Below are 71,908 nucleotides of genomic sequence, written 5' to 3' on the forward strand. Positions count from 1 at the left end.
CTAACTTGATACATGTTACATCACACAACGGCCAACTCTGACCTCTTCTGATTTGTTTTCACATTTTGTGTGACAGCCTGTGCTATGTTCATCCATGGAGGCCTCCAAGGCCCAGCCTGCCCTGTGGCTCAGCTTTCTTCTTGCTCAGTTAAGGCTTCAGCCTTACTTCCCTGATTACAGTATCACAGATAAACCTCTGGTTTCTAGAAGTGAAACTTAGGCCAACGAAGGAGAAGAAAGTGACCCAAGGTGACCAGTTAGGGCCCAACACTGAGGGCCAGGCTGTGTAGTGTCCCAATGGCTCCACTGTTCCTGATTGGCTCAGAAGCCTGCATCTGAGACTCTCAACTCATGAGCCTCGTGAACACGTCAGTCACTCTTGAAACCTAGACGTACAAATGGTTGAATGCGTAGGAAATCTTCATTTCCCTTCCTAAGCAGAGCTGACCACATGTGCCTGTTTAAACAGCTTAACACATTGTAACTTGACCTGCTGTGTCCTTGACCATGGCTGCTCCTGGAGGTGAGCTCTGCCTTGGACAAGAGTAGGAGGCCATGTAGTTCAGACCTCTGGATCCCAGAAGACATACAGTGTGTCAATAGAATTGGCATGTGTGCCCAGCTGGACAGACATACGCCTTATAAGTTGGTTTCAGAGCAGAACACAGATGACAGGTTTCTACCATTGACTGAAAGCCACGCAGGAACATGAATGACCTCAAGAGCAGGTCCAGTTAGCCCAACACCACCACAAGGGTTTACAATGGACTACAGATCTTCAAACAGCACACAGAGGAGGGGGTCTGCGACCTTGTACTCATTGCATCGAAACATTTGAGATATTTCCTTCACAAGGATTTCCTCCTCCATCAACTCCATGAGAAGTCCTCCCCTCCTCTGAGGACTTTTATTACGGTTGGCTAGCACCTTTCATTCAGCTTGTCTGATAACTTCTGATGAAACGGTCTATAACACATCTTCTGTCTCCCACTGAGTACAAGCTCCTTAACAAAAAAGACCCGATTCTTCACTGCTGTCATCCCAAGTGGTCTGGTTCACTTGGTTGCCCAACAGGGTCTCTTGAATGAATTTACAGTGACCTGGTAGACTGGCTAGAGCAATGAATAAATATTCATTCTTCCTGGCAGGAAGCAGGCAACATCCCAGCTTTTAATCAGTGATCTTAGGTTAGGCTGAAAGACAGGCTTCCTTTTCTCTGGCTCCTTGGAGCAGCGTAAGGCATATGGTAATCCATCAGGAAACAAAACGCTTGGGTTTGGGAGGTCTGATGGCACCACCCCGGCTGCGGAGGTCTGGTTGGCTCTCCAGCTCATCTCAGGGAGATGGGTCACCCTCCTCAGGATGCGGCGGGGGGCGGGGACACAGGGGGCACAACCCCTGCCCACTCTAGGATGTCCGCACAAAGTGACTCCACTGCGTCCAGCCGCTCGATCTGCACCAGCTTTGTGAGCAGCTCTGGGATGCTGTAGCCCGCAGTGCTGATGCGGTCAAAGAGCTGCATGCCATCTGTCATGCCCCCAATCTCATCCCTCTTCAGTCCGAAGCTCTCGGCCAGGTGGCGCCATGTTTTCACTATAGCCTTCTCAGAGTTGTACGTGGAGCTCAGCATGCGGCTTGTCTTCTCCAGGCAATCAAAGGGGAGCTCTGTGGGGCTGAGACCTAGGGGGACAACATTTATAGTCACAAATGGCAGTAAACAGGAGTTCAATACCACTAAGAACGAAATTCTACCAAATGCTTACATAAGAACGCCAATTCCACACTATTCCAGAAAAATAAAGAAAATGAAAGAAAGAAATATTTACCAGCTTGATACCTAAATTAGACCAAGATACCACAAACATATATATATATATATATATATATATATATATATATATATATATGTATATGTATATGTATGAACGTATGTATATATATGTGTATATATATATATATGTATGTATGTACTGGGGTTTGAACTCAGGGACTCCTGCTCTTGCTTAGCTTTTCCAGTGACAGCTGATGCTCTAACATTTGACTTTACTTCCAACACTTTGCTGGTTAATTGGACATAAGTCTCTTGAATTTATTTGCTCAGGGCTGGCTTTGAGCCACAATCCTCAGAGTTTAGCTTCCTGAGTAGCTGTGATTATAGGTGTGAGCCACTGATGTCTAGAACAATATTTTTCAAGTGATGGTGTGCTACTAATAATAGAAAAAAGCCCAGGGAGAGCTCAAGGCCCTGACTTCAATTCCCAGTAAGGCAAGCAAGCAAGTAAGAAAGAAAGAAAAAAAAGAAAGGAAGGTAGGATGGAAGGAAAGAAGGAAAAAGCAAGAGGCAAAAATAGTAGTCACACCAAATGCTGGTGAGAATGTGGAGAAACTGAGCTATTCATACATTACTAGTGGGATATAATAACATGGTGCAGCCACTTTGGAACAGTTTGGCTAGTTTTAAAAACAAAATATACAACTAGCATGCAGCCCCACAATTGCACTCCTGAGCATTTATCTCAGAGAAACAATGATCTATGTTCATATAGAAACATGCCCTGGAATGTTTATAGCATTTATATATGGACCCTGGCTAGAAACAACCCAGTTACCCATCAACAAAGAAAGGGTTAACAGCCCTGGCCTGTTCTTACCAGGGGACACTACTCAGAAACAGAAGGGATGAATTGACACATGCAACAACCTGGAGAATCCCCAGTGATTTTGATTTATAAGAAAAGCCAAACAAAAAGACTACATGCTATATGATTACATTTTTCCTTCTTCCTTCATTTCTCTCCTCTTTCCCTCTCATTATTTCTGTCCCTTCCTCTCTCCCTCTGTTCCTCCCTCATTTCCTTCCTTCCTTCCTTCCTTCCTTCCTTCCTTCCTTCCTTCCTTCCTTCCTTCCTTCCTTCCTTCCTTCCTTCCTTCCTCCCTCCCTCCCTCCCTTCCTCCCTCCCTCCCTTCCTCCCTTTCTCCCTGCTCCTCTCTTTCTTTAATGCTGGTACTGGGGCTGGAACTCGGCTTCAAGTTCTCACTTGGCTGTTTCACTCAAGGCTGGTGCTCTACCACTTGAGGCACATCTTTACTTTCAGCTGTCTTCTAGATAATTAGAGGTGAGAGTCTGAATGATTTTTCTGCTTGGGTTGGCTTTGAACTGTGATCCTCAGATCAAGTTTCCTGAGTAGCTAGGATTACAGATGTAAGCCACAGCGCTCAGCTTTGACTTTGATTCCACTTTTATAACATTCTTGAAGATCTGGAGAACAGATTGGTGGTTTCCAGGGTCTAAGGGGGTGGAATAACGTTGCTATAAAGGGGTAGTAGGAAGGTTCCCTGTTGTAACAGAAAGGTATAGCCACATGCTGCCTTTATCCCCATCTCCCCTTTATTGGTATCAAAGTCATGGTTATGACTTTTATGTACAGTTTTGCATGACATTATTATTAGGAGAACCTGGATAAAGGACACACAGGATCCCATTATATTACCTCTTAACCATTGTATGGTAAGACTAATCCCACATAGCCACGTTTCAGTGGTTTACATTTGTTACCCTAGCTACTTACACAGGAGGCTGAAACATGGTTGCTCTTGGTTCAAAGCCAACCTGGACAGACTTCTAGCTCCAATTAACCAGCAAAGTGCCAAACTGGAGGCATGGCTCAAGTGGTAGAGCACCAACTGTGAGCAAGAAAGCTGAGCAAGAGTATGAGGCTCTGAGTTCAAGCTCTTGTACTGGCATACAAATACAAAAAAAGAACCATTTCACAATAAAATTTTAACTCAGAAAACCCCAAAGAATGAAAAGATATGTCTGGGGCTCACCCTTATCAATAACATTAAGACCTTGTGGCAGATGGATTAGGTTGGGTAGACAGAGATGGTATTAGGATCTCCAGGGAGATCTTCTTGGTGCTAGGTTCTGCTGTTCTGAGACTCTCAGCCAAGGTTGTGATGGGATCATGATGGCGTATGAACTTGCCAAGAGCACAGGGCTTCATGATTTTACCCTTCCAGATGCATTGGAAGGTCCCCTCTGTGCTCAGAGTTCCTAAAACTAACTTTAATATCATTGCCCTAGAGTTATGGACTCTTAAAGCCAAGAAGACATTCTTTGGAGAATGAGCTTTTGGAGTGCTGGAATGCAAGCCTCAGACCAACCTTCACTGGGCAGACAATAGCTCCTACCATGCTAGGCTTGATCAGGCAGGCTGACCAGGTAGGTATTTATGGAGAGATGCCAAACATCAGTTGGCAATCAAGAAGAATGTTTTGGCCCTGAAACTCAGGCTCAGCGGTTTTATTCTGGCCAACAGAGCATTCAGCCAGCCTGCTCAGGCTTGGTGGGCTGCAGCCAGCTCATGTGGGCCACGAGCCGTGGAATGTGCACCCAGCTTCATCCCTCCAGCTTGGCCAGACTGGGGAATGTGTGGAAGAATGCCAGGAAGCAGAAGCAGGAAAATCCTTACCTCAGCAATGAGGAGTTTAGCTTCAAGGTGAATAGGAGGTAATTTAGGGACTGGATTTTGCAGCAATTGGGATATCTGTGGATTAGGATTTCAGAAGGAAAGGTTTATCTTCCTAATCCTGTTGCTTCTTACCAGCTTGTACCAGATCTGGCTTGGTTTTCTGTGAGGCAGTCTGACTTTGCTGCTCAGGTGGCAGCTTTGGCAGGAGATAGGAAGTCTGTTAAGGCTAGCTGGTATCCTGTGTGATGCTCAGGATGGGAAAGAGAGACTTCTAGATACAGCCATGTGTGCATGATGACCTTTCTGTCTATGACAGGGTAAAAATACAACAGTGTTCCCCTAAGATTAAATTGCCAGGTGACAGCGTAGCCATTCTGGCTTGTGCAAATCACTAAGATGTTCACATAAAAACAAAATCATTTCACTTGACTGGAGGTGTGGCTCAAGGGGTAGAACACTTGTTTATAAATTCAAAGCCCCGAGTGAAAACAAAAAAAGAAAGCATAACTGCAATTTTGTCAGAACACGTTTCCATTATTAATTGGCTTTGATTATACTGGATTAATGTCAGGTATTTGCCATCAGATATTGCCCTGACAACATGCCTGGATACAGGCACTGATATTATGTGGCTCTACCACCGCATTCCTGACCTCACTTGGCACTGCCATCTCCTGTCCTGTAAGGGAAAGGGCAGCAGGGAATGCCAGGAGAGAGGCCTTAGCTGTTGCAATCATATTCCCTTTCCTTCCAAATTGGAAGTGGTGTCAGGCTGCAGGTCTGAAAGAAGGAGTGACCAGTGTCGTGGGCTAGTTCCCTCCATTTCCCACACAGGAGCAGACAAGCTTCCCAGGGTTGACACTGGGCAAGCCCCGGGATGGCTGCAAGGAAGTGTACCCTCAGAGACACAGCCACGCTCACCTTCAACAACACCACACACATTGGCATACACGTCCAATATCTTCTTCCTTCGGCTTTGGATCTAGAAAACAAAACGTGTTCAGAGGTTAATCCTCAGAAAGGGAGAATGGCAGTAGACATTTGAATGTGCAGGACTGTCAGCTACAGGCTTTACCCTGATAGCTCAAGGATGCTTCAGGAGGTCCCCCAGAGGGAGCGCAGCCCAGTACAGCAGGGGAAAGTGGTTCCTTCATGTGAACATCTGTGGTGCACACTAGAACTGCTCCTTGGACTCAATTGGACAGCCAAGGCCACATCTGGCATCAATGTGTTTGGAAGGATGGTGGTAGAGTCCTCAGTTGACTAGCAAACCATCCATGCATGCAACAGCTAGCAGATCCATGGGGCTTTCTCCTCCCAGGGCCAGACAGCTTTCTGCAGGGACAGGTGCTGAGTGGCCTTGGGTGAAAAGTCCCATGCCAGCAGCACTCACAGCTCTTGTAACAAAGCCCACTACAAATGGTGGTGCATCCCTGCCCCCATTTTTTTTGCCAGTCCTGGGGCTTGAACTTAAGGTCTTAGTACTGTCTCTGAGCTTCTTTTGCTCAAGGCTAGCACTTTATCATTTGAGCCACAGCACCACTTCTGGCTTTTTCTGTTTATGTGGTACTGAGGAATCAAACCCAGGGCTTCATGCATGCTAGGCAAGCATTCTACCACTAAGCTACATTCCCAGCCCATGGTGGTCCTTTTTATTTTCATTTTGGGTCTGAAACTAGGACTCAGAGTTGGTATTGATACTTTTGTTCATTGGCTAGCTCTCTACCAATGGTGCCATGCCTCCAACTCCTAAGCGTTAGCCCTTTTTAGAGACATCATGGAACTCAAAGCATCCCAGAGCACCATGTCCCAGCAGAACCAGGGTTGTCTCAGGATCCCGACTGGGCATTTTTGTTTTCCATTATATTGCTGCCCCATGGTTTGGCTGGCCTGTAGGGATGGCCCAGGCTGAGGAAGGAGAGTGAACATACACCAGAGCCTTATGCCCACATCTGGGGTCATAGAGACTCCAGGGTGGCCTGCTTTGGACAACTGTACGTGTGATCTTATTTCTGTATAAATGATGCATACAGAAATGTGTGTGTGTGTGTGTGTGTGTGTGTGTGTGTGTGTGTGTATACATACATGAAATCATTTGTTTGGGGACTGGTCTCAGAACTGTGAGTATACCGAAATCTGCAGATTTTTCAGTCCCTTGTATAAAATGCATATTTTCCACTATACAAGCCATCTCCAGATTACTTTCTTTTTGTTGGTTGTGGGGCTTGAACTCTGGGTCTGGGCACTGTCCCTGAGCTCTTCAGCTCAAGGCTAGTGCTCTACCACTTGAGCCACAGCACCACTTTCAGTTTTCTGGTGGTTTATTGGAGGCAAGAGTCTTATGGACTTTCTTCCCCGGGCTGGCTTTGAACCGCAACCCTCAGTTCTCAGTCTCCTGAGTAGGAGGATTACAGGCGTGAGCCACCAGCGCCGGGCTCCAGATTACTTCTAATCCTAATATAATGTAAATGCTCTGTAATTATTATACTTCATTGATTAGGAAATAATGACAAGAAGAAAAGTATATATTTAGTAAATTCAATTTTTTTGTTATTATTTTCTCTCCATGGTTGGTTGAATCCCTGAATTTGAAACCTACAGATACTTATATGTTTGTACTTAGAAAGTTGGTTGGATATCAACCAATGTGTTTCTAAAGGTTTCTTCTTTTATTATTTTATTGAATTTCAAGTATTTTTAACTTCTTCCTTTTTGCTTATGAGATTTCCAATTCTTCTATAAAGTAATACAACAAAAGAGTCTTTTTTTTTTTCTGTCTGTTGACCTGTCACCATGTCCCATGTCCTAGTGGGGACTCATGGGAGAAATTCCCTGTTTTACAGGAGCTCATTCAACACAGGGGTCTTGTCTGGGGCTGGGAGTCACTGCACTGGTACACTGTGGGCCTTAGTACGTTGCCATGTGTGCAAGAGCCTCACCCCAGCCGATTTGTTGCTGGTGACAGACTTCTCCCTGGCCAGGTGCACGAGTGACAGCAGACACAGCTCTGGAGACCCCTGTTTATCAGGGGCTGGCTCCTCATCGCTGTCCACACTGCGGCTCAGTAGCTGCTCATTCTCAGAGGAGGCGTCGTTCTCACTGCAGAAACACAAGGTACACCTGTTAGTGGCAGCACTGACAACCTCTCTATGGGGAGGGGGGAGGGGGGATGGTGGTGGTGGGGTAATCTTGCCACCCAAGCACAGACAATGGAGGGCGGTGACTTGTGCACCTTGAAGGCTCTAGGTGGGAGGACTTGAATTAAAAAGGACATATCCCTGCTCCCTGCTCTTTTCCAAACCTGCAGCTCTAGTATGGGAGTGACTGGGGTGAGTGCAGGTTTGGGGTTCACCAGGTACACGGGAATTTGGAAAAGTTAGGGCCACCACTGAGAACAGCATGGGTGAATCTCTTCACAGTGTCTGGCGCTTCCTGGATGTGCAGAATGGAATGTTCTAGATTCCTGTATTTAGTCCCAGAAAGTGAGCCAATCTTGTGTCTTCATGTTAAGCCAGGATGATATGGCTGGATCTGTGCAGGTTTCACTAAAACGATGGAAAATGAACTAAGCAGAGCCTTGGGCCTGGGGAGCGCCTTCTCAGCCAGTGGGGTGGCAGGGCTGGCTGTGGCTCCGGAGGGTGGGCAGGGTCACACACAGCTTGGGTGTCTATCTACTGCTCACGGCCCAGGTCACACAGGACCGGTGCTAGCTGGCCCCAACACCTGTGGCTTGGAGCCTAAACTCTTACACCATTCCAAATATACAAAAAACAACATTCTTTTTGATAAGCATTCTGCTTACTTCCTGTGGTTTGGCTAAAGACCTTAAAAGAAAGGATTATATTTGCCAGTAACCACGTTACAGCCATGAAGATTTTATGCAAACGCAGCAGGATAATACAAAGAACATAAAGTCACACTGAAGTCCCCAGCAGAGCACCTCCTCACTGGGCTGCAGGGCCTCACATTGAGTCTTCTAGCCAATCCCTGGGCCTCATCTACCGCAGGCCAGAGAGGCAGCACGCGGTCCCCACATACCATCCTGTGGCCCCCACATCTGTGTCCCTAAGACCCGACAGCTATGGATGGAAACAAAAGCTCAGCACAGTGGTGCACACCCGAAATCCTAGCTACTCATTTGAGAATCATGGTTCCCAGGCAGCCCAGGCAGGATAGCTTGTGAGACTTTTATCTCCAATTAATCACCCAAAAGCCAGACAAGGAAGGTGGCTTCCTAGGACTGGCAAAAACAGAAAGAAAGGAAGAGAGAGAAAAAAAGAGAGAGAGAGAGAAAGAGAGAGAGGGGAGGAAGGAAGGAAGGAAGGAAGGAAGGAAGGAAGGAAGGAAGGAAGGAAGGAAGAAAGGAAGGAAGGAAGGAAGACAGGCAGGCAGGCATGCAGGGAAGGCAGGAAGGCAGGAAGGAAGGAAAGAAAGAGAAAGAGAGAAAGGAGGGGGGAGGGAGGGAAGAAGGAAGGAAGGAAGGAAGGAAAGGAAGACAGACAGAGAAAGAAAGAAAGGAAGAAAGAAAGAGAAAGAAAGAAAGAAAGAAAGAAAGGCAGGCAGGTAGGCAGACAGGAAGGAAGGGAGGGAGGGAAGGAGGGAAGGAATGAGCTCAAGTCTTTGTTGCCTTTAAAGCCTCAATGTCAGTTTTAATTTTTAATTAACATTTATATACAAAGTTAGTATTAATCTTTTCCAAGCACAGTCCTGCAATTTTCTACTATTCTTAGGTGAAACTTAAGCCATGAGGTACATTCCTGCCCTTTAGCTACTCCAATTTTTCTAGTTTTATAATTGAAAAATGCTGGAAAAAGAGAGCTGAGACAGAATTGGATTATACTGACTGATGGCTACAGAAACAGGTTTTTGTTGTTTTGTGTGTGTGTGTGTGTGTGGCTGGTACTCAGGCTTGAACTATGGGTCTAGGTGTTATCCCTTTGTCTTAGCTGCTCAAGACTGGTGTTCTACCACTTAAGCCATACCTCCACTTCTGGCTTTTTGCTGGTTAATTTAAAGACTTTACTGCTTGGGCTGGCTTCAAACCATGATCTTCAGATCTCAGGCTCCTGAGTAGCTGGGACTACAGGCATGAGCCGTGGCAGCTAGCTGGAGTAACAGTTTTGTGTCCATCTCCAGCAAGTCTCTTTGGGAGTCAACTCCACAAGTACACCTTGAGTCTAGCATTATCCTAGTGGCACCATGCTCCTGGCACATGGCTCACGGGGCTCAGACCACAAATCCCCTGGGCTGAAAATGGCCAATCAGAATTGAGGCACTTACAGAAACCATCTCCTCCCCAAGAAACAGACTAGCTTAACACACAATATCTGCTTCTCTTGCCTAGTGATGTTGGGATTTCTGTTTGCCTCCTGTTCTGATGTGGGAAGTGTTGAGAGATGCTAGAAATTTCCAAATGAGAATGCACTGGTCTTTGCTCTCAATGGGAAAACACTGTAGAGACACTTGGATTCATTATTGCTAAGGAGGGAAGGTCTGCAAGAGTCCATGCACCATGGAGACAGAATTCCAGGTTGGAATTAGAAGAGGTTGAATGCCCTGATCTTCCATGGTTGGCTCAGCAATGTGCTCAAAATGTCTACCCACTGCAAAAGGAGGTGTTGGGTAGACTGAGTCCCTTTCCCAGGCAGGGCCTGGTAGGGAGGGCTCTCACTGTGACTTGCTGGGACTGAGGTCTTGGCATTGATTTTTGGGACTTAAACAGCATCTAGTCCAAATAACCATTCAATGTAGAGAATGAGAATTTACTTCCTCCCTCACTTTTAAGGTAGGGGCTGATTCCACAGCTTCATGTGTGGTAAATATGGTGAAACTTCATAGATGAAACCTCTTCCTCTGGAGACTTACTGCACTAAGATTAAATGGATCATATGAAGTTGGATTCAGATGCCAGCTCACACAATGGCTCAGTTACAACTTCCAAACCCTGGAAGCAGGGATGGTGCCAGCATGTGCTACTCTTAGTCTGTAGCAGAAGAACACTATGACAGAGTGGGCACACCTGGCAGGCAACAAGTCCTGAGTATTATTAGCTGTCATCACCATCATTATCGCACAATAGCAATGCCAGTACTGGCTCTTGATGCTGCCTTTAGCATTGCTGGCAACTGGGGGAACCTAAGTCAGGGTTTGATTTATGTCACAGATGCCTCTCACAGCATGGAGAAAGGATCCAAAAGCAAAGGTCAAAGGAAGTTGGGAGGTCTTAGAGGGAGGGCTTGACTGGGAGCAGCAGGCAGGTATTATACCTGCTCCTCATGTAGCAGCCCAAGCTTACCTAGATTGTACCCCTCTGTCAGGGAGTGCCAGCCAGGCATCAGCAACTCTGAACACTTACTGTCATGGTACCATGAGGCTAAAGGTTAAAGGTTGCTTTACCTAAGTGTGAGACCCTGCCTGGCTCTACATACCTCTTAGTGGTCTTGGCTGGTGTTGCTGTCAGCTTCTCAAATTCATCCTTCTCAGAGAAAATCACCACACTGTCTGTAGGGAGACAGGAAGTGGGGAAGGGAAGAGTTAACAGTGGCAAAGCTTTGAGCTTGGCCTCCTCTTGCCTGATTACCACAGTTCTGCTCAAGAACCAGCACATGATGGTGCACTGTCTCTCATGAGAGGAGAGATGGACATGAGCCATAGGGCTGTATGTGGGATAAGTATGCAGACCTGGAGCTTCCTTCTTCTCTTCGTCCTTGCCCACTGGGACCTCCACACTCTTCCCTGGAGGGCTGGTACAGCAGGCTGGTTAGAGAGAAAAGGAGAGAGGGAGTGAGCAGCTAGGATCTCCCACTGGTAAAGAATGGGAGATAAAGGGTAAGGTATAGAGCTGTCACCTGGGGCAGAAGGCTTTGTCTTCATGATGTAGAACATGATGATGAGGACAATGGCGATGGCCATGATGAAGATGGTAGACATGGCAATAATTAGGGCGGTGGCCAGGTGTCCTTGGCCGGAGAGCTCTGCTGACATCAGAGGAAAGTGACATGAATGCCCCTGTAGGTCTCTCCTTTGGGTTCATGACCCCTGAGAGAATGGCCTCACCATGGGGACATGCTCAGGGGGCCTTGCTCAAGAGTCCAGCTCTCAGAGCATGCTTTGGCTGCTAGGTCAGAACTAGCTATCAGCCCCTCTCCCTGCTCACTAGCAGGAAGCCCAGCATGTGGGTTCTCCTGGTTATTCCTGGCTGCTGGTTTCTTGGACTGGGAGCCCAAGATGAGGATGGGGAAAGAGAAACCTCACGAACAGAGTGCTGTGAGGAAGCACAGCTCAAGAATTGGACATTTCCAGGGCTGGGAAGGTGGCTCAGTGGTAGAACGCCTGCCTTGCATGCATGAGGCCCTGGGTTCGATTCCTCAGCACCACATACGGAGAAAAAGACAGAAGTGGCGCTGTGGTTCAAGTGGTAGAGCACTAGCCTTGAGCTGAAGAGCTGAAGGACAGCGCCCAGGCCCAGAGTTCAGGCCCCACGACCGGACCCCCTCAAAAAAAGAGCATCAAGGCTGGGTACTGGTGGCTCATGTTTGTAATTCTAGCTATGCAGGAGGCTAAGATCTGAGAATTGTGATTTGAAGCCAGCCTGGACAGGAAAGTCTGTGAGACTCCAATTAACTACCAAGAAGCCAGAATTGGAGCTATGACTCAAGTAGGAAGAGTGCTAGCCTGGAATGAAAAAGCTAAGGGACAGTGCATAGGCCCTGAGTTTAATCCCCAGTACCAATACCAAAAGAAAAGAAAAGAGCATTAATGTATGACATGAAGGTGCATAGGTTTACATGAAAGCCAACAATCTCATTGCCCCTGACTTCTGGCTGAATTAAGGTACAGGAAGTATCCGTCCTCATCCTGCTCCAGGCGCTTTGAGCATACCACAGGCTGCCCTGCCAAGTGCCTTTATTTCTAGCGTCTTCTAATGGGTCCAGGATACCCATGGAGCATCAATTCCAATTCTTGCAGAGATAATTACTGACTTCCAATAACTCGGGCTCCAACTGTGATTCAATCACATTAGGGAAGTATCTGCAGGTGGGGAAGAGCATGCTGGCACCATCATTACTAACAGGCTTTCCCTCTTCCTTTTAACCTTTGCCGAGCCTCTGGAATCCAGAATCACACCTAGGTGTCCTCCTTACCTTTATGGGCATGCTGGAAAGGGGACAGGGTGCTGCCTCCAGAGGTGCTGGGGGAGTTGGCAGAGGCCCCTGAGGTGGCTCCTATGCCTGCAAGGAAAACACAATCACCATAAGTGATCTGGGGAAATACTACCTTCAAGGGTTGCACAATAAGACACAGTAATGAGGAGGATTTATCTGGAATTCTATCTTGTGACTGGCTGTGGGGAGTAGGAATGAGGAGGAAATATTTGTATTTCTTAGCACATTGAATTATCCCTAACTGCTTCTATTCTGACCTCTTGGGATTCTTGGTCTCTAAATAAAAAGATACGTGTGACACCCATGCTAAGAGGAAATAGTGAATGCTGGTGGTTTGCAGGCTCACCTACTTTGTCTTCCTGGGGAAAGTGTACGATCTATCAGGATGAGAGTGGCTGTCTGGGAAGGTATTATTAGTGCTTGATTAATTTTTTCAATTACAAATAACAGTGTTCTTAATACCTTTTCTAGCTCTAAAAGTAATATATAGTCATTATTAAAATCTGGGGAAAAATAAAGAGCATAAGAAAGAAATGAAAAAAAAATCACCTGAGCCTCATTGTCTGACATTAGTTTAGGTATAATTTCCCTCTAGAATTTTTACTAAGGCCTTTCTGTTTTCATGCATGTGCACGCACACACACACACACACACACACACACACACGTGTGTGTGTGTGTGTATGTGTGTGCATGCTAGGGATCAAACCCAGAGCGTTAGATATTATTATTTTTTTCTCCTCCTCCTCCTCCTCCTTCTCCTCCTCCTCTTCGTTCTTCTTCTTCTTCTCTTCTCCTCTTTTCCTTCTTCTTCTTCTTCTTCATATTTTTTAGTGGTCTTAAGGTCTGACCTCAAGACCCCATGCTTGCTAAGCAGGTGCTCTACCACTTGTGCTATGCCATCAGTCCCTTTTTGTGTTGGTTAGATTTGAGATAGGGTCTCACTTTATACTCAGGCCTGGGCTGTGATCTTCCTATTGGCACTCTGCTTTGTCACTGGGGGTAACAGGTTCACGGCACTGTGTGAAGCCATTGTGCTTTTCCCATGGTTGGGATGATAAGTGCATGCCACCATACAAGCCATTGGTGGAGATGGAGTCTTATGAACTGTTATGCCTAAACTGCCCTTGCACCAAGATCCTCTGATCTCCATCTCCAAATTCACTAGGATTATTGGCCTGAGCCTATGATCTGAGTGTAGTGGCACTCAGCCCAATTTTCCACTCCTTTTTTTTGTCTCTACCAGTTCTGGAGAGGTTTGTGAAGTGGATCTGTACTTTGTGAGTCCAGAAAGGACATCCTGCCTCTCTGTAGTCAGTACCCTAGGCCCTTTTGTTCTAGCTCAGTCCTGCCAAGAGGAATGACATGAGGTTGTACATAGATCAGGTCATACTGCTTCAAGGCTTCCGTGAAAACAAACTTTCCTAGCAGGGCCATTTTCTTTAAAAGAAGGTTTCGGAAGAAGCATGGGCCTGCTGTATGCATGGTACTGGGACAGCCCAGAAGCAGGGGCTAGTGCAAGCTGGGAGTGGATTGCTGAGAGTTATCCTCAAGCATCCACACAAAGTGGAGAGAGGGCTCTGACCCTACTCAGTCTTCACACCTTGTTAGAAAAATAGAGAGCTTGGAAATAAAATAGGGTGGAGATGTGAGAGAAAGCCAGCAAGCTGAAGGCAAACTTGAGCTGTAGTCAGTGCTCTGGATGATTAGAGACTGGTCTCTTATGTGGACAGAAATTGAACTATGGGCACCCCTCATCTGAGCCAGGAGAAATGGCACCTGTTCACGGAGGCCAAGATGTTTCCTTGTCTTTCTCAAGGAAAACTGGAAGTTCTTTTTCTGTTTGCTAACCTCTAAGCTTAAGGTCTGCTTTTTTATTATTTTATTTTATTGTTTTTGTGTGCCAGTACTGGGATTTGAACTCAAAGTCTAGAGACTCTACCACTTGAGCCACAGTTCCACCTCCAGCTTTTTGGTGGTTAGAGGTAACTGTCTCATGGAACTATCTCAGGATGGTTTTCAATCCAGATCCTCAGATCTTAGCCTCCTGAGTAGCTAGGATTATAGGTGTGAGCCACCTGCACCTGACTAAGGTCTGATTTTGAAATTAAGCCTCCATACTTGGCCCAGAACCAGTGTCATGATAGGGAAGGAGCTGGTGGAAGGGGTGCTGCAGCCAGGTGCACCCATCAAATGGGAGAAATTCTGCTCACAGATCCTGCTGAGGCCTTTTGCAGATATTTAGTGTTTAGCCTGTTTAAGGTTGTTAACTCTAGCTGCAGATATGACTGGCTGCAGGTCCTGCCACTTGCATTACACTGGGAAACAACTTACAAGTATCCTCAGATCAGGGAGAAAGGGAAGCATTGTGGCTCCTGTTCAAGCAGAGCCTACTTTCCTTTTCGAAACAGCAACAACAACTTTCGAACAGCAACAAAAACAACATCAAAAGACAAGTTGGGCACCTATGGCACATGCCTGTAATCCTAGCTGAGGCTGTAATTTCAGCCTCTCAGGAGGCTAAGGTCTGAAGATCGAGCTTCAAATCCAGCTTGAGCAGAAGAATCCAAATGTCCTCTTTCCAGTTAACCAGCAAACACACACACACACACACACACACACACACACACACACACACACACACAACACACACACAGAACATATAGGATATTAAAATAAAGCTAAAATGTCTGCTTAGAAGGTGTTTGAGGGAGCTTAGGATGTGTTGGCAGAGAAAAAAATGCAGCTATGGGCGGTGTGTATGGATGTCAGTTCCCTTGTTTCTTCTTGTCCCTTCCTGCTGGGGCTTGCAGGCTGAAGCAATGACCAGGCTGGGGACAGGGACATAAATATGCCCAGGCCTGTTGTCTAGTGAGGAACAATGAAAACACCCTCGCCAGCACAGACTTACGAAATGCCTCTGCCCCCTGGTAGAGGCCAGCTTGTTGCCAGTGTGCAGGTGCTGCTTGTTAAGGGACATCTTCCAGCCCCTCGGGCACTGCCTGCCTGGCCAGCCATACTTCTGTCTGAAGCACTGGATATTGACCTAAACTGAATCCCAGCTGGAGTAGACTGAGCTTCTAGATTGCACGGACCAGCCAGGAGGCGGCTGGAGCTCCCTTGTCAAACATACTCTGGCTCTGGGCACATCTGAGCAGGAGTATGGTAGGTGCCACAAGCTTGGGTCAACACTGCTGTTTGTCTTGAGCTCAGTGTGTCCATGCTGGGACTGGAGCTGGCTGCCCGTATCTACCCCTCAGTTAAACCCCACAGGGAGTACCCACTGGGTCCTGATGGTCCCCATCCCATCCTTTCCACTGGTGGCCTCAGGGCTCCTAGACAGTGTGCTAGGAGGCTAGACTCTCCCCTCAGGGTTGCAGCAGCAGATGTGGAGTCCTATGATTTACACAGAAGGAGGAGCAGAATGGTGTGCGAATTCTAGCCACACACCCTCAGGCCCCGGTAGTGGGCCTCTCCTGGGGTTCGGAGCTAGGCAACAAGGGAGTGATGGTGCTCTTTCAGAGAAGGGAGAAAGGTGAAGAGACACAATGCAAATAAATGTACACGTGCACTAGAATGTTCTAGAGTGAGGGCTCTATTGCAGACAGGCAAAAGGAATATGCTCATACATACAAAGAAATGAACACTTTGAAAAAGAATAGAATCTGCTCTGAGTACAGTCATACTGTAAAATGACCTGCAACTATCTGGTCTGGTTTGTTCCCCAATTCAATAACCTGCATCTGCCAAACCAGAAAAAGTGTAAGAAGACCAGATGAGCCACCCACCCCCCCCCCCCCCAAATAAAAACCTGCCCTCCCTGTCCTGGGCTGCCAGGCTAACCTCCAGGGCTATGCATTCTGTCTCAAGTCTCTCACTTCAAGTCACGGCACCATCATTAGGCATATGAGCCCATTTCCAGGGACAACTTGTGAGTGGACTTGGCCCTAAGGGGTAGCACCAAGTATGGTTTGAGGGAAGCCAAGGGGTGTTGGCATCTGCGTGGTTGGCAAAGTCCTCAGAGCAAATACACACCTGCTCCTCATCAACTGCCCCAGAACGCCTGAAAAACATCCCAGAATTTCAAAAGTGTGCATGTTAATCTTAAGAATTTGTCCAAGAGGATAAGGCAAACCTCGGTCTAGGGAAACAGAGTAGGAAGGGAAAAAGAAGGCTAGATAGACTCTTCTTGCTCTTTCCTGTGTGAATGTCACCAGCTTCTAGCAAACAGATAAACCATTCATCCGCACATGCAGGGCTGGCAGGTGCCCAGTGCAGGTCCTCCAGGAGAGCGAGCGGCAAGCACACATGCTCTCTTGCACTAGCTTTTACTCTGGTCTGGTGATACTTAGCTTAGCACTTTCACAATGACCAGTGCCTGGACAGTCACTCCATTCAAAAGCCAGACTCATCACTCCAGGTCACGTGGCTTCATTGGAACAGGCTACTAAATGGTAATGTTTCTCCATGGGGGTTTCCTTGGGTGGTCCACTGTAGATCTCTGCTTTCATGTGGACTATGGCACGTGTGTGTGTGTGTGTGTGTGTGTGTGTGTGTGTGTGTGTGTGTGTGAGTGTGTGTGTTGGTACTGGGGTTTGAACTCATGACTCTGGCTTGACTTTTTTTACTAAAACCTGATGCTCTATCATTTGAACCACAGCTCTACTTCCAGATTTTGCTTGTTAATTGGAGATAAGAGATTTTCAGGGCGGGGGGGGGGGGGTGCCCATTTTTTTTTTTTTTTTTGCCTAGGCTGGCTTTGCATCCTGATCCTCAGATCTCAGACTCTTGTCTAGCTAGGATTACAAGCATGAGACACCACACCCTGCCAGATCCCGGCTTTGAATGAGTAAGTCAAGGTGTTTGACACCAATTGGGGAAAACTGTAGTACAAACAAGGTGCAGACTTCCACTCAGGGTTGAATATAATGCGCAAGACAGTGGAGTGGATGCACTTGGCTCACTGTGAGCACTTGGCAGCACCGAGGAAAGAGACAGGTGGATGCAGGTACTGTGCTCTCTCCTCGGGGCACTCCAGGATTGTGAACACAAGGCTTACTGGGGCTTATGTTCCCATTGAAAGCGATAATAGAATATCAGGGGTCTTTGAGGTTTGGTAAATCCATACAATTTATAAATATGCTAGCGTGTATTAGACTGGCAAGGGTTCTCTACAGCAGGTAAAAAGTTTGGATTTTTAAGACTGATTTGTTTATTGATTTTAGAGCTGTCTTGAGGGGGTGCCCTGTACTTACAGCATTTGCTAAGCAACTCTTGAGGCTGATCCTGGAAAATGGGTTGAGTCATAGGACCTGCACTAGCTGTTCAAAGTGGGGGCCACCAAGACTTGCTAGAAACACTTTCAGCCAACTCAGACATACAGCATCAGTAAGCCCCTCAATGAGCAAGATGCCCAGAACCTCCTCTTCTTTAACATTACAAAAGCAGATGGATGGACATTGGTGGCTCACGCTTATCATTCTAGCTATTCAGGAGGCTGAGATCTGACGATCGTGGTTTGAAGCCAGCGCAAGCAGGGAAGTCTGTGGGTACATATGGCTCTCCTCCTCACTTCATTGGGCCCCATCCATACCTGCTTATTGTTTAGTGCGATTGCCTTTCTGTTTTCCCCCCATTGAACTGTATCTTGTCTTTTTTGTTGTTGTTGTTGTTGATCATGGGGCCTGAACTCTGGACCTGGGCACTGTCCCTCAGCTCTTCAGCTCAAGGCTAGAGCTCTACCACTTGAGCCACAGCACCACTTCTGGCTTTTTTCTGCTTATGTGGTGCTGAGAAATGGAACCCGGGGCCTCGTGCATGCAAGGCAAGCACTCTACCACTGAGCCACCTTCCTAACCCTGTATCTTGTCTTTTGTTCTTAGAGTATCTTTAAATAGTTGTACAAAGGAGGTGCCATCTAACAAAACAGTTTATGACTACAGCCTCTTGATTAGTGTCAGCCCTTTTGTAATGCCAGTATTGGGGCTTGAACACAGGCTTGGGCACTGTGCTCTTTTATTCAAGGCTGGCAGTCTACCACTTGAGCCACAGCTCCACTTCTATCTTTTTGGTAATTCATTGGAGATAATAGTCTCACAGACTTTTCTGCCCAGGGTTGGCTTTGAACCACAATCCTTAGATTTCAGCTTCCTGAGTAGCTAGGATTATAGGCATAAGATCAGGGTAATGATCTCTTACAGGTGCTGGACCTAGCTTTTTTCTACACCCACTATAGTAAAAGACCACAGTGCAGGACAAATGGGGTTTTCTGATAGGGCAGAACACTCACATTCCTTGGTGTTGGGGGGCGCCAAGAGGCAGGAGTAGCAGACCATGCCGTAGATGTTCCTGGGTCTGTTTTCCAACATGTAGTAACTATTAGAGGCAAGGAAAGACAAAGTAGAGACAGGTGAGTGAGGTGGGCATGGTTAGGCCATGGTTAAAGCCAGGAATCAGAGTATGGTGGGAGTCGAGGCCCAGGGAGTACAACAGCATCGGTGCCCACTGAGTTCTCCTGGTGGTGTTCAGCTGGGCCAATTTTTTTTTCCAGTCATAGGGCTTGAACTCTGGGCCTGGGCACTGTCCCTGAACCCTTCAGCTCAAGGCTAGCGCTCTACCACTTGAGCCACAGCACTACTTTTGGCTTTTTCTGTTTATGTGGTGCTGAGGAATGGAACCCGGGGCCTCATGCCTGCGAAACAAGCACTCTACCACTGAGCCACCTTCCCAGTCCCAGCTGGGCCAGTTTTGTAAGAAGTACTTAAAAGCTACTTTTACGGCGAAGTGGAGACTCCTTACTTGGGCCCATGAATTAACTACAGGCAGGCTTCCCAGCCTACACTTTGTATCTGTGTCCTTTGCTCTGAGCCATTATTTCCTGCAGTCATTTGGCAACCATCTTGGAATCCAGAAAGGATGGGATAGGAAGCAAAGACCACTTACTAGATATCAAAAGCTAAGGGAGAGTGCCCAGGCCCTGAGTTTAAGCCCTAGTAACACACACAAACACACACACACACGCATGCATGCACACACACACGAACACATATGCACACACACGCATGCATGCACACACGCATGCATTCACACACACATGCACACATGCAGATGCTGCTGTTTCTAAACCCATCCTATGGCAACATTAGTGACCTTGGGTCCTGCCATCAGCAATCTGCCTGTGAGGCCCAGCCCTTGCAGGCCACTTCCTTCCAGAGGACCAGCCTCCCTCTGGCCCTGTCCTCTTCTCTAGCCTCTTTCCCTCAGCAGCTGTGGCTTCCACTTTGGCACATGCCATTTTCCATAAACAAACATTTAATGGTGATCATGAGCCATTTATCACATTGTGAGAAGTCGATTCAATGAACTGAGCGGGTGCCAACACTTTTCCTCATTACAATTCAAGGGATGAAAATCTCTCCCTGCTATTGGGCTTTTTCTGATTGGTTTCTAATCTCTTTCTTATTAGCTGTGCTCCATGAAGTCCTGACGATGGCTGTGGTTAACAGCAGCTCGATGCGGGAGGGCTGGGTGGGGGGAGGCTTTGGATTCCAGCCTTCCTGTGCTTGGACTATTCTCAGTAACATGATGGCTGTAATTGCCTGCTCTTCCTCAAAGCCTTTTATCCTCAGATCCTTGTGTATCTTGTAAACATTAATTAACCAGTTTCAAAACACCTCTCAGAAACCACAACAGCCAGTCTTACAGTTAAGCCTTCTAGAAATATCTTCTCTCAAACATACTCTTCTGCCCCTTCTGGAAGGTATCTTTTGTCTGTGGAGCAGACATGGGAACCAATGATGGATCTTCCCACCAGGGGGCGTGGGTCTGCTATTTGGCTCCATGAGCAGACAGTGACTCACTCCCCCATCCCAGTTTTTGTTTATTTGTTTGTTTGTTTGTTGCTGCTTGTGGGGCCTGAACTCTGGGCCTGGGCGCTGTCCCTCAGCTCTTCAGCTCAAGGCTAGCGTTCTACCACTTGAGCCACAGCGTCACTTCCGGCTCCCATCCCAGTTTTTTAGCATCTGAGTGCTACGAGCCCCTGCTCTTCTCACCAATCTGTCCACCTCCGTGGCATTCTTTCCCTCATCTCATCAGGCACTGGGTGCCCTTGAAGGAAGAGCTTGTTTACACTAGGTTCTTTGTACCTTGGGCTATATACTAGAAGGAAGATTCTAGCTAGATATTGATGGGTCAAATTAGTGAATGACACACTGCTTCTCCACAACAGTTCAATATGCCAAGATGGACAGAAGTCCCAAAGAGTTGTTTGTGATCTTTAAAAAGAACAGGACCACAGCCTCCCCAATTCTGATAGCACCCCTTGTAGGCTCTGTCTGACAGGATATTCCAAAGCTACATCAGTAGATATGGGACACTGGACCCAATGGGGCCCCTTGCCTGCTGAGCACCAAAGAGGGGTGCTGGTCAGTTCTGGGGCAGCTTGTGGTGGCCTTTTCTTGTCACATAGGCACGTGCTGCTGCCCATTGACTACTCTTATATGGGAGGGGGCTGGGTAGTCTCTCTCTTTTTTTTTTTTTGTGCCAGTCCTGGGGCTTGAACTCAAGGCCTGGGCACTGTCCCTGAGCATTTTCAGACTTTGGTAGTTAATTGGAGATAAAAGTCTCATGGCTTTCCTCCTTGGGCTGGCTTTGAACCTCCATCCCCAGATCTCTGCCTCCTGAGTAGCTAGGATTACAGATGTGAGCCACCAACATTCAGCAATTTCTTTGCTTTTTTCCTTTCCCTTTTCCTTCCCTTTCCCTTCCCTTCCCTCCCTTTCCTTTCCTTTCCCCCTATTTTCCTCCCTCCCTCCCTCCCTCCCTCTCTCTTTCCTTCCTTCCTTCCTTCCTTTCTTCTTTCTTTCTTTCTCTCTCTCTTTCTTTCTTTCTTTCTTTCTTTCTTTCTTTCTTTCTTTCTTTCTTTCTTTCTTTCTTTCTTTCTTTCTTTCTTTCTTTCTTTCTCTCTCTCTCTTTCTTTCCTTCCTTCTTTCTTCCTTCTCCTCCTCCTTCCTTCCTTCCTTTCCTTCCCTCCCTCCCTCCCTCCCTCCCTCCCTCCCTCCCTCCCTTCCTTCCCTCCTGTTCTGGGATTTGAATTAGGGCTTTCAACTCTAGGTGGTGCTCTACCACGTAAACAATACCTATAGTTCTGGGTTTTTACTGGCTCATTAGAGGTAAGAGTCTTCTCTGCTCTGCTGGCTTTGAATCTCCATCCTCAGACCGTAATCTCCTTAATAGGTAGGGTTATAGACACCAGCAACTGGTGCACAGTTGTGTTCACGGGGTGTCGCTTTCTAACTTCCACAGGGGCTCTGAATGGCTTTGGCTCCAAGATTCTTCCCTGACCCCACTTGTGTGTTTGGTCTAAGCTGTGCACTGTAGTAATAAGTAATGTGGTAACCAAACAAAAGGCGGGGAGGGGGGATAGGAAGGGATGGGAAAGGGAAACAAAAAGGAGGAGACAACAATGCTTGATAAGAAATGTACTCATTACCTTGCCCATGTAATTGTAACCCCTCTGTATGGTATTTTCACAATAAAAAATTAAAAAAAAGAAACAAAATTGAAAGATATACCTATATCTATATCTACATTTATCTATCTATTTATCTATCTATCTATCTATCTAGCAGAACACCAAAAACCCAAACCAGGTTGGCTCCAGGAGATGGTCAAAAAGTTGTGTTGACCACCTGGGAGGAGGGGCAAATGCCTGCAGATGAGAAGCCGCTTTGTTCTCGTACTGCTGCACAGAACATTTTAAAATGCATGCTAGCTTCCATAGTGCTAATGCAGGGTAGGCAGGGTGGAGAACACTGGCCTGTCTTCTGCCACCTGATTGAGTTTCATCGGTTTTGAAGGGATCTGTGGCTTAGCTAGAGTATCAAGTCCAGTTATCTTTTTATAAAGGTCTGACGTCAGACTGCTTTATTCACATTTCAATTTTAACCACAGATGCTCCAGGGTTTACAATGGATCTGTCTCTTAAGTTAAAAATACCATGAAGCTGAAAATGCATTCAGTATATCAACCTTCCTCTAGCCAGCCCCGGGAGATGCCCTCTGGATACCCAGAAAACGCATCTATGTAACATCATGAAATTCTACTTCATAATAAAGTATTGGTTATATCATGTGACTTATCTCAATCAATCTCAGTATAACTGGGTGCTGGTGGCTCACATCTGTAATCCTAACTACTGAGGAGACTGAAATCTGAGGATTGTGGTTCGAAACCAGACTGAGCAGAAAAAAATCCATGAAACTGTTAATCTCTAATTAACTACAAAAAGCTGGGAGTGGAGCTGGCTCAAGTGGTAGAGTGCCAGCATTGAGTGCAAAAGCTAGGGGGCAATGGTCTAGGCACACACGATCCACACAGTACTCATTTTTCTGAGAGCAAATGAGCATGGCTCTTTGGGGACTATCCATTAGCTTAGCTTATTAGACGTTGAAGTATGGCTTCTATTGAATGAATGTTCCATTTCTACCATCCTTAAATTGACAAATTGTTAAGTTGAAGACTGCTTGTTGTTCTTTCTTTCCTTCTCTCCTCTGTTCTTCCTGGGTTGCTTAAAATGCACAGCTCCGGGCAAGAGTTAGTTAAATGGAGCCTCTAGAGTCTTTTCCCAGACAATAAGGGTAGATTTCTTAGGAAGATCTTCCTCTTCTGGGACCCTTGAGCTTGCTAGAAGATGTCCCTGAGCCATGATATGCCCTACTCTCCTTTGGTGGTGAGAAGAGCTAGCCCCTAGGTCCTTTAGAACCAATGTGAAACTGCTTGTCTGAAGGGGGTGGCGGGGGCAGAGCTGGCCCGAGGAGCTCTTCAGGGGCCGGTGATGCCAGGGAGGTTTTAAACCCAACTCTGTCCTTCTTCCTTGCCCAAGGTGGTATAGGGTGGGGAGAGGTTATGCCAGTTTGCCCACGCAAACCTTTCCCAACAGGAAAGCCTATTGTTCAGCAAGTGTCTTAGACACATTGGATAGGCGTGAGCAGGGACTGTGAATGAGCTAGTACCTGCCAAACCACAGGAAGGGAGAGTAGAACCATTGAGGCTGGAAAGGCAGACTCCAGGTAATGGAAGCAATCTGTATCCGCAGCCTATAACCACAGGGGTTCAGAATGAAAACAACCTTTCATGGAGCTAATAATACCAGCTCGCCAAAGCACATATAATCCTCTGTGACTCAGCAAGAAATCTGTGAGCAAGTGAGTACTACTCAGGGTCCTGCCCAGTCCAGCCTTGGGTTCATAACAAGAGTAGGCCTCAGCCCCTAAAAAGGGCCGTAGGGACCAGAAATAAGGTGGGACTTTCTATTTTAGTGGCCTGTGGATTGGGAGTGCTTGACTGAAACAGACATGCCATATCACAGAGCCAAATAAGGCACTGGCTGTACTGTTTCTACAATCCCTGGAGGAGGCTTTGGAGTCAGCCTCGCTCTGTCCTGGGTGCTGAAGACAAAGTATCTGTTCCCATGGAAAACTGTTAAGTTGAAGACGGTCTATAATTCTTTCCTTTTTCTCTCCCCTTGTTCTTGTTGGGGAAAGTGAACAGTTCAGGACAAGAGTCTGTTTAAATAGAGTCTTGGGATGGGTCTCAGTGGCTCATGCCTGTCATCTTAGCTACTGAGATCTGAGGATTGAGGTTTGAGGCCAGCTAAGACAGAAATATCGGAGAGACTCTTATCTCCAATTAAACAACAAAGCCACAAATGGAGGTATGGTTCAAGTGCCAGTTTTCAGCAGAAAAAGCAAAGCAAAAGCGAGAGGCCTCAGTACCAGTACATATATACAAATGAACAAAGAGGGCCTTTAGGGCAGAGAGGTAATCAAGTTGGATAAAGCAGGCTCTCCACTAGTTCTATGAAGGCCATCTGTATCTGCTCACATTTTTTAGAGGCAGGAAGCTAAACACACTTTCTTTAGAGACTTGACACTTTCTGGTAGATTTGGGGACTAAGCAATTTGAAGTGTGTGTATGTGTGTGTGTGTGCATGTGCATGTGAGTGCAAGTGTGCACATGCATGTACATGTATGTATACATACATATGGGTACTCCAGTACTAGGTACTTTTCCTTAGCTTTTTTTGTTCAAAGCTGGAACTCTGCCACTTGGGCCACAGCTCTACTTCTGGCTTTTTGGAGGTTGATTGGAGATAAGAGTCTCATGGACTTTGCCTTGAATAGTGATCCTCAGATCTCAGCCTTCTCCTCCTCCTCCTCCTCCTCCTCTTCCTCCTCCCCTTCCTCCTCCTCCTCCTCCTCTTCCTCTTCTTCCTTCTTCCTCTCCTCTCTGTCTCTCTGTCTTCTTTTTATTTTGGTGCTGAGTCTAGAACTCAGGGCCACAGCACTGTGCCTGGATCTCTACCATTTGAGTCACAGCTTATTTTCCAGCTGTTTGCTGGTTAGAGATAAGAGTCTCACAGACTACTTGTCTAGGCTGGCTTTGAGCCATGATCCTCAGATCTCAGACTCCTGAGTATCTAGGATTACAGGCATGAGGCACCAACACCTGACTTGTCTCATTTCTAACATCCCAGCCCCAGTATCATCTCCAGTTTAAGGTCTTATGAACCCCACCTCCCTAATCATAAGGTGAGGGAGATTTTCCCCCATTTCTGGAGCACTACGTGCCTTCCCATACTATTGTGGCTGCTTGTTTCTGTATCTTCTCTTTGTATCACTAGTACCTACCTGGTCTCTTTTGGATGAAAAGTTTATTTATGAAAATAAATAATGGAGATGTTAAGGTTGCTTGTGAGTATATGGTCAGGTACCCACACTGGGATCCTCTTGAAATAAATGTAGGTTTTTTTTTTCAGTGCTCATTTTTTTGTCTAGAGCAGCATGAAAAAGTAAGCATACTTTTCTGTGCATAATCCACAAAAGCATTTGCATTTCTCTCATGTATTATGGATTCCGATCAAGAAAAATTAATGAAATCAAGGAATCAGAAGTCAATCAAGATAAAATTCTAGTATGCAGTTAAGCTATTAGAGGATGATTCTAGCTGTCTAAGGTCAAGACCATGCTGAATTCCTGTGGCAAGCTGCACAGAGCAGCCTCTGTGAGGGTTTGTGTAGCTGTGGGCACACACTGATTTGACCTATCATGTTCCTTTTGGTGGATCTCCCCACTGAAACTACTTGATCACAAACCATCTATCTCTATTGCGTTTTCCAGGAGGATAGTCTAATATCTTCCATACTTATAAAAATCTGGTTTTGTGTGTTTATTTGTAGTTTTCCAGTCTTGGGGTGGGTTGGGGGCTTGAACTCAGGGTCTGTGCGCTATCCTTTAGCTTCTTTTGCTCAAGGCTAGCGCTTTACTACTTGAGTCATAGCACCACTTCCAGATTTTTATTTTTGGTAATTTACTGGAGAAGAGAGTCTCACTGACTTTCTTGCTCTGGCTGGCTTCAAATCGAGACCCGCAGATCTCAGCCTCCTGAGTAGCTAGGATTAAAGGTGTGAGCCACTAGTGCCAGGTTGAGTTTATTATTCTTATTTTCTTTCTGCTCTTAGTTCTGTTCAGTGATCAAGGGAGACAGCATATGTACAAGTGCTGCACTGGTGGCCCATCTACCACCACTATCATCTCCCTTATCTCCTCTATTACTCATCTACCACCCGCTCAGCATCACCCTGTCTCTCTTCCCACCATCACCAGCTATTACCTTCACCAACTTCCTCATTACTGTCACCACCCCTACTACTTCCATCATGATGTGTATTACCATCATCACTACCTAGATCAACTTCACCAGCACCTGCAACCCCTCCACATGCTTTCCATGTGCAGCCTTAGCAGTGCATTATGTTTTGTAGCCACTAGAGGGAGGCAGTAGCAACAGCTGTTGCTTAGTATTCACTGGGTGTCAGGCTCTTTTTTTCTGGTCACAGGCAGAATTTGCTAATACTCCCTATCTGGGAAAAGGAAGATATTATTTTTCTGCCTTTCAGGCCAACTGCATCATTTATTTTGGAAGACTTTTGATATATAACTGTGGTAGAATCATAGTCATTGTATGACTCATTTTTATTAGTAGCTTTTATTCTCATTTCCCAGAATATTAATAATACTAGAAATAAGACTTTTCTATATAGAATCTTCGTTTTTACCTCCCCAAATTGTCTCACCTATATTGTTTCATTGTAAGTATTCAGCCGATTTTGTTTCAGTTGGGCAGTTAGAAGATACTGCAAGGATGATGATTTCTGTCCACGTAAGAGGCACAGACACAGTTTGTGGGTGGCCTGCCAGTGAGGGGTAACAGGCCTTGCCATCCCAGGATGTGGCTTCAACAGTTGGGGACAAGGGTCAGACCTTTGGTCTCATTGAAGGGGTTCTCACTGGGCAGGGGGCTTCCCAGCATAGCTGGTACTTACCCAGGGAGACACGGGCCACACTCAGCATCATTCTCCATGTCCCCTGGTGTCAGCACGGTGGCCCGGAAGAAGCCCTCACAATCTTTGTGGCGCCTGCATATCTGGTAGCCTCCTTTGGAAAACTTCTCTGCTGGGCAGGGCACGCAGCTATAATCTTCATCTTTGGTGCCATAGCCGCAGGACTGCCAGGGAGCGGTAGATAAGAAGACATGGTGAGCATGATGGGTCAGTCTAGTTGGATGCTGGCTTTCTCCGGAAGCTACTCTTGCCAGGCCTTAGCTTCCTGCCTCATCTTCATGGCAAATCCCTCACTTTGCCAGCTCTAGCCAAATTCTCTCCTCTCCCTGTAAGCTTGTCTTAGGCTTGCCTGATGTTTTCTGAGGTCCCTAAGTCCACTGACTTCTGGAATTTCCCATCAGTGGAACAGCTCTGGGACCTGACTTTTCTCAGTGCTATGCAAGACTGAAACTTGGAAGTACTGAGCTTGAATAAATTAAGCATCCACATTTAACTTTCCTCTCTGCACAGGAAGGGAGATGATATCCTCAAATTGATAGATAATTCTGTTACTAGAGACAACTTCAGGCATGTTTCCACTTTAGATACCAGACACTCATTTAATCAGGGTAGAACAAGAAATTAATCTTCCTTTAAAAAAAAACTGATCACTTGCCAGGTGCTGGTAGCTTACATCTGTGATCCTAGCTATTCAAGAGGCTGAGATCTGAAGATAGCAGTTTGAAACCAGCCGGAGCAGAAAAGTCCATGAGATTCATATCTCCCATTAACCCATTAAGCAGCAAAAGCCACAAGGAGAAGTGTGACTCAAGTGGTAGAAGAGCAGCCTTAAGCAAAAAATAAAAAAATAAAGCCAAACAAGAATATGAATCCCTGAGTTTAATCCTCAGAGTCAGCATACACACAGAAAAGAATTCACAACTCCTGAGGAATCTGCCAATAAATGGTCAGCCAGTAAGAGCACTGGACACATCACAGTTCAGCCTCAGAAGCCAGCAACCACAGGGAGACACTTGATGACCATTGGTAAAATACAATGGTACTGCAGGCAGCCAGTTGTGCCCAGGATGGTCCTTACCATATAGGGTTCCTCCCCGGGCCCACAGGGGGGGCACTGGTGGCACATTCCGGTGGTTTGGTTGTGGTATTCATTCTCACCACAATTGGAGTCTTCTGCCCTGGCTGAGCACATCAGAGATACCTGCCACAGAAACATTGTTGGGTCTCAGTGCCTCCTCCAGACACACACACACTTGCTCAAAGTAGTGCCCAAGAGGCCTGAGGTCTATCTGGGAATGTAGGCCCCTGTGGTGCCAGCCTTATCCTGGAGGGTGCGGCCCAGTGAGTCCTGCATTGGTGCTGCAACCAGGGGACTTGTAGGCCATTGGCTGGTCAAGGTCATAGCCACCTCTCATCAGTAGCCACCATCCAGAACCATTTCCTTCTTACTTTGCTGTCTAACCCCGGCCCACCTTGTCCCTGCCTTCCCTCTACCCCATCAAGGTTGTCTCAAGTTTCCTTCACCCATGCAGTCCTCCTTTGATTCTCTCTACTGTCATGGCCAAGGTGGCACCTCTGAAGCTGGCCTTTCAGTCATATAGCATCCCCACCAAGACTCCTAAAAGGAACCCTGAATATTTCTTCACTGTGGACTCATCCCACAAGGGTGGCTGTGGTTAGCTCACCACCCATAAGCCCTAGGGATGTTTTCATCCATGATCCTGCACTAGAATCCAATCTTCAATCTAACTGGAGGACAGATAGTACACAGGACTTTGCAGAAATGATCTCACTTCATCCCCAGAAGAACACTAAGAAGGAGGTGCTGCTCCTGTCATCCTGTCTAATGGCGGGGGAAGCTGAAGCTGGAGATGCTAAGGATCCGGTCTAAGGTAGCACAGCTGGTGAAGGCTGAGGTCTGGAGAGGAGGTTCTGGTCCATCATTACCAGAGTTGGGCGGTGTAAGCAGGTGCTCAGAGCCACTTACCACCAGGACAGGGAGCCAGGGCGTCCATTTACAGTCCCCCATATGGGCCATGCTCTCCTGAGGGTGTACCTGAAAGACACATTCTTATCAGCATCAGGTGGACACTGACAGTGACCCCTCAGCCTCAAGTCTGCCTGCCTTCATCTTCATTGGATGTAAGGTACATCCCAGCAGGCCTTGTGGGAAAGCATACACCCTAAAAGACTTTTCTTTTGGCTTGAAGCCAAGTCCCAGGCTGTGCCCTTGGACCAGCTCTGAGGCCCTCCCCAGCATCATGCCATTTCCAAGAAAAAGCCATAAGACTGAAACCTATTGTTAAATCCAGGACTGGGACAATGTTAACAGTACTCATACAACATAGGGTGTTCTTTCACAAGCTTTATGTATGGGATGGCCCAGGCTAGTTTTCATCCTTGGTCTCCAATACAGCAAGAAGACCCCTAGAGATACTGCTGGAGGTCAGAGTTGGGCCCATCCTTCTCCCTTCTCTCCCAGCTTTCTCTCCAGTTTTCTCTCCCAGCTCTCTCTCTCTTCTCCCCTTCTCCCTCTCTCTCTAGTGTAGCACAGACCATTAATCAAAGCAGGTGAGTAAAGTCCAATGTCCTAACCTGATAATGGAGACTACTAAAGGTACGTGACGTGACCACAGTTACATGGCTAGCTACATAATAGCAGAGGTGGCTATGGCCTAGGTTCACAAGTTCTTCACTGACGACTACATTAATGCATTACTTTGCAGGAGGGGACTGTGTGTGTATTCATCATTTTACTTTATGAATTTGTGTTTCCAGCTGAAGCAGTTTTACCTGGGAGTCTGGATTTTAATTTGCCTGGTTGGACAGGGAGAGAAGACATGTTTCTCTGAACTCCTGGACTCTGCACTGCGACACTGGTCACTGTGTCGACATTGAGAGTGAATTAGTGACAAACAGTACGCCTTCCCCTTGGGGGGTGTAGGCAATACTTACACTGCTTTCTGCTGGGGAGAGGAAAGACTCTTTAGTGGGGCCCACGAATTAACTAGAGGCTGCATAAGAGCTGGGCACCCCCCACTTTGCATCTATGTTTTTTTTTATCTGATGCTTTATTTCTTGAAGTCACTTTGCAATCACATTGGGTTCCAGGAAGGACAGGATTTGCTCATAAGCATCGTGGGATACAAAACAAACTGCCCCTCAGACAAGCAATGCTGCCTTCTTATTATTCTGTGGCAAAATTACTCTAAAGGAAGACAATAACCAAGATATGAAGACAAACCATCTGCCAGGTAACAGAGGCCTGGCCACAGTGAGTGACTTAGTCTCACTCCCCTGAAGTGATGAACAAATTCTTTGACCCTTCCCTCAAGACAAAGACTGAGATAATGATCAGCCAGGCCACACTAATAACTGGGGTGGTTGCATGTCTCCCTCCCTATGGTTCGCAGTTCTTCAATTATAAAACCTAAAGCTCATACTTGTACCCCAAATATGGCCAAATATGTATGATATCTTCCCAAGGCAGACCCGTGCCATGTAATACATCATTCTCTGTCCTTCACCATATCTCTTTATTTGGTGTATGGGAGTGGGTGAGGCGGACTTGGCATGTGGAATTCATGGAGTTTGGCTGGAGGTCTAAATCTCCAGTTTCAGAATCCATCTTAGACTCAGACCAGAGGATAAACTGGGCCTTGGGAGCCCTCCAGGTCTTGTCCTTCAAGTTGGTCATGGAAATCTATAATTACCAATAGCACACAAGAAAATACTGGATAGAAATGCTCAAGGCAGGAGCGCATGGTGAATTGGAAATCATTGTTTGCCTTCCCTCTTTCTTTCCTTTCTTCTTTCCCTCCTAGTCTTAAGACTTTGTCCCTACAATATCCTAGAAAAACTAGGTAGAAAAGTAGCCAAAATATAGAAAAAAAATCCAGGTTGTATGTAGCTCACTAATGAGAGGTTATCTAGAAAGAGAGAGAGAGAGAGAGAGTATGTGTGTGTGTGTGTGTGTGTGTGTGTGTGTGTGTGTGTGTCTTGAAGTTCTTTGCTGGGCTTACAGACCACTGTTCAATAACAAAGATGTTATATAGATGTTTCTGTGGCTGTGCTTATAAAGGTTGTTTTTTTTTTGTAAGTAATGGAGGCCCTCATGCAGTTATCTTTTTTTATTTTTTATTTATTTTTGGGGGGGTCCGGTTGTGGGGCCTGAACTCTGGGCCTGGGCGCTGTCCCTCAGCTCTTCAGCTCAAGGCTAGTGCTCTACCACTTGAGCCACAGCGCCACTTCCGGCTTTTTTCTTTTTGCTTATGTGGTGCTGAGGAATCGAACCCAGGGCCTCAGGCATGCAAGGCAAGCGCTCTACCACTGAGCCACCTTCCCAGCCCTGCAGTTATCTTTTTTTAAACTCAAGTCTGGTGCACTACCACTTGAGCCACAGCTCCACTTCCTGCTTCTTGGTGGTTAATTAGATGTAAGAGTCTCATGGACCTTTCTGCTTGAGATGGCTTAGAACCTTGATCCTTCCAATCTCAGCCTTCTGAGTAGCTAGGATTACAGGTGTGAACCACTTGTATCTGCCTTGTCAAAATTTTTATATGTGTGGAAGCAGGTCTGGGAGATAGATGTCCACTAACCTTCTGAGAGTTGTTCTGAGAGTTGTTGGCAGGAAGTGAAAGAGTCTGGGTTGATCAAGGACTCAGGTTTAGAATGCATGGTTTTTTAGAATCCTTTAGAGCTTCAAGATTAAACCAACCAACCAACCAACCAACCAACCAAGATATTTTTCTGTCTGGGAGAAGCTCATCTCCCCAATTGGTCATGTGGGTTAGATAAAAGGTCGGAGCTTGACGCTTCCATGGGCCCAGGTGAACAAATGGTGTAGGTACATGGCGGTGGTTCTCCCTGGGCCATTTTTACCAGGTGCCTCTGGAGGAAGGAGCAGATTACTGGATCCTCTCGAAGCTCAGTGCTGCATATACATTTGAAAACCATGAGGTAGATGAAGGCAAGATGAAAGCACCCAGGCAGCTCCCTGGCCTTGAACTTGCTGGGTGTTTTTCCTTCTAGCAACAGCAAGCTAGGGCAGGTAGCTAAAAGGCTGGCTGCAGCTCTGCCAATAAGGGAGGGGCAGAGACTAGAAAGGGGAGCTGCCCAGGGCCCCCAGCCTGGCCTCACTTCAGAAGGACAGTGGGGTAGCGGAGGTTAGTTTCCAGGAGTCTGTGGACAGGGCCAGAGGCTGTCAACCGTGCTGGAGGCCTTCCAAGGAGCCATTTTAATGGTTTCTAATTTAAGTGACTTCTAATTATAGCTGAGCCTTGGGGGCTTCTCTGACACACTGGGCCTGCCAAATTGTGGTGCCAGCCAGGAGAATTTATGGAAAGGCTCATTAAAGACATTCCCAATAAAACCAAAGAGTCAAAAGGAAAATAAACAGATAAAGCCAAACAAAAGATCCATGGCATTTTCATTACTGTGATCAGTTTTCCTAGAAGGGAAGTGGTCAGGATGTGCATGCGCGGCATTTTGGGGTTCCGCTTCTGAGAGCTGCAAGGATGCAGGCAGAGGCTGGCATGATGGAATAGCTGTGCTATTTTGGGGACTGCTAGCCTTTGGTATAGGGCAGGATCCAGAGTCATTGCCAGAAGTACAAGGCACAGAGATGAGGGAAGGTACCTGTAGCTCAGGTCCTATGATTGACTGATGGGCGACAAGAGAGCATGATCATGCATTTTGCCACCTACCTGCAGACAAGGTTGCTGCTTAAATTGTGGAACTGACCAGCTGGCAAATGGCCACCCAGTGGCAAATCAGCAGCCTCCTCTGGGGTATCAATACCCATTACTGGAATCCAGCAGCACCTGTTTGCTATCTGGTACCTGTGATCTTTCTTCATGATACAGCATAGGCAAAGCAGTTGAGCCCAGAATGCCTGCTTTCTGCCCTGGGCAGGAGACGCCACCTGACCTTCCTCACTGACTGCCTTCTTCCTTCCCACCCGCTCTACTTCTCTGCTTCCTGCAATTCACATTGCCACAAGATTTCTACCTAAGAAGATAATTTGGCCAGGCATCAGTGGCTCATGCATCAGTGGCTCATGCCTGTAATCCTAGCTATTCAGAAGACAGATCTGAGGATGGAGGTTTGAAACCGCAGGGAAGTACATGAGATTCTCAACTCTCATGAACCAGCAAAAAACTGAAATTAGAGCTGTTTCTCAAGTGGTAGAGTGCTAGTCTTGAGGGCCAAAAGCTGAGGGACAGTTCAAGCCCCCCCAAAGAGAGAAGGAGAGAGAGAGAATCCATAATCACAGCAACAGTGATCAGGACTCCAGGACAGGTACCAATCCCGCTAAGCAATTGCTGTGATTAAGTGAGAAAGCTATGTGTCAGGGGCCTCTTGGGATTGGAAAACACCATACAGGTATAAGGTGACCATTCTCTTAGGGAAGGGTGTGTGTGCTGGCTGCTTCAGCTTGACCTCCTTGGTCGGGTTATTATGTGCCTATCGGGAGCCACCACCATGGCGCAGCAAGTCTCCCATGCCTGGTCTCTTGTCCTAGCTCCTGGGAAGGATGAACTAACAAGTAGAACTTGTTGCCAGGAAATGGCTAAAGAAGGTGATGTAGCTTGCTCGTGAGTACTTGCATCCCCAGGCATGGATCTTCCAGACTAAGCCCAGCCTCACAGACAATCATCAGAGGAAGATTTGTTAACTGTTAAATGAAGTACAGGCCAGGTGAGAAGATCATAAGCCACACACAGCAGCATTCATGGGCTTTGCTGCTCAAGGTGGGGCATCTCCTGAGAACTTGTTAAAAATTCAGGTCTCAGGCCAGTTGCTGGGGCTCACTCCTGAAATGCTGGCTACTCAAGAGGCTGAGATCTGAGGATTAAGGTTTAAAGCCAACCCCAGGAGAAAAGGCTGTGAGACTTTTATCTTCAAGTAACCACTAAAAAGCCAGAAGTGAAGCTGTACCTCAAATGGTAGAGTGTTAGTCTTGAGTGAAAAAGCTAAGGAAAAGTGCCCAAGCCCTGAGTTCAAGCTCCAGTACTGGCTTGCCTACCACATCTGCAGGACTCTATTTGCTCATTTGAGTTTGAGGATGGCTATCTAGACAGCCTTCTGGGAGCATCTTGCTGAGAAGGAACACGTTTAATGCACCATTAGTGTTTAATTCCCCCTGGGATCCCAGGAAAAAATACTTGGCTGGATCTCCTCTTTATTAAAATTTGTTCTTCTTCTTAGGAACAAATGCCATTAGTGAATAGCATCCCCATCTGAACCCTGCACTAGACATTCAGTATTTTGTCTGTGATCTCATTCATTCATTCATTCTTCCAATTCACATGGATCTATGAGGTTGCTATAGTGTAGTGGCCTTAGAAACTCTGGAGACAGAGACAGGGCTCCTGGTCATTGTGATCCTGTCTGTTTCTCCAGACATTGAGTCTGGAATTATTATCTTCCCATAACTCCCTTCCTCTCATCTGTGTCTTGTGTGGGCATTTTGCCTCTTTTATGAATGCCCTAAGAGGTGACTTGGCCTCAATATATGTGTCTTTATGCTGCCTCTGAGCAGAGATGCTGCTTACTTCAGGAAGAAGATGGCAATTTTCCCCTTTAGTCACCATTTCTGGGATAAGGCAGTGGACAGCCCAGCCTCTGGATGCTTCATGCACTTTCTACCCAGTTGGACCAACCTTGAGTATAGAGGGGCTACTTCTCTTAGGAAGAATCACCCCTGAGGAGTTGCCTGTCTCTGGTCTACAGGAAGAGCTGAGCCATATGTCACCCTGGGAAATTTTCAGAAGGAGCAAAACCTTTTTGAGTCACTTTCAAAGATGGAGCTCTTCTCTGTCTTTGGCTGTTTTCTCCTGGCTGCCATGGGTGACTGGCACTGGGCACTGGCAGGATATTAGATGCTAACTGGGACCCTTGTCCTCATCAGACTCCATCACTGAGTGCAGAGGCCTGGCTAGGGGGCAGCCCATATCCTAGATGGGAAAGTGGATGGCCTGGGGGAGCCCACCCAGCTCCCTGGGTACAGGCTCTCCGGTGGAGCCAGGCCAGGCACTGGCAGCTGCCTGTGTGTGGGAGGTGGCCAGAGGCTGCCTCTCCTCCCCTTTCTTTCCCTCCCTTTGGCCTCCCAGGATCTGCTGCAGGAGGAGCCTTCATGCCACACACCAGGATTCTGGCTTCCTCAGAAGGCCCCACTTCCTTCCAACAAAGACACCCTCATTCCCTCCAGGAGCTGGAGGTCATTATCAGAGCAGCTGAAAACATTCCCACTTGATGTGATTTATGGCCCAGTCAGAGAGTGCTAATTAATGCTAGATTGTACGTAGATGAACTCATTCTCTCTTCATTTCTGTTTGTCAGATCAGTCTCTTTATCTCTTCCAGCTACTTTGGCAGGGTCCCCATGCCAGTTCTGGTGTGATGCTCTGCCCATCACTAGATCCTTAGTGATATGTTTGAAGAAGAGTTCTCCATCTCCACTGTGAACTTCTGACAGGTGAAGACACCATATGGTCTCACCTAAAAGGGACCTAGAGCAGCCTGGGCAGAGACAGACTGGAAGACAGAGCTTCACAAGTCTTGTCAGGGACTATTTTTTCCTACAAGGCCATTTCTTTCCCAGAAACAGGAAAAGGATCTGGCTCTGATGACAGCCCACTGGGGACTGGGGAGTTTAAATACCATCATGCAAGGATGTAGACAGCCTGGTGCCATTCAACTCTCCAGAAAGTTCTTGGTAAAGAGTTTGGGACTTGGAGAGCTCAACTGATCTCTGATGCATCTTGAAGGGGGTAGTGGGGACTGTTTTGCTTGCACATACATGACATGCATCCATGGATGTGTCATGGGCTATACCTGCACAGACCAGATAGTACAGCCTCACACACACCTGGGCTACTGGCAGATGTGGTGCTAGGGCCACGATGAACCCGACAGCTCAAGATAAACTGAGCTGGAGAGGAAGCAATACAAACAAAAGTTGAGGTAAATGTGATGTACAGGGTTGTTGTCAGCATAAGGCAACACACTGCTTTACTAAATTTTTCATAAGTAGGAATATATCTACAATAAGAATTAAAAGAAGAATATAATAGATACATAACTAGTAAGAGCTGTTTATTATCATTAACCAACTATGATGAATGTACATAGATGTAGGTTTGTTTACACTAACACCACCTCAAACATGTGAGTGATATGTTGCACTATACTACACAATGTTCTTCTTTGTGTGTGTGTGTGTGTGTGTGTGTGTGTGTGTGTGTGTGTGTGTTGGTACAGGGGCTTGAACTCAGGACCTTTTGCTCTTACTTAGCTTAACTTTTTTGCTCAAGGCTAGAGCTCTACCATTTGAGCACCAGTTCTAGGGGTTTTTTTTTGCCCTCAACTAACCATTATGTAGCCTTTCTCTCTCTCTCTCTCTCTGTTGGTTTTGTTTTGGTGGTGCTAAGAATTGAATTCAGGACCTTGCACTTTCTAGGCAAGTACTGTAACACTTAAGTCACACGCCCAGCTCTTTTGGAATTTTACTTTATTTTTCAGATAGGGTCCACACTACCTTTGTTTGGTTGGCCTCACACTGTAATACTCAAGCCAGGCACTGGTGACTTATGCCATTCAGCTACTCAAGAAGCTGAGATCTGAGGATCAAGGTTCAAAGCTAGCTCAGGTAGAAAAGTCCTTGCAACTCATTTCCAAGTGGACTTGTGGCTCAGGTGAGTAGAACACCAGTCTTGAGCAAAAAAGCCAAAAGGGAGTGTGTAGGTCCTGAGTTCAATCTCCAGTACTGGCACACACACCCAAACATAAAAACTGTACTCCTCTTAGCTGTGCCTCCTGGGATTACAGGCAAGTGCCACCACACCCAGCCATACACTTTTCCTTCAAGAGATGTTTCCCACTCTATTGGGGGCATTTTGCTCAGGTTTGACCTGTCTGTGTACATGAGCATTAACTCTTGGGATAATTGTAGGAGTCTAGCTTTGCGGTGGGTATCTGCTCATGGTGTCACAGACAGGGTGAAAGGCAGGCAGGGAGCTCGTATCTCCCAGATGATGTGTTACAAAGATTGACAGGATAGAGGCATTACCTATTTTCCCAGAGTTGCTTGGGCAGGGAGGTGGAAGAGAGGAACTTTCTCTAGTATTTGTCATACAATGTGGCATTTGGATACCACTGTAGTCTTGAAGACTAGATCATGATAATAACATGGCTAGCCATCCAGAAGTTCAGAGGGAGCATAATGATTATTATCCACATTTTCTGCTGTAAAAGTAAGTATGTATTCACTGTTGTCATTCAATGCCTCAATACTGAAAGAATTCTTGTTGAAGCATTAAACCTAGAGAAACTTTGAAAAACAAAGCTTTCTTTTATTGCGTTAATTGAAATCGAAGGGCGACTTTTTTTTGGGAAAAACCAGAGAGGCAATTGTAAATAAAATTAATTTCTCTTAATTATAAAATGTAAGTTTTCCTAGGATTCATATAAACATATTAATGTGAGATTTTCTTGAGCAATAGCAGCACTGTAACATGTATTTCACCTAACATTCCATTTGTCCATCCATCCATCCATCCATCCATCCATCCATCCATCCATCCATCCATCTATCCATCCATCCATGCAATATTTACTGAACACCCACTCTAGACCAAGCTGAACCACAAAGTCAATAGCATCTCTGTCCTGTCAGGGATGTGTCTTCACAATTTGGTGGAGATAAATACTGAGAGTAAGGGCTGGGAAGGTGGCTCAGTGGTAGAGCGCTTGCCTTGCATGCATGAGGCCCTGGATTTGATTCCTCAGCACCACATAAGCAAAAAAAAAAAAATACTGAGAGTGAGCAAGTGGCAGGTACTGTGGAAAGGGGTGGAGGACAGACTTGACCCTCTTAGGAGATAGGAAGAGGTAGCCATTGGTTACTGTGTAGACACAATCTAAACTGTGATGGCACAATCTGAACAAACCATCATCTTCCTTCTTGTTCCTTTTTTAACATCTACCTGCTGCCCCTCGTCCTAGCTATTACTGTCAGTGTAGATTAATATTGAATGTTTTTTTTGAAACAGGATCTCACTATATAGATCAGCCTGGCCTCAAACTTTCAATGTTCCTGCCTCTATCTTCTGAGTGTTTGTATTATAGATGTGCATTCCCATTCCCTTCTCTAAAACAGAATTTTGCCTGCTGTAGATCTTCCTAGAAGTGAAACCATGCAGCTGGATTCTTTCACTGCCCATGGTTCGTCTGTGTGGTAAGATTTAGTGGCTTATTCCTTTTTTACTCATATTAATAAGTCACAATGTTTATTCATTTGCCCATTTGATTTATTTTTGCTAAGATTACATTTAAAAATGGTTTTTTATTTCCCGTGCTTTGTATTGTCTTGACCTTGGAGGCAGCCTTACATCAAAGGAGTGGCCACCACTTTTGTTCACATTTATTTATTCTAGATTCTTCTAGGGGAGATCACTGCTAGGATGAAGTTTTCCTTCTAGTCACCAGGCAAGCAGCAAGATACCATGCTTCCAAACGGGCTCCTGGGACCATGCCCACCCCACCAGCTGGCAATTGCCAGGGAGATATACACACAGGTCTGAGGACCCACCAATGAAATGCCAAACCCCTTCCCATCTAAGCCATGAGTGTGGCCAAAAGGCTAGGATTGAAGTTTGAAAGAATCATAGTGTTTTCCCAGAGTCAACCACAGCGAATGCTTTTGGTAAAGTCATACCAGGAAGATTGTTAACGTGTATTGAAAAACAGCTTCCTGTTGGTCATTGTAAATAATTGTCCTCAACAGATTCCTCTGTCTTGGTTTTTTTCTTAAAGGAACGGGGGACTCAGAGGAGCAGCAGCCCCTATCGTGTGTGTGTGTGTGTGTGTGTGTGTGTGTGTGTGGTCTCATATCCCTATGAGCTATGCTATTGGACCTGGTGATCTCCTTTGGTCTCCAAAAGAACCTAGGTAGTCAGGGAGGCAAGGGAGCAGCTGCTTGCTGGGGGCAAAGGATTTATTATGTTAGAATAGGTCAAGTTGTTGGAGAGAGTAGTCACCAGACACAGTGGCTCCCTCTGCTGGTTGGGGATAGCAGCACATGCGCATATGCCCTTGGAGTGTGGACACTGGCTGTGCTCCTAGGAGAACGTCCTTGGATATCTTTTGGTATCTCTGTGTGGCATGGAGCCTGCAGGTACTGTTGTGGGCAGTGGTCTAGCCCTCAGTGATGAGGTTCTGTAGAGCACTTGCCTATGGGCACACAGACAGACAAGTGAGGCAGCTGACACACAATCCAGGTGTATTTGGTCTTTTACTTTCTCATACAGCCTCAGGAACAGGAGTTGCAGAGTCTTGGAGCAAGATTAGGGATGGGATGGTAAGAAGGTAAGAGAGCAAGGTAGGCCTGATGCTTGTGGCCCACGCCTGTAATCCTAGCTACTCAGGAGGCTGAGAGCTGAGGATTGCCAGCCCGGGCAGAAAGTGGCGGAAGCTCGAGTGGTTGAGGGTTATCCTTGAGCACAAAGAAGCTCAGGGAAAGCCCTGAGTTCAAGCCCCAGGGCTGGGGACAGGGGAAGAGAGAAAGAGAAAGAGAGAGACTGAAGAAAGAGAGAGAGAGAGCGAGAGAGCGAGAGAGCGAGCGAGCGAGAGAGAGAGCCAAGAAAGCCAAATTTGGAGCTATTCAGGCAAGAAATTTTCCTTCCTAGGAAATGTCCAGAGTGGCTTGGCTTCTCACAAGTCTGCTAATGAATAACACCAGAAGGTTGGAACTTCATTTCTGACCATCTGGGGAGTTCTGGGGTCATTTGATTCCCATTTTCTCTTCTTTCCTCTTTACATCCACGCCAGCTCAACTACCAGGAAGCTTTGCACTTGGAACATCAGGGGTGAACAGCTCAGTACACCCCACAACGGCCATGTGGCACGTTCCTGGACCTTGGGCTTGCACATATGGGGGGTAGGATTTTGTTTGTCTGTTGTTCACAGTAGAAGGACTGTTACCCAGCTCCTAGCTTCTAATCCTGGGGCTGGCCCCTCCCTCTGGCCCTCATAGATGAAAAATAACCCTACAGGTGACCCGGATGGCTCAGAGCTATAAATAACCATTAAATGTCCCTTTCAGAGAGGACTTTGTTTTTCTCCCTTAAATTCAAGTCCAAGCATGAAGCAAGGAGCTCATAAATTTGAATCGTTTCTGTCAAACTCAGGGTCTTGTTCTACCGGTTTGAAAGAGTTTTCTCTTTCCAAGTATAGAAACGGAAAGGCCTTGTGGAGGCCAAACCTCACCTTGGTCAGACCACCTAAGATGGGTCTGTCTGGTGTCCCCAGGGCCTTTGCTATACTGAAGGAGACAGAGGGCTGTTCACATCCCTCTGAGCTGAGGGTTCAGAAAGAAACTCGTGTCTTGATGTCATTCTTCTCACAGCTAAATTACACACGAATGGGATGTCAATTATATTGCAATTACACCGTGCTCATTTTCCTACCCTTGGTCTTTTTTTTTTTTTCCTTCTCCAAAATGGAGGAGATGAAGTCACAGCTGAAGTCTTAAAAATATACTTGAAAAAAAGGGGGGTGGTGGAATGGAAGGCAGAATTGTGCTTCCCCAGACAGAGAACAACAGAATGATCTAGAACTAGTATGTTATATAGGTGTCAGAGAACTTGATCTGATTTTACCTTGAGTTCTGAGCAAAAGATTCAGAGTAAAGACTGGCCTTCAGGGATGAGGAAGAGAGCGGCTTGGGTTCTATGATACAGCAGGGAAACTAATGTTAACAGTAAGTGAATATTCTGAGGAGCTTAGTTGAATGTTCCTGATATTAATAAGTAATAAAAGTCTGAGGTAATTTATATGCCCATGGCCCTGATATGATCATTGCATATTACATACATGTATATAATCGCATGTATGTATGTATATACATATATATATATATATAGTCACTATGTGCCAATTAGAGCAGAAAGTATTTAAATTTTTATTTATTTATTTATTTTTGTCGGTCATACGTCTTGAACTCTGGGCCTAGATGCTGGCCCTGAGCTCTTCAAGCTCAAGGCTAGCACTCTACTACTTGAGCCACAGAGTCACTTTTGGTTTTCTAGTCATTAATTGGAGACAAGAGTCTCATGGACTTTCCTGCCTGGGCTGGCTTTGAACCATGATTCTCAGATCTCAGCCTCCTTAGTAGCTAGGATTACAGGTGTGAGCCACCAGTGCCCGGCTGCAAAAAATGTTTTAATAAAAGACTGGTACATTTTCATCCATCTGGTGGGTTGAACCACAGCACAATCCTTTCATGGCTTTTCCTGGATGCTGGCTCTCACAGAGGAGATGGATCTAGCAGGCTGTCACAGGTCAGGGCTAAGATGGATGAATAAGAGAGGGTTCTGAGCCCGTGGCCTCATCATAGTCACTTTTCCTCCTTGGACTTCAGTGGTCTCATAGTGGGTTTACCTCTTGAATTGGGAACACAGTCCTCTGCCCATCGTCCTGACAAATGAAAGAGGATGATTTCTGAGAGGATGGGCGAGGAGCTCATGCAGACTATGGCTGTGCAGGAAGGTATACAGGCAATGGGAATGAGGCATTTTTCTTTCAGAAAATTTAATATAGTGCAGCTGGGACAATATCCAACGGCGCTACCAGCTGCCCTTAATATAATGGGGCTGTTATAACTTATGCAGATGTATTAGGTTCCCTTAGATTGAAGACAGGGCTCCTTCCCTACTCTGAGAAGGACTTGGAGCTTTTTGTCCTCAGTAGACCCTACTGCACCTTGCCGTGCCAAGTGCCAGAGCAGCAGGGGGAAGGAAAGAAAGGTGGTTACTCAAGGTAGAGCCAGGCACAGCTCTAGAGTCCAGGGAGCATGGGGGGCCTGGGTAGATGGGCTGCAGATACCTACTGGGCAGAGTTGGAATGTGACTTGGAGTAGGTATGAGACCCTCCTGAATCAACAAATCAGGTGAAGAGGCAGAGCAAGCAGGCTGGCTAGAGGGCCAACCTGGTCTCACCATGAGGTGGTGGCCGCTGCCCACAAAGTGCCAATAGTCTGGGGAAGAGAGAGCAGAAGGCCTGCCTAATCAAAGTGACAAGGGCTGGGTGCTGGTGGCTCACGCCTGTAATCCTAACTACTCAGGAGGCTGAGATCTAAGGATTGTGGTTCAAAGCCAGCCAAGGCTGGAAAGTCTATGTGACTCATCTCCAATTAACCATCAGAAAACCAGAAGTGGAGCTGTGGCTCAAGTGGTAGAGCACTGATCTTGAGCAAAAATGCTCAGAGACAGTGCCTAGGTCCTGAGTTCAAGCCCCAGGTAAACACACACACACACACACACACACACACACACACACACATGCACACAAAGTGACAAGGTTTCCACGGGCTCTATATCTCACCAGTTTTTGTGATTTAGAAAAGCTACACCTTACTGTCTGGCTTACATTAGTGCAGCATAGACTCTTTTGACCTCTGGGTATGTTGGGAGCTGTAACTGTATATATGATGATGTCTGACTGCAAGGCTGCCTCATCTTCTAGTGTCTGAGTCAGGTCCTAGCCAGGGACAAATGGCCAAACCAAGCACAGTATGCATAGCCAAGCCTTCCATCCTGTGGCTAATAGGTGCTATGCCAGTGACCCTAAGCAACAATGTTCCAAGGACTGTTTATTAGGTGTTTCATATGTATTTTCATATGTATTCTTGGGTTGGAATGCCATCAGTTATTTTTTTCTTAGGCCAAGAGCCCTTCAATGATGCCAAAGTATTTGAAAGTGGACTATGCTGGTTAAACTTAAAAATTAAAGTTTTAAGAAATGTTAATTCATTAAAACCTTAAAAAAAAGTCTATCTCTAGGTAATAAGGAACCAAAGAGATACTGGTAGAATAAATAAGATTTGCATAATTTTCACTGTCAGCACTTTAAATGTCAGCTACAAAGAGTGCCAGGAATGGTTGGAAAAGAAAAATACAGCTAACTTCTAAAAAACTGAGATAATGTTTATTGCAAAAAGCAATGAATCTCAGATGAACAAAACGTGGCTTATATAACGACAGTGTACAGTTCCACTAAGTGAGTTGTGTAGAGTAGATGGATTCACAGAGGAAGGGTGGTCTCTGGCAGATGCTCCTCTATAATGGTGGATACCTGCTCCATCCTGTGTCCTCTTTGACTCTTCCCCTGGGTCAGAGACAGCTCAGACAATCTAGCAATTCCCAGGCCATGTCCACCTTTCTCCACTTCTCTGAATTGGTGCTGGGAGCATTCCAGCACCAATTACAGGCTTTAATTAAAAAATTAACCAGCATAGTCTAGTTCTAATTCTTGAACATTTCTCAGGTATGAGGAATCGGTCACAGTTGTCCATAACAGGTACAACGTGTTAAGGAGACATCTTGGGGGCTGGGGACCAGCCTGGCATAGAGTAAACACAGGTACCCACTGAAACACCCAGTCTCCCTCACCTTACTAGAGGCTTCTTGAATGCACAAGATTTGGGTCAGTACCTGTAGGCAGGGCACCTGTGTGATGCACACTCGAGTGAGTGCACATTGGTCCAGGGCCTGTACACCCATCATAGAGGCTCAGGGACAGTTGTGAAAGTGAATTGTGCAGAGCTGACCTCAGGGGGCCCATGTCAGGAATATGGGGGACAGTAACTGTTCTTAAGAGCTTTCTGGTCAAAATGTTTTATGTAGCTGGGTGCCAGTAGCTCACGCCTATAATCCTAGCTTCTTAGGAGGCTGAGATAAGAGGATCATGGTTCAAAGCCAGCCCAGGCAGGAAAGTCCATGAGACTCTTGTCTCCAATAAACCACCAGAAAACCAGAAGTGGTGCTGTGGCTCAAGTGGTAGAGGGCTCGCCTTGAGCTGAAGAGCTGAGGGACAGCAGCCAGGCCCAGAGTTCAAGCCCCATGACCGACAAAAAAAAAAAAAAAAAAAAGAAAGAAAAGAAAAGAAAATGTTTTATGAACACAAAATTAAGATGGTACCAGGTGCCAGTGACTCACACCTGTAATCCTAGCTACTCAGGAGGCTGAGATCTAAGGATTGTAGTTCAAATCTAGTGTGGGCAGACAAATATGAGAGACTTTTTAATCCCCAACTAACTAGCAAAAAGCCAGAAGTGGAGATGTGGTCAAATGGTAGAGCATCAACCCTGGATGACAATGCTAAGGGACAGTGCCTAAGCTCTAAGTTCAAGCTTTAATACCAGCACATACACATACACACAATAAGATTGTTTGGCATGTACTATTCTCCAAAGATAGGATTTTTAAAGCAGAATTGTGTATGTATTCTTGGTTCCTTCAAGAAGTGGCAGAACTCTTTACTGGAGAAACTCCGGGGACTTCACACACATGCACATACAGCCCTGAAATCATTCCTGCTTGTTAATAATGGTTGTTTCTGGTGGAAGAATTAGGATTTTTTTCCCTTTACATTCTTTGTAGTTTTCTTTTCTTTTTCTTTTTTTTTGGGTCCGGTCATGGGGCCTGAACTCAGGGCCTGGGTGCTGTCCCTCAGCTCTTCAGCTCAAGGCTAGCGCTCTATCACTTGAGCCACAGCGCCACTTCCGGCTTTTGTCTTTTTGCTTATGTGGTGCTGAGGAATCGAACCCAGGGCCTCAGGCATGCAAGGCAAGCGCTCTACCACTGAGCCACCTTCCCAGCCTTCTTTGTAGTTTTCTATATTGCCTAATTAAAAAAAAAAATTACTAAGATAGCCTATATGTGTGTCACTGGCCCTGGAGCCTAAGTGTTGTCCCTTAGCTTTTTAACTCAAGGTTTACCATTCTACCACTCAACCTACACTTGGGCCTCACTTTTGGCTTTTTGGTAGTTAATTGGAGATAAGAGTCTCATAGACTTTTCTTTTTTTTTTTTTCTTTTTATTGTGAAAATACCATACAGAGGGGTTACAATTACATGGGCAAGATAACGAGTACATTTCTTTCAAGCATTGTTGCCTCCTCCTTTGTTTCCCCTTCCCATCCCTTCCCATACCTCCCCCACCCCTCCTACCCGATCCTCCCCCTCCTCCCCACCCCAAATTGTAAAGTTCTTTTTTTGACATAGCGTCTTGTACATCTCATTGTTGCAATGGGTCCACCTGTATCCCTATTTAAGCGAGTTGTCTCATAGACTTTTCTGCCTAGGCTGTTTTTGAGTCATGATCCTCAGTTCTCAGCCTTCTGAGTAGCTAAAATTACAGGTGTGAGCCACAGGCACCTCATTATGTATTTCTTTTCATAATGGCTGAAGCCATGAAGGGCAGGTAAGAGTACACCATAGCACCTGCCTGGACTATTTTTAATAAAAACTATAAAATAATTATTTTTATGAAAAAGTAAATGGCATTGATTCACACACACACACACACACACACACACACACCTGCACGTTCACACATATTTTGTTATCTGACGCTTGGGCAAGCACATCATTTTCCTACTGCCATTGTTCCATAGAAGACAACCTCTACATCTAGTCATGATTTGTGAAGCACTTCATCATGAGACACCTTTTTTTGTAATAATTGTGGTGAAATTCCTACTCTTAACCATAAAAAGACTCCAGGGAAGCTAGAGATCAGTTTGGAGCTGCAGGAGTTAATCCATCCATCTCTGTTGTCCACATAGTACATGGATGTTCTCATTTCTTCCCAAACCCCAAAGCATGCTTCAGTTGAAAGAATGATGCACATAGCCTGTGATTTATCATAGACTAGGTCTTTGCACTGCCTATGTTGTAGATGTGACTAGAGACCACCCTCTGAAGACCATGTCCATTCCAAATCAAAGACCTCTGAGCTTACAATGGCCAATGCCCTCATTTCCTGAGGGTTTTGAAGTAGGAAGAGTGTCTGGATATAGGAGGAGCTCATTTCTTTGGAGCACTGAGCTGCAGCACCAGAACAGATCAAGTAGTGATCATGATGGTGAACTCATTGGGCTCTCCTAGGCTTGGTCCCTGAAGAGGCATGATGTCTGACCTCAGGAAGGAACATCTTGATTGAGACAGCAACACACATAGGTTGTTCTCAGGTCTACAAGGCAGGGGAAGATCCCTGCCCTCTAGGATATGTATTTTTTTTTTAGATGTGTTGTACTCCTAGTCCTCAATTATGATTTTTTGATTTAAAAAATGGTGTGATACACATTCAGTAGGAGCTATGCTTCAATAAGCACTACCCATACATTAATGGTGACTATCTGTACAACCATTTACTACATCATTCAATCACAGGAGATAACCCACACTTTCACAAAACAGGCTTTGTACTAGATGACTTTGTTTCTCTGTAGGCTAATTTAAGTGTTTTTAAGGTAAGCCAGGCCAACCTAGGATGTTAAGTAGCTTATATATAGCCAATGAACTTGACTTAGGATGTTTTATAGGAACATCTGTGTGTGTGTATGTGTGTGTGTGTGTGTGTGTGTGTGTGTGTGTGTGTCTTGAACTCAGGGCATTGCACTCTACCTTAGCTTTTTGCTCAAGGTCAGTACTCTACCACTTGAGCCATAGCTTCACTTCTGGCTTTTTGGTGGTTAATTGGAGATAAGAGTCTCATGGACTTTCCTGTCTAGGCTAGCTTTGATCCTCGATCCTCAGATTTCAGCCTCAGCTAGGATGATAGGCATGAACCATCAATACCTGGCTATGTCTTCTTTTCTGTCTTTCCTTTCCTTGTTTTTTCTTTGCTGGTCCTGGGATTTGAAGTCAGGGTCTAGGCACTGTCCCTGAGCTCTCCCATTTGAGCCACAGCTACAGTTCTGTTTTCTTTTGGGGGAGGGAATAATTTATTGGAGATAATAGTCTCATGGACTTTTTTTTTTTTTTTGCCCAGACTAGCTTCAAACCGAAATCTTCAGATTTCAGCCTCCTGAGTAGCTAGGATTACAGGCATGAGCCACTGGCACCTGGCTTATGTTTTTTTTTTTTTAATTTTTACTTTATTTTTTTTTTATAATGGTCAAAGCCATGAAGAGCATGTTAGCCAGCCAGGGCCATTAAAGGCAAGGCCATGTTAAGTGAAAGTATAGTCAGCAGGCCTTTAATGACATCGCAATGCCATGTAGCTGGGAGGTAAAGCTGTGTGGCTTTCTCTTGTATACCACCAGGACTCACATCTGCCCCTCTTCCCTGCTGGCTCTGCCCTCAGGCTGTCTGGCACCTTGTCCTTATTCTTTCATAGACAGATTCCCTAGGACTGTAGGGATGGAAGTGCATTGGAGACAGGAGTGTAGGATGCTTTTGTATCTCACACCAACCCAGGCTGTGTCCTTGGAGGAACAGATTCTTCAATCCAGGGCTGCTGCCAGCTGGGGGATTTAGCTGTTACACATGGTCCCAGCATCTGGCAGGATCCATGCTTTTGTCTTTCAGGCATATGGGCATCACACCTACTCTATCCCAGCTATTTCTGTTAACTACCCTGGTAGTTAACCTGAAGAGTCAGTGTACTTGGAATCTATTTCTTTGGAAGATTCTTATGGGGGTGGGGAAGAGCTCCTTTTCCTTCCTAGTTTTATCACTTAGGTCACCTGATGGAAGCGGTGTGATGTATCAACTTGAGTCCATCTTCTGTATCTAAACCAGCCAGTGGAATCCAATTCCAAATTCCACACTCCAGTACAGGTAGTAGAGAGGCACTAAGCTTCATAGATGGCCACTAAGAGCTGATCTGCCAGCTATTTCTGTCATCTGGGAAGTCAAGCATTCAAGCACCAAGGCCAGGCTATTTTATGGGATTTTTTTGGGGGGGGTCCGGTTGTGGGGCCTGAACACTGGGCCTGGGCGCTGTCCTTCAGCTCTTCAGCTCAAGGCTAGTACTCTACCACTTGAGCCACAGTGCCACTTCTGGCTTTTTTCTTTTTGCTTATGTGGTGCTGAGGAATGGAACCCAGGGCCACAGGCATGCAATACAAGCGCTTTACCACTGAGCCACCTTCCCAGCCAGGGATTGTTGAAATAACAGAACTTCAGAAAGCCTGAAAGAAATTTAGGACAAAGCACATCTCAATGGAAGGGTGGTTAGTCATAACAAAATTGAAACTTGAGTTTGAAAGTATTGTTTGAAAAGCTATGTATAATCTTATTATAATCCTTTATGGGTATCTAAGATAAATATGTGGGATTGTATATGGAGTATGGCAATGTGGTTTAGAGGACAGAGCCTTGGGTAAGACATCTCACCGAGACCTTCAAGTTCTTCAACTGTAAAATGAAGGTATTGTCCTAAAACATTTCTAAAGGTTCTTGCATTTCTATCAGTCCACCAAAGCCTGTTAGACATATGACATTCAGTGGAAGTCTTGGTAACACTGGCAACCAATGTCTATGGATTAGACTACCTTATTATAGATCTGTTATACCCGAATAATTCAACAGGCCTTGCCCTCCAGGGCTGTGGTGGTATTGAATTGAGTTCCATGATGAGTAAGACACGGACTGGCCCCCAAATCTCTTCATTAGTAGACTTGGTAGTAGGACCAAGAATATTTTAATAAAGAAACCACAAGAGTTTGTTTTGGATTTCTTTTCTTCTTGCTGTTGCTTTGTTTTTTTCATTGATGTGTCTGTGGGAAGATCATAAGGGAGAACTCAGACTGCTAGTTGGGCACACTGAGGATAGTTTCATGTCTGAGGTGGCATTTGATAGTGACCTGGCATAAAAGAGAAGGATTTAGATGCAGGCATAGTGCATAGAGAGGTCAAGATGGAAGGTAGCAGATGGCACTGGGCAGTTATGAAGCAATGCTCGGCTCTTTCCATCTCAGTCAGCACCTTCTCATCGTCTTGTCCTTAGGATTCACCTCTGTCCTATTCCTTCAGTAACTTTCAGCCAGTTGTCATCAGGAAGCCATCATTTCAATGTATTCAGTTCTTATTTGTATACACACACAATATGTAAACATGCTACTTGTGCTACCAACTCCATTTTCTATAGATCTTCTATTATTACTATTATTATTATTATTGTTTTATGCTGGTACTGAGGCTTGAACTGAGGGCCAGGGAGCTCTCCCTTAGCTTTTGGCTCAAAACTGGTGCTCTATCACTTGAGACATACTTTCACTTCCAGCTGGTTGCTGCTTTATCCAAGATAAGGGTCTCAGGACTTTTCTGTCTAGGTGCACTTCAAACTCTGATCTTCAGATCTCAGACTCCTGTGTAACTAGGATTACAGATGTGAGCCACTGTTACTCAGCCTTTAGCTATTATTAAAAAAATTCTTTTTCAGGCTAGAAATGTAGTTTAATGGTAGAGTGCTTGCCTAGCATGCATGAAGCCCTGGGTTTGGTTCCTCAGTACCACATAAACAGAAAATGCCAGAAGTGGCACTTTGGCTTAATTGGTAGAGTGCTAGCCTTGAGCAAAAGAAGGCCAGGGACAGTGCCCAGGCCCTGACTTAAGGCACTGGCAAAAATATTCTTTTTCATGAGTTCAAAGTATTTCATTACATGGATGGAGCATAATTAAATGAACCAGTTTCCTAATATTTTGCCTTCAGGTTGTTTCTCAATTTTCACTATTATAGTACTGTTGCAATGAACATCTTTGTGTCTATCTGATGATAGCCTTTTTTCTTTATAAAATTTGAAAAGCAGAATTATGAAATTAAAAGTCATGAAGGAGTTCAGACCCGAGGTGTGAGGAGTACTATAGACATCATTTAAACTGGGAAATGAGTTTGGTTTGGCTTTAGAGAAGAACATAGTTTGGCTTTGAATACTGAGTATTCCTGATGCCATTCAATTCATTCTATGTGTTCTACCAGCTATGCACTGAGTCACATTCTAGCCTTCCATTCTGGATAGCCAAGAACCACACGTAGTCTTGATACCTAGCCCAGTGCAATAATTTCCTAAGATACTTTGATGTTTGGTTAGAATGTCCTTTATAGACACTTTGTTAGGGCAATTCCGCCCATCTACTCAGCTATCTTTCTATGTCAGTATTTACTTTAAATTGGTTTATGATTCCCGTTCCATTTTCTTTCTTGTCCTGGAGTTTCACAACTGGGATTTCAAGTTTATGAGACTCAGCAGAAAAGGTGATGGTACTCTAATTGTGACTTTGGACGTGTGTCTTCGACTTTGGGGTCTTCCCAATCTACATTTTCATGGGATTCTCTTGTGGGCTCCAGGTAGATGTTTTTCACTGGCTTCAGGACACAGAGCAAAAGCTCATGCTCTGCTGTTGTAGGCAGAGACAATGCTTTTGAACTTGCCCATGAAAACCACAAGCCTTAGTCACCAGGTTAGGAAGTCATGGGCAGGGCAGGTGCTGCTGTTGGATTGAGTTCATCTGATCTGCCCTATTTTGATTTCTAATGATGGCCTTCCAACAGAGGGCTCTAAAGAAAGCATCCCTGGCTTGCTTAACACCCTTAGTAGGCTTGACTGTTCTAGACATCATCAAGTTCAGGTTCCCCTGCCTTCCCAACTTCTTCATTCCCCCCTCTACCTCCCCTACAGGGATGCTCTGATTCACAGCCTCACACCTGGATTAACTTGGGTTAGGGGTGGAGAATCCTTGTGTTCCTCCAACTGCAGTTAAGGGGTAATTGTTGAGGTGTTAAAAGCCATTTGATGTCCAAACCCCATCTGTCACCAGGCTACCCAGGAAGGTGGTGGAGGGAAAAGTGCCTCATGATCCCTCCTTCTTAATATATCCATATTATTTTGAAGGAAAGGATATTTGTTTTTCCTTTTACTTCTCTAATTGATGCAGCTGTTGCCTTAGCCTCATCTGCATTAAGCTAAATATTATGTCTTTGTAACGTTTTTGATCTTCATTAATTATAGCTCAGGAAAGCTGACAAAGGCAACCTGCTTCTTTAATATAAACAAGATTAATTGCACGGTTCCTGCAGAAAATGAACTACCAGTTTAACAAAAAATGTTTGTCTTTAAGCAGCCTTTGGATAAAAAAATTAAAACTGTTACAGGAAGTACCAGAGCTGCCAAATTACTATGCCCGGGAGCCTCACCCTTATTATCAGACTAAACGAATGCACACACCCCTGCACTTTCATCCCGCTCCAGGCCCAAGGACAAGAAAGGCAGGATCGAGGGGAAAAAAAAAAAGAGGCCTTTATTCAAAGAAGTGTCTCTGAAGTCTGGAATGCACCCTAGTGTTTGAAGACAAGATTTATACCTGACACCTTTCCTTAAGCTCATTGTTGGGACTCGCCTGTTTTCAAATCAACCGCAGACAGGGCTGCTGGAGGTGCTTCAGTTCCTAACGACCACATAATCTAAGATAAATACGTGGGATTGCTATCACTTTCATTAATAACCATGAGCTATACCTTCCTTCAGCAAGGGGGAAAGTAAAACAGGCAAATGCCCGATGTGGGCTAATGGGGAAGCTGCTTGGGGCCAGGTCAGAAAGGCAGAGGGCAGGGGGCAGAAGGAATTGCTAGAGAGTCACCAGGATAGCTTACTTAAAAACTACGAAGTCAAGAGGCTAAGTTCTGGCTCTCAGATCTCTGAAGGATGATTCATGTGTGTGTGTGTGTGTGTGTGTGTGTGTGTGTGTGTGTGTGTGTGTGTGCGCGTGCGTGCGTGCGTGTGTGTGTGTGTGTGTGTGTGTGTGTGTGTGTGTACTGGGGCTTAAACTTAGGGCCTGGGGGCTGTCCTTAGCTCTTTCACTCAAGGCTGGCACTCTATCAAGTAAGTCACAGTTCCACTTTTGGCTTTTTTGGTGGTTAATTGGAGATAAGAGTTTTAAGGACTTTCCTGCCTGGGCTGGCGTCAAACCACAATCCTCAGATCTCAGCCTCCTGAGTAGGTAGGATTTATAAGCATGAGCTATCAACACCCAGCTAAAGGATGACTTTTGTTGGAAGGTCCTGTGATCCCCAGAGGCCCAGGAGAATTGACAGCCCAAGAGCAAGGTTTTGATTGTATAAAGATGCTGGGACCTTAAGTCCACTTGGAAGGATGGAGTTCAGCTGTCCAAGGCTCCAAGGTGTCTGGGAAAATGCACAGGCTAGCTAGGGTGGGGTGACAACGGTAGAGGAGACTCTGGGAACCCTTACTTGTTGTACAATGCTATTCTCCCCTGGAAAGTCCACACGAAGTGGCCTCTGTGGCTTCTGGTAGAAGCAATTGGAATGGGTACTTGAGAAGGACAGGATGCTATACTTGCTCCCAAGACTATGCTTTTTGGAAGCTGGGCAGAAGCCAGAGAAATACTTATGCCAACAGCAGCTCTCTGTGGCTTCCTATGAATTCCTGACTCTAAGAACATATTGGAACAGTGCCTAATTGTATATGTGCATCAGGAGTGCAGTCATGTGTGTGTGTGTGTGTGTGTGTGTGTGTGCAAGAGAGAGAGAGAGAGAGAGAGAGGACAGAATGGTGGATTGTTGGCCTTAAAAGTTAAAGCATCATGTTCCTAGCCAGGTGCCAGTAAGTTGCATGGTTAATCTCAGCTAGTTTGAGGCAGAAAAGTTTACAAGACCCCTTCTCAACCAATTGCTAGACACAGTGACATCCTAGCTTTGTGGAAGGCTGAGATTTAGGAGGATCACAGTTCTAGCTCAGACACAGCAGAAATAAAGGACTCCACATGAGTGGAGGAAACTTTACAAGAAACATGATGACATGTGTCTGTCTTCCCAGCAATGATATCTTAAAATGGTAAATCCTGGTTTAGGAGCACACCTGGGCATACAGTGAGGCCTCATCTCAAAAGTAACCAGTATAGCAAGGCACTGGTGACTCACATCTATAATATTAGCTACTTAGGTGACTGAGATCTAGAGGATTGTAGAACGAAGCCAACCTGGGAGGAAAAGTCTGTGAGATTCTCTCTTCAATTAACCAGCGAAAAGCTTAGATAGGTTCAAATGAAAGAGCACCAGCTATGAGCAAGAAAGCTGAGCAAACCTGAGGTCTTGGGTTCAAGCCCTGGTACCAGAAAAAAAGTAATTACTGCTAATAAAGGCTGGAATTCTCCATGCTCTGGCCTAACTTTGTGTCCTCTGTGAACAGAACATTGCCTGCTTCCATGCTTTGATTTTCTGTAATGCTCACACTTCTGCCAAATCAACTCAGGTTTTCAGATTTCTAACAGTCCCCACGGTCTGGCTCCTAGGATTGGATTTGGCCCTTTTTTATGAGTCTGAACAACAAAAGAGGCCAAGGGCCTTCAAATTCTTTATGGGATGCCCACTGGGTTCCTCTAACAGACCAGATGTCAGAATTTCCCCAAACTAGGTCACATGTGTTAGTATTACCTAAAATTTTGGGGATAATTTGAGCATGAGGAAACCAGGGCAGAGTATGACCTCGCTCCACAACTGGCCAACAAATAGATCAGATATACATCACAAACCCCTTCACTCTAGCTTAGACACTGTCATTTCTCCTCATTTTCCCAATTATAAAAATTATATACACTATATATATTATGTATAGGTTTTAGATATTTCAGAAGTATAAAGAAGAAAAAGAAAAATAATTTCTAGCCCTACCATCTATAGTTTCTTTTATCATACACATGTAAGAGTTGTTGAGAATCGTATTACATATAGAGCTCTGCATCCTTTTCACTTACAAATTGAATGAACACCTCCCTTTGTCACAAGATGATCTTCAGGAGCATGGCTGTATAGTATTCTATCATGTGTACTACCAAGAATATTTAATCAATGACTCCTCCCCCTCCCCGAGGTAGGATATTTAAATTTATTTCAGTCACTTTCTCTATTGTAATTAAGGCCAGAATACGCCTTACACACAGTGTAAGGAACTTCAGCTATTTTATCAGCAGAGAGTTCCAGTGGTGGAATTGTTGGGTTAGTTCACACACATTAATAACTGCAGTCTGAGTGGAACACACAGGCAGATGGGTTCCTCCCAGCTAGGATTGGAGAGCCTTGGGGAGCCCTAAATGGATTTTGGAGGCTTAGAGAGAAGAGGGAATAAGATTTGCAAGAACAAAGAAACAGATTCAAGGGAGGAACATGTCCAATCCTTTCCCTCCCTCTTAAATATTTAAGAAGGACATCTCACTAAAAGAGATGACAGTTGTAGCCAAGCTCAGCTACCTATGCCTGCAGGTTTCTGGCCAAAACTAGCTGCCCTGGCTTACTCAGAAACACCAGAGTCCCACCTCAGTGAGGACAGTGGGGAGGAGCCAGAATGGCTCTGGGCCCAGCCCTTCCAGACTGCCAGCTCTCCATACTTAAGGATGCAACCCCATCTCCTCTTGCTCCACCCCAGGGGAGGTGGAGTTCCTGGGTCCTGGTTCCCATAGAACGTGAGACTCAGCGGCCTGGAGACCTGCCTGCGGGAGTGGGGTCTGTGTCCTCTTTCTGGACAGATGCCAGATCCCCTAACACCAGAATCCCTTTTGTGATTGTGATGTGTGCTGGGAATTCCTAGAACAGAAGAGAGACACAGAGGGACAAAGCCAGGTTCTTCACACTCCTACCCCTTGTTGCTACTAGGCCTGGAGTTTAAGAAACAAAAATCAGATTTGCATGTGAACGGTAGAAAGACTTTCTTAGTTATGGAGATTCTGAAAAAAATACAGATATTTGTATCAAAGGGGCACTCATTGATATATATTAGGATATATAATATATTATACACAATTATACATTATATTATGTATAATATAATTATATAATACATAATATAATGCATATGAATATGTAACATAATAATACATAATAATATGTATGCCATATATAATATCTATCATCTATATTATATAAAGATATATATTTTAAATTGTTTTCTGATACTAGCGCCTGAATTCAGGGTTTAAATTTTGTTGCAAATGTGAAATGACTACTATAAGTTAAAAAAAATCACAACCCCAAATTTAATGAAACTAAAGTTCACAGAAACTCTGAGGGAAAAAAAATCCAGTTTTCTTTTCAGGGACTTGCCAAAAAAAAAAAAATCTGATGCAGATATTCCTAAATTTAATGACAAGAAGAGAACTTTTTAAATTTCTAACTCATTTGAGGTCACTGGAGTTGTGAGCGGTGTCTTAGTAAGGTTCCCCTGTCTCCATCATTCAGGTTACTCTAATGAGTTCATGCTGTATAACCATGAGGTAGCACCATATAATCTGGTAAAGGCATCCATAAGCCACAACAGAGAACTGTTACCAGAAATACTTTAGAAATTTTGTTTCATAAAACTTATGATCTGGGAGAATTAGGAACCCTCCAGCAGAAGAATGACCCAGGAGACTCTGCAGGTTGCTTTGGCCATTGTGAGTTTATTCCTAGGCTGAAACTCTTGTGGGAGAACCCCTTCCCATTGACCAGAAACCAGCAAGGATGCTCCTCTCTATAGCCTTCTGAAAAATGGGAGCAACAGGAGGAAAGTGAGAGCAGGCCTGGAAGAAGCCCTCATATGTAGAAGCAGACAGCAAGGGACTAAGAAGGGAGCAGAGCGCAGCCCCATGCCAACCCCCAGCTCCAGTTCAGCCCAGCCCAGCCCAGCCCAGTTCCAGCCCTAGCTCAGCTACAGCCCTAGCCTGAGCATAGCTTAGTATGGTGCCAGCTCAGCGGAGACATGTCACTCCCTGGAATGGCTTTCCTCAACCAGGTACTCTTCGACAACCCAGCACAGGGCACCTGAGGCTGCTGAGCCCTTGAACTGAGGCTCTGTGACTAAGGTTACTAATTAAAACAGGTACATGTGGCTGTTGACTACCACAACAACTCAGAAAATGGCCTTTTAGATCCTTCCTGTCTCTCAAATGTCCTAATTTAAAACATCTAGATATTAAACCTCTCAATTTATTCATGGGGAATCTGAGGCTCTGAGAAATCCAGAACTTCCCTGGATCCTGATGTTACATCTAGGCTAGAGCTAGAAGCCAACCTAGTCATCTGCTGCTAGGCTAACCCAACAACCCTTGTCCTGGCTTCAGGCAATCCTAGTCACTGCTGGTCGAGCTGCAGAGGAAGGAGCTGTCCATGCTACCCCTACACTGAATAGGAAGCCCTAACTATGGGAAATCAAAGTTGGTATTTGAGCTAAGAGGAAGCCAGACACTTTTGAGAAACAAAACTCAAGGTAAGAGGTGATGATGAGTTTTTGGTAGATAAAGTGCTACTGTTTAAAGAGCCAGGTTTGTGAGCAAACAGGATAGCAACTAATATAGCAGTTCTAGAAAGTACGAATGGGTCCACAAGAAACATAGGTCTCATGGTTTCCCTTATTTGCAATAACTAGTATATGTCTGAGACAAGCAGAAAAGGTCAGATCAGATGATGTTAGGTGAAATGAACCCCAAGATAAGGACACGTGTTTTTTTCCCCTCTTGCTATTGTTTCTAAGGTATTTATAAGGTACCATAGGATTTTTTGTTGCTTTGTATGTCCCTCCCCCACGGTATTTGATGTTGGTATAATTTGGGGATGGGGAGGGAAAAAACAAATTGTTCAAATAGGGATACAGGTGGACCCATTGCAACAATGAGATATACAAGACTTTATGTTGAAAAACGAACTTTACAATTTAGGCAGGGGGTGAGGGAGTGGGGGGGTGGGGAGAAGGGGGGGTGTAGTTATAGAGGTGGAAGGAAGGGATGGTAGGGGAAAAACAAAGGAGGAGGCAACAATGCTTGATAAGAAATGTACTCATTACTTTGCTCATGTAACTGTAACCCCTCTCTACAGTATTTTCACAATAAAAAAACATTTTTTTAAAAAAAGAAAGGTCACTTGGGCCTAGATTTCACATTTTGTTGGGCTAACTGCTCATCCAGCAAAGACAGCAGTGCTGAGGTAAGAGGCGGGCTTCCACAGAAAGACCTAGAACTTTTTAAGGAGAAGGCTGGCGAGAGCACATCCTACAAAATCTTTGGAAAAAGCTGACAAATCACACACCATGGCAAAAACACACGTAACAACAGCACATTGAGAATAAAAACATCAATTCATTCCTTCTAATTCAATCCAAAAAAGCTCAACTTAACATATATTTTTTTAAATTAGTAAGTAAAGCTTTATCTTTAATGAGAAAAACCTGAAAGCTTTCTCTCAACAACAAAACCTGCCTATTTTACAACTCCCTCCCTCCCTTCCTTCCTTCCTTCCTTCCTTCCTTCCTTCCTTCCTTCCTTCCTTCCTTCCTTCCTTCCTTCCTTCCATCCTACTTGTTCTCAGATATAGCAAGAGAAAGAAATGGCAAACGAGAGGTTGTTAGGAGATTTTTGGCCTCATAACGACTCTCTGCTTAAGTGCCTTGGGCTTCAGGGGGATTGGGGTCTTTTCCTCTTACCTTTGGGCGACTGTGTGTGTCATGCATTCTTGTTCTGGAGACTGCTGCAGCGGAGGTGCTGGGAGGGGAGCTGGTGGCCCTTCTTAGGGGATGGGATGGGTGTCTGATGCAGGGAGGTGTGGCTGCTCAGAGCTTTGGCAGGGGAAGAGAGGGAGGCCAAGGTTTTATCACATCACAGAGAAAACTCAAGATGGAGGCCTTTCATGTCCACAACCCCCTCCCCTCATCTTCATCTCTCCCCCCACCTCCCTCTCATTTCCTGCTATACCTCTTGGCCCTCCAGGCAAAGCTACATTTCCTGAAAACTGGAAAAACCAGGTGTTATCTACCTCCAATGAGTTCTAATTAAATGAAGTTATAAAATTCAGGGCCAATTCCCTTATCTGTGAGTGACACCTTCCACTTTCCACTTGTCTCTTAATATGCACCATGAAAACATTTGACATCACCATATCCTTGGATCTAATGCTGTTTATGGCCTCACTTCTGATAAGAAAGCCATTAGCACATCAAGGTGTTTTGATCAGGCTAACTTTGAAGCCATCCTCTCTCATCTTCCACACACCCCCCCCCCCCCCCCACTGCCATCCCATGTATAACGTTTCAAGAACTCGATTTACTTATTAGCTAGCCAAGCGCTGTCTTTGTTACTTTTAATTCTGAAACAGATGCCTGCTCTACTCATGACGGTTCAGGATACAAGTAGAAACTGTACATCAGATGTTGAATTTGGATTTTGTTTACCTCTGGGCTACTGAAATGCACTCCAACCCTTGCATGCTGGGCAGAAGCAGGTGCCACAGCACACACCCTCAAGCATTTCTTGGATCCTGAGGGGAAATGACTACACTCTACTGAGGGCTGTGATGCTGAGTTAGGACGTTCAAGAGGTTAGACAAAGTCACTCCTTTAGCTCTTTTGGCTTTTGTTGTTTTTCTGAATAAGGTCTTGCTTTTCGCTCAGGATTGGACCCTGATCCTCCTCTTTTTGCTTCCCATATAGCTGGGGGGACAAATGTGGCTCACTGCACCGAGATTTTTGTTGGTTGAGAAGGAGTGTGGTGATTCTCCTTGCCTCTAGGATGGTCTTGAATTGTGATCCTCTCAGTCTCAAGCCTCTCATTAGCTAGGATTACAGGCATGATCCACCAAGCCCAGCGTCAGTGCACTTTTGACTTAAAATATTTTCAACCCATGATAGGTTCATTAGGTTGAAACTTCATTTTAGTGGAGGAACAGCATCTGTATATTTTTTATTGTGTGTGTGCACATACTAGTCTTGGGGCTTGAACTGAAGGACTGGGAGTTTTCCCTGAGCTTTTGTGCTCAAGGTTAGTGTTATGCCACTTGAGCCACAGTTCCACTTCTGACGTTTTGGTGGTTAATTGGAGATAAGTATCTCACGGACTTTGAACCTCGATCCTAAGATCTCAGCCTCCTAAGTAGCTAGAACTAGAGGCATGAGTCACTGGTGTTCAGTATATCTGTACTTTTGAATTGTATCATCTTTACATGGACTTTGGGTGAACAATTTAGCTTTTACTAATCTAAGACTGGCTTGTAGAGCTTTAATAAGTACAGTGGCATTGGAGGCCCAGACTAAATTGAGTCTAGGTTGACTTTGGCTAAGGCACAGGAAACTGCATATTCAGAGTGTCCCTGGTCTTCAGTGTAGTCTGTGGAATCGGAGCATAGAGGCTGAGTCTCAGCCCCAGTATTATCTCCCCTAAGGCAATGCTGAAGGCCTTTGAGAAGATCCCATCTTCTTATTACTGCAACTTCTTTGCAAATTTTTTTTTTTGCGTAATTAAAAAGCAATTCTAATATCCTGACTACATTTTGTAATAGGGTTTCTGGAGTGAGCTTTGGATATATTGATTTTATGGAGGAAAGCTCTGTTTTCCAATTTGCTAATATTTTGTGCTCTGTGCCAGGGTCCATGCTGGCAAGAGTCCAAAGTTGGCTCTGGGAAGCAGGGAGGGGCTGTTGTGGAAGAGGACTGGCTGCTTTTGACCAGTGGGCACTGACGGTATGTGGACCTCTGTTCCTGACAAAACAGCCAAACAAGACCAACAACTCCATAAACACTGTAATCAACGCAGGGAGGGGGCAAAGAGTGGCCTCCACCGCCCCGAACACAAGGGCTTGCCCCAGAAGACCGGCCTATCTTGTGCTTTGGAGATCAAGTCCCTGTGATAATCAGTTGTGGGTTTATATTTCACAGAGAAAAGCAGAAAAAAAGGAGAATATCAAAGGCTAGAATTTTCCTTTACTTCAATAGTTCATGTTCGCCCTGAGGCGGCAGCAAGCACACAGTCCTGTGGAAAGAAGCCGAGGAAGGGGAGCCTGCCATTCCACAGGCCTTTAAAGTCAGTGTTCAGGCCTCCTTCTGGTCTTTCATCCTTTTTTTTTTCTTAATCAAAGAAGTTTACAACAGTGCTAGGTGCAACAAGTGACTTACTGAATTTCCTGCCAACAAGGGGTAGCTGTAAAACTTAAAAAGAACGGGGGCCCTGCACGCACGGGTGAGTGGGTCTTTGTAGAAAAATTTAGGGTGAATTTGATCCTTTAATTGCTTCAGTTTTTACTTCATAGCCCCATTTCTTTCTTCCATTTCCCTCCCAGCTTCTGATAACCCAATCTGCTGAGTAAAAGTAGACGATGGATTTCTGTTTGTTTGAGGGTTTCACAGGTGGATATATTTTTTAAAAAGGAAAGTAAGACCCCACCAAGATAAATGTCTCTTCATGTAACAATGTTATTGAGAGGAGTGACTTCACTGAGACAAAAGAAGGAAAACCCTAGAGATTAGCAAGTCTAAAGCCTGTCAAATCCAGCTTTGTGGAGACAGGACCCTAGCTGGCCACAGTAAGAGATATCCAGCAGGCCATGTACAGGAGCTGTGCTGCAGATAACAGAACACTTGTGGGGGAGGGGGGAGCTGGGGGGGAGAGACAGAGAGACAGAGAAAGAGAGAGACAGAGACAGACAGACAGAGACACACAGAGACAGAGAGACAGAGACAGACAGACGTAGAGAGACACAGAGAGAGACAGAAACAAACACAAAAAGAGACTGAGAGAGATAGAAAGAGACAGAGTCATAGAGAGAGACAGAAAGACAAAGACAGAGACAGAGAGACAGAGAAGAGAGAAAGAGAAACAGAGACAGCCAGGGAAAGGGAACAAAGACAGATAGGCGCTGACCCCAGAACCAACCATGGGGGAGGGGACTGCCACTAAATTTTCTCAGTCAGGGACACCAGGATGGTAAGTACCTGGCATGGGGTAGAACCCTGCATGTGGCTCTCTCCCTTCATGTTCTCATGCTCTTGCTGATATCATTTTAGGAAAATCTGTTCTCATCTGTCTTTGTGACTGTACATCACCCGAGAGCCTGGAGGAAGTACAGAACCTGGGGTCCTCCTAGACCAACTCCATCCAGGAGCCTGATTCCCAGGTGGGACTCAGATACATATTAAAAACTTGAGATGGTTTTGAGATTATGCATCCAGAATAAAACACACACACACACACACACACACACACACCCCCCCCCACACACACACTTTTTTGAGTAAGCATTATTTATGTGATAGCCTATTAAACTTTGTTACTATGTTATATACCATACAAATATGGACAAATAAACAGGATAAAGAGCACAAGGTTTTAATGAGAGAAGCAGTAATATTTTTTAATGGTGCTTTGCAAACCAGGGCAAGAACATTGTTCTAGATGGTGAGTCCTACTATCCGCAGTGCTCCCATGAAGAGTTACATGGACCCCCATAAAGCCCCCGGAGCTTGTTAAGAGTTGAGGTGGACTGGTCCACTAGGTGCTCTAAGCAGGAGAATGCTTTGAGGGTGCTGTTCCACCTTTTTTCCCTGACTACCAGGGGACGTGTGAGCTGGCACCTTCTTTTATACCAATGTATGTACAGAATCTGTCCTTTTTCCTTACTAGGCTGAAGCTTGATGCTGATTCCAAACACAGCCAGAACTTGGAAATAAGCCACCTGGAAGGAAACAAGCCTTCCTGGGACCTAGGTCTGCCTGAGATGATCTAATCTTTAGGGGAGTGTACCTGGCCTTGACTTTATTCTGTACTATTTATTGGGCAAAAGCCCAGCCACTGCGGAATTACATGTTAGGTTGCAGATTTTGGCCTCGTAAAAAAAGACAACCCCAAAGATTATTATAACTTTATTACGCTTGTAGGACCTTCAACAGGCATACTGTCTTAACAATCTTTTTAAGAATACTTCTTAATTTTCAGTTCCTGAGATGCTTCTGGATGCAGAGTGACCGCTTCACTTGCCCCCTGATTAGATCTTGGACAAAGAAACAAGTCCAAACACACTCTGCTCACAGTGTCAGATCCTAAAACCTGGATTTGACAAGGTCCAAAGGAGAAGGTGCCTGTGATGCCTACCTGTCCAGTCTCTCCAGCAACTGGCTCCTGGCTTGAACCAACAAGTCCACAAATAGAACAAGTCACTTGTTTGCTGAGCCAAAGAGACATAGTACCCTCCACTAACCCATTCTTTCACTTCTGCCCTTCTCTCTGCCCTTGGCCCCATTCCCCACCCAACTTTGTAAATAGGTTGATTTTGTCTTTCCAAGACCTCTCGGCAAAAGGATCTATCACAGCTGGGTACCAGTGGCTCATACTTGTAATCCTAGCTACTCAGGAGGCTGAGATCAGACGCCAGCCTGGGCAGGAAAGTCTATGAGACTCTTATCTCCAATAAACTACTCAGAAAAAGCCAGAAGTGGCGCTGTGGCTCAAGTGGTAGAGCACTAGCCTTGAGCACCAAGAGGCTCAGCTTCCAGGTCGTGAGCTCAAGCCCCAGAATCAACAACAACAGAAGTGCCTATCACCTCCTTCCCCTGCTGTATTTGCTATGGATGTAATGTCTGAAGACAGGTTGTGTGTGTTCAGTGAGACCACCGCAGAGGGTAATGACTTCCTGCCATGTACATTTGTCTCATGTGATGGAACAAGACATCAGAGATGTGCAGGCCATGCTGAGGATGTGGTGGGAATGCCAGTGCCAAGAAACAACTCTGATGCAGCTCAGGTTGGGCTAGGAGATGGATGTGATCACACTTCAGCTTTTTTCTCAAGCCACTTTTTGATTGTGTACCAGAATTTTAGTTGAATAATTTAAAGCAAAGGTATTTATTAAGTGTCTCCTAAATGTGCAGCACTATGTCAGTGCTGAAAAAAAAAATAACGTCAAAGGTGGGGAAAGCCCCATCCCTGTCTGCGGGGATTCAGAGTTTGACTGGAAAGACACAAGCAAATGCAAAACAGTGACAGTGTCAGTCAGCATCTGATCGTGAGGAAAGAGCATCCCAGAGAAAAGTCACACAGGGTTCCAAGAAACATGATGTACAACTCAGGCGGATGAGGTACCAAGGTGACTCTAGGCTTCAAATAGCGTCAGACCTTAAACACAGCTACAGAAAAGTGTGCTACTGTTTATGGAGGGAGAGGCCTGCCCAGCAAAGCTTTGAGGCCAATCTGAGCCTTAGCTATTTAGCAAAGATGGCCCACATAAGTCAAAAGATGTGTCCCATGTGAAAGAGGAGGGATGGGCACAAGTTCTGATTCTTTTCCTGCAGAACTCTAGTGCTCAAACCTCTGCCAAGACGATACATTGCTGGGGAGCTTCTCACCGGTGAGATGTATCAGAGTCTACATTTTAGCCAGGCCCCCAGTGGGGTACCAGTAAAGTCACACAGCTATCTTAGGATGCCAAGAGTGGGGGGGGGGCAGAGGGGGATTAGACTTAGTGAAGAGATAAAGGAACTGAGAACTACTTGTCTGTGTATACTACGTGAAGTGGAAGTAGAGAGAATCCAGGAGTTCAATGAGGAGTCAGTTTCTGTGGCTCAGTTAGACCCTGCATCATCCTGGGTATCCTGAGGTGGACGAGGATAGGACTCTAAGTTAGAGGGGCTCTAGAAGCTAGGTGGCACCAGGACAGGCTTCAGGAACCAGATGGGCCAAGACGTGGATAGAAAGCTGGTGACCCCAACATCAGAGCCTGGGGACAGAATTTCTTGTAAGAGTAAAGAAAGTGGCCAAAGAGGCACCAGGGGTTAAGATCTGGGGTTCGAGGAACACCTACGATTCCTTCCTAATCAGGGGACAGGAAGAAGTATGTAGTAGAAAACAGAAAAATCATTAAGATGGACAGAGGAAAAAGTAGGACAATAATGTTTCATGAAAAGAAATTTTACTAGAATTCCCATAAGCCTGGAATTTCACACTACAGAGAGAAAAGTCCAGAAAATACTTTAATTTGTTAGCATTAGTAAAAAGCAGCCTCACTATACAATAAACGCAATAAATGTTTAATCTGGAAAACAGACTACAGGACAGAGCACATGCAAATGATAGATTTGCTAATTCTTCTCTTTCCCTATGGAAATAAATACTGCTCTCTCACACACAGAAAATAAAGCTACTTATAAAAGATTGCCAAAGATCAGAATAGGGCCTGGACTTTCTGTTGCTCCTGCTGTGGGGAAGGTGGGGGAGGAAGTCCAGGATGATGTAACAGGACCTGGTCTGTTGTTACTGGGGTCTCCCGCGCCCTTCAGCCTCACTCCTGTCATCCACTTGCTGATTGCTGGTTACATTTCCAGTTGACTTAATCTTCCTTCCCCAGTGGGATTCTTTTGCTCTTACAGGGAGTGGATTGTCTTTTTATTTCTGTATATATCTGTGAGCCTCTAGAACTTTGTTTTGGGTGCACTGCATTATCTGGGAGTCTACTAGAAATGCACACTTTCAGGTCCCACTTGTACTTGCAGTATCAGACTCTGTACTTCATAAAGTTTCACCTGTGAGGCTCACCCAAACTAGAAATTATAGTTCCCAAGCCCTACTGCATGCTCATTTCACTGAAGGACTTTTTGAAGGCTGGGGTGGGGGAGGGGGTAGGGGTGGGGGGTGGGGGGGGACTGGAGCTCAATCTTGAACCAATTAAAGCTGAATGGGAAGGGGGAAGACAATGTATTTCTGCAGGCTCTCCTGTCATTCTATAAGAGAGCTAAACACAAAGCAAGAATAAAGTAGATGTTTGATAAATAAATGCATCTAGTGAAGAAATGACATGGCCAAAGCCTCAAGAGACCTGAAGATCACATTTGTAATCAGACCAGACAGCAAAGTCCATGAGGCTCTTATCTCCAATGAAATATCAAAAGGCAGAAATGGAGCCATGGTTCAAGGAATAGAGTGCTAGCTTTGAGAACAAAAGCTCAGGACCTTCTAAAGATGGTCTTACCTCCCCTCCCCAACCCCTGGAGGAGTATGGCTGGATTTTAGTGACTTGCTTCTACCAAACAAGAAAGGCAGAAAGGACCATGTGAAATTCCAAGGAAGGAGTCACAAATGCCACTTTGGTATCCTGCTCACTTCTTGCTCTTGACTCATCTACCAAGTCATGGGGACACTCACAAGGAGAGGAACTGAGGCCTCTGGCCAACAGCTGTGGAGGCACGCCTTCCTGGATGTGGCTGTCTAGCCCTAGCCTAGGGCTTTGGATGACACAGCTGGCTGGCTGCCCTGAGCCAGAACCACCGGCCCAGCCACTCCCTGATTCCGGACCCTCAGAAGCCTATGAGATCGTCATGCATGTTGTCTTAAGCTGCTACACATTTGGGTCGTTTGTCACACAGCCACAGATGACTAATAGACCTTTCAGCCTATGTTATGTCAACACACCACAGTGGGAGTGTACATGGCACCTGCCTTGGGCCACAGAACTTCAATAGATAGGCTGGCCCCAGTCACGGAGAAGCTAAAGCTTTAGACAGGCAATGGCAATGAAATCAAAACACAGGGGATAGCCGCTGGCTCCATGTAGGGCCCAGCCCAAGCCCACAAGGAAACACTGTGGTCCCCACTCCTCTCTCAGCCTTTCTGGCTGGCTTCTTGGCCAACATTCCAGCCATTGTCCTCTGCAGTGCTGCCCTACAGTGAGAGAGCTGGGACAGGGATGGATCAAGATGTAGTGTGCTGAAGTGGCCCGAGAGCAGGATGTTTGCAATCTCAAGTCAGCATGTGTGTTTGAAAAATGATTTTTATCAATCATTAATCTTTACTGTTACATTTTCAGAACGATTTGGAATCTGAGATGCAGTGAAATCCGGTCAGAGGGAATGGCTTTTGAAGTTATAGTCACACCAGGGAGTGTGGAAAGCTGGGATGGCTCACTGTGGGGCCAGTCTACTGTTAAGTCAGAGAAAAGACAGAAAAATCCATCACAAAACAGGAGGGTGGCAACGACTTTGTTAGCACAGCTGCAAATTTGGTTAAATTAAACCAACAGGAGAATGGCCCACATGCAGAGCTGGAGTTGTTGGGGGGTGGGAGGGGAGGAGAAGCACATAACATAAACTCCCATGAAGAGAATTTGAAAGCCTTCCAAAAGGAAACCATTACCAGGGAGAGTTTTCAGCAAGGGGCTGGGGGGGGGGGGGTTGGGTGGGGGGGAGGTTGTGGGTAAGGAACATGCAGTCTGTTTCAGAAGGTTCAGGTGTCTACTTAATAAGTAGAGAAATGCCAGCTTTAAATACATTCACTGCAGTGGAAAATGAGATGCCCTAGGCTTGACAGTTGGATGCTGAACCATCCAAAACAGCTATGGCTGCTCTGCCCCACTGACTTTCTCAGCATACCCCAGGCCTTGCCCCCACATTAGGAAACAGCTCTTTCTTGCTGTTAGCAAAAGGAAGAATCCACATCCCTTATCCTGATTTTAGCTAATGTGTAGGCTCAAGTAAGAAATCAGTGTTCTGTTGGTTGCTGGTGGCTCACACCTGTAATCCTAGCTACTCAGGAGGCTGAGGGCTGATGACTAAGCCCATGAGACTCGTATCTCCAATGAAATACCCAAAAGCTGGAAGTCAAAGTATGGCTCAAGTGGTGGAATGCCAGCCTTGAGCAAATAATATTGAGGGACAACATAAGGCCCTGAGTTCACTACAGCGTGCGCGCGCACACACACACACACACACACACACACACACACACACACACACACACACACACACACACACACACACACACACACACACCCTAATATGCAGGAGCAAAGGTACCACCCATTTGAATAGACTTGTCTCTTCCATCAGTAGAACATGTTGGTGACTGGACTGTCCACTGGCTGTCCTATGCCCTTCTTCCTCCCAAGCCATGTGACTCTACACCCTTCCCCATACAGAGATACACTTGCAGATACATATACACAGATACATGCAGATACATGCACACACAAATACATGCACACAGTTCCATGCACACAAATACATGCACACAAATATATGCAGATATAAACAGACATAAGGCACATATACACATAAAATACACAGATGCACATACAGGTACATGCACATAGATATACATACCCACAGACACACATACTTAGAGATACGCTTACAGATCTACACAGCTACACAGCTATGCATACATGGAGATCACACACCCCTAAAAATACACATACAGCTACACATATACATACATAGAGATACATTCACACAGATATGTGTCAATATGTGTTTGTCCTACTTCTTCTTTTCCATAGACAGATCGTAAGAGTATGGGGCCAGGACTTATATTTCTTTTAGTTTTCCCCAAACTTAGAGCAAGATCAGGCAAATATGGTACTTCTCTAATTAAAAGAAGTCCCCACGGAGATCTGAGAACTTTATCTTCTTCAAGCCACCAGATGAACAAAAACAATTACCACACCACCTAATTGTCTAGCTTCCATAGGGAGACACATCCCAGGATTTTCTGCTGAGAACCCAGGGAGGCCGGTGGAACTCTCAGATCCTCCTGGGGCAGAAGGCTATTTAGCCATCTGAGGCCTGTGTCTGCAGAGATTCCTACGTTCGTTGGCGAAGGCCAACAACCACAGTCCTCAAAAAACAAGGGAGCCACCTTGCCAGTGTCTTGATTCTGCTTCCTCTGTAAACATGAAGTGGAGCTCCACATTCTCCTCGTCTTAGTTTTGCAATCTTCACAAATTAAATATTTGCCTTCAAAAGCAACAACTGTGATAACATCAGGGTAATAGTCTGAAGTGCCTTTTCTTCACAGGCAGCCGCAGGAGGCAGGGCAGCGGGCTGTGGGTGGTCTGTTTGGATAATGGTTTTCCTGGGGAAACCTGGATAAAATGTGGTCTCCTGGTTCTCAGAGTTCACTCATTCACAAGCTCCAGTCACAGATAGGCATAAGCCTTGGGTTTCTCTCTACAAACCTGGAGCTAAATTGCTTAAGAGACGTTGCTGAAAGGAACAGAACATTTTCAGGGGCCACTGGGATGGACCAGAAGTGTGCTCCTTGTATGTCTCAGGGAAGGGTCTCTCTCCCAACCTCTCTACTGTAAATAAATAATGTTATGTCACTAATCCTTACTGGAATTTTTATGGCCTATAAAGCAGCACATCTGAAGAAAACGGCACAGGGAATTTTGCCACTTACAAATCCCCTGAGCCCAGCTGTCGGTGTCCTCTCCCTGAGTCCGGCTTCTGGGGGACTGCAAGCTGTCTGCAGAGGAGAGGTGTCTCTGAGCAACCACTCAGAGGGATGTCCTCTGACTCACCTTTGTGATGGACAGGAGACTTTAGGGATAACATTTAAAACCTTTTCAAGACTGAACTGTATTAAGGAAATGAACCCTAAGATTCCTCTATAGCACCTTCTAGGGAAACTCAGTGCCTTTCAGTATTTTTAAGGATTAGGTATTATTTTTGATGTTTTGCTTTGTAAGGACACAGAAGCTCAATCACAATAATAGACCATGGAGTTGGGTACAGGTGGCACACGCCTGTGATCCCAGCTACTCAGGAGGCTGACATCTCAGGGGCATTGTTTGAAACCAGCCCTGGCAGGAAATTCTGTGTGACTCTTTTCTAGTTTACCACTAAAAAGCCAGAAATGGAACTGGGGCTCAAGTGGTAGAATGCCAACCTGTGAACAAACATTTGCATTTTCACTGACTTGCACTTCTGTTCAAGTCCTCAAAACCCCAACTAGATGTCAACAGTACACAGTTATCCAGCTCCTTCCTCCTGGCCATTGCATACCTCCACTGCCCTCTGCTTTCCAGAGACAATTCCCTCCCTCCAAGCTCACTTCCTGCCTCCATGGTCCTATTGCAAGGAAGAAAGTGGCACTTTTCAGGTGTTGGTGTCTCCTTGTGGGAACGAAGAGCAGCCAGGGCTTTCCCTAACCCCACCGGGCTGTCAGGAGAGCTCTTACATGCCAGGCATATGTGAGGTTGACCTCTGAACTAGTCCCAACGAGTCACCCAGAAAGTTGCTGCCTCTCCTGTCTGTCAGGGAAATACTCCGACCCCTCTACCTCTTTTCATCTCACCAGTAGGAAGTGGGTTAAGTGGAGCTGCCAGAAGCTCTGGGCCTACTATAGAACGAGTCTTTAGGCTTGCAAAATAATGGTCTCTGCAAGAATTCTATTTTGTGTGTGCCAGTACTGGGGCTGGAACTCAGTGTCTGGGCTCTGTCTCTTAGATTTTTTTTTTTTTTTTGCTTAAGGTTGGTGTTCTACTACTTGAACCATAACTTTACTTTTCTGGGTAACTGGAGATAAAAGACTCTCAGATTTGCCTGTCTGGGCTGGCTTCCAACCTTGACCCTCAGATCTCAGTCTCCTGAGTAACTAGAATTACAGGTGTGGGCTACTGAGATCCGGTAGGCTTTTACTTTTTTTTTTTTTACTCAGCAAACAAAATCCCTCTGTTCTGCATTAATTGCTAATGGGCAGATCTTGGGTGGTCAGGGTACTTTCTGTCCTCTGTTGACTTTTGCTGCCTGTCTTCTGACCTCTGGACTAGTCTACTTGTCCTCTTCAGAGGAGGCTACCTGGAGATGCAACTCCTCAATGGCTGCTACTCAAAATATGGCAACTGTTGAGGCATAGCGTGGCCTGGCAAGGTATTTCATGGCAGGACATGAGAGTGGATGGCTTCAGAATGACACTGGCATGAACAGTCTCGGCAGAACATCAGCTGTGGCCTAATATATCATTTCATTCACCTGTCTGTCCCTATCAGTGAGAGCCCAGGCTTTTTCATGGCCTCAAGTCCACCATTCTCTGGCTCCTGGTTCTCCTCTATTCTCCTGGTCTACTCTGGCTATTGTTTTCCTTTTCTGATGATTTGGGGACATGTCAAACTCTCTGCCAAAGGTCTACGATCTTAACATCCCTTGGTTCCCATACTTCATCTAGGTACTCATTCCAACATCATTTTCCAAAAAGGTCTCTCCACTCTTACCCAGGAAGTTGTTTCCTTATTTCTTTCTTAGTGATATTGGCTCTATCTGAAGTTAAATGTATATAAATATGCACTATGGATTCTCTCCTCACAGTAGAATTTTAAGTTCCATGATTTCCAGGACATCCTTTCTTTTGTTTCCCAGGATCCTTTTGTGTTTCTGGATACTAGCACATTGCCTGGCATATAGCAGATGCTCTAAAGATATCTGTTGAAATGAATGAATGAACGAATTTGAATTAAAGCCCACTAAAAATACACAATTCTTCACTTTCCTTCTATGGTTAATAAATAAAAAATTGAGCCAGGTGGTTCATAGCTATAATCTTAGCTATTCAGGAAGCTGGGCTCTGAGGACTGAAGTTCAAAGTCATCCTCAGCGGGAAAGTCTTTGAGACTTTTATTGCCAATTAACCAGCAAAAAGCCAAAAGTAGAGCTGTGGCTCAAGTGGTAGAGTCATAACCTTGAGCAAAAGCTAAGGCCCTGAGTTCAATCATCAATACCAGTGTAAAACGAAACAAGCAAACACAGAAACCAAAACAACAAGAAAAAAATCCTGTTGGCATATCCAGAAGTTCCAGAAGGAGATGCTGAGCTGGAAGAGTCTTCACCAAGAGTGTCTGTTCTACCGAGAGCCAGTATGTCTGATATCTTGAGAGCCTAGCCTTTGAGAAATACCTAGTGTTTTTTGTTTGTTTGTTTGTTTTCCCCCTTGCTGAGGTATCTCTGCCAACTGGAGCTTGTTCACTTGTTGGCTTAGGATGCTCTGATGACTAAGTAGCTCTGTGTCCCCCATTGTCTGACTAGGATAATTGCTGATGTTCCTTTGATAGGAAGACTGCCATTCATTCACTATACACATCTTCATGAAATACCCATGTGCTGAGGGACAGGAAGGGCATGGTAGGTCTGCTGACACTGAAGACTATAGGATACTCCAACACACACCTAATCCGTAGACAACCTCTGGAGTCCCAGGAGGAAAAGTTAAATATATTCAATTCTCATTGGTTTGTACTAAAACAGTACAAATTATTGGTGGGATGCCAGGATGATAAAGGCCATTGAGAAACTGACTTTTAGTTGCTACCTTCATTAGACTAAACTATCTAAATTTTCCTAACCTTTGAGTTTTCTTTACTACATGAAAGCTTCAGCTACGTGATGTTGGCTCATGCCTGTAATCTAAGCTACTCAGGAAGCTGAGATCTGAGGATTAGGTTCAAAGCTAGCCCTGACAGGAAAGTCTGTGAGACTCTTATCTCTAATTCATCACAAAACATCTGGAAGTAGAACTCTGGCTCAGATGGTGTAGAGCTAAAATGGAGCAAAAAATACTAAAAGGTAGCACCCACATCCTGATTTCAAGCCCTTATTAGCATGCACGCATGCACACACACATGCAAAAGAAAAAGCCCCAACAATTTCAACTTTTTCTCTATTGCTCATCCTTTATCAGGATGGATCCCTAGGAATAAAACTTAGGTTGTTTCTTCTTGAGCCCAACCTGTTGAGGACAGGAGATGAATGAGTGTGTTTTCCAGGCTGACATTACTACGGGAACTTGAGATGTATGAAGCTGAGCAATCGCTTTCTCCATTCTGGTGGTCATCATTGCCTATTTCTTTACAGGGAAAAGGTGCCACCCAGAGGCAGAACACCCAGGCTCTAGTCCCAGCCCATCCAATTACAAATTACATGTTGAACACGACATGTGCACATTGTGAAGTTCATGGCACTCAACACATCACACTTATTAACAGTCTCATAATCATTATGAGTCATGTGGCTGATGGGCAAGCCAGAGAATCTTCCTGATAAGTAAGATGTGCGTGAAAATGCTTTGTAGTATATGTGCTGTTCTGCTGTTCAAATGTATAGCAGAGGTTAAAGGATCAAAGGACAACTTGTCATTCCTTGCTTTATGTTTCAGGAAAATAGTCTTCTTGGAGATTGGATGTAAGTCGTGCTTATAATGTAGACTGAAGATCAGCATGCTAGGCATATGGCTGGAGGTGATGGGTGAGGGGAAGCATCCTCAGAGGCAGGGGCTGGTTGTGGCTTTTGTTTTCTAATTGATCTAATGTGCTAAGTGAATTTAATGTGAGTTAATTAATGATGCTATTGGTGGGTGGAATTACTTAGGCAGAGCCTAAAACAGCATCAAAGGAGAAAGCAGGCAGGTGTCGTCTGGGATAATTGAGAGAACAGGGGCCAGAGAGGAGCTACTAAGAAGTGTGCAGGAGGCCGCTGGGCAGGCTAGGGGTAAGCAAGGGGAAATCAAGCCAGCCCAGGGTA

The 71,908-nt window shown here is 45.4% G+C and overlaps 1 protein-coding gene across 1 annotated transcript; it reads right to left on the reverse strand.

Moving 5' to 3' along the window:
- Positions 1 to 1,357: 1,357 nt before the first annotated feature.
- Positions 1,358 to 29,075, reverse strand: Edar (ectodysplasin A receptor). Its single transcript, XM_042695530.1, has 11 exons — positions 29,025 to 29,075; positions 28,116 to 28,238; positions 27,020 to 27,201; positions 18,926 to 19,011; positions 12,617 to 12,703; positions 11,321 to 11,446; positions 11,154 to 11,228; positions 10,901 to 10,973; positions 7,412 to 7,571; positions 5,394 to 5,454; positions 1,358 to 1,680 (listed from the first exon to the last, which is right to left on the reverse strand). Exons 1-11 carry the CDS (start codon positions 29,073 to 29,075, stop codon positions 1,358 to 1,360), a joined length of 1,347 nt encoding a protein of 448 aa, XP_042551464.1.
- Between the last annotated feature and the right edge of the window lie 42,833 nt (positions 29,076 to 71,908).

Source organism: Dipodomys spectabilis, unplaced genomic scaffold, assembly GCF_019054845.1.
Source record: "Dipodomys spectabilis isolate Male_0828 unplaced genomic scaffold, ASM1905484v1 ptg000187l, whole genome shotgun sequence".
NCBI lineage: Eukaryota > Metazoa > Chordata > Mammalia > Rodentia > Heteromyidae > Dipodomys > Dipodomys spectabilis.

Coding starts and splice junctions, on each gene's coding strand:
- Edar (XM_042695530.1), bottom strand. CDS start 29,075: ATGGCCCATATGGGGGACTGTAAATGGACGCCCTGGCTCCCTGTCCTG. Junction 10,974..11,153: donor AGAGAAGAAGGAAGCTCCAG/GTCTGCATACTT, acceptor GTCTCCCTACAG/ACAGTGTGGTGATTTTCTCT. Junction 1,681..5,393: donor TGTGTGTGGTGTTGTTGAAG/GTGAGCGTGGCT, acceptor TTGTCCCCCTAG/GTCTCAGCCCCACAGAGCTC.